General features: G+C 44.5%; 1 protein-coding gene and 1 pseudogene across 1 annotated transcript; one reads left to right on the forward strand and one right to left on the reverse strand.

The window, feature by feature from the left end:
- The first annotated feature begins 37,171 nt into the window (after positions 1 to 37,171).
- Positions 37,172 to 46,174, forward strand: LOC123069352 (transcription factor MYB3R-1). The gene is made up of 12 exons (XM_044492186.1): positions 37,172 to 37,460; positions 38,142 to 38,299; positions 38,378 to 38,432; positions 39,147 to 39,204; positions 40,140 to 40,234; positions 40,345 to 40,448; positions 41,195 to 41,323; positions 42,000 to 43,761; positions 44,062 to 44,258; positions 45,012 to 45,096; positions 45,268 to 45,480; positions 45,757 to 46,174. Exons 2-12 carry the CDS (start codon positions 38,184 to 38,186, stop codon positions 45,889 to 45,891), a joined length of 2,949 nt encoding a protein of 982 aa, XP_044348121.1. The 5' UTR covers positions 37,172 to 37,460; positions 38,142 to 38,183; the 3' UTR covers positions 45,892 to 46,174.
- A 13,770-nt stretch (positions 46,175 to 59,944) lies between these two features.
- LOC123073135 (uncharacterized) lies at positions 59,945 to 60,083 on the reverse strand (annotated as a pseudogene).
- Between the last annotated feature and the right edge of the window lie 12,006 nt (positions 60,084 to 72,089).

The following is a 72,089-nucleotide window of genomic DNA, read 5'->3' on the forward strand; positions in this document are numbered from 1 at the left end:
ACCCCTACTACACTGGAGGTGCCTACTACTACGTGCTGCCCGCTGACGACGACCAGGAGTAGTTAGGAGGATCCCAGGCAGGAGGCCTGCGCCTCTTTCGATCTGTATCCCAGTTTGTGCTAGCCTTCTTAAGGCAACTTGTTTAACTTATGTCTGTACTCAGATATTGTTGCTTCCGCTGACTCGTCTATGATCGAGCACTTGTATTCGAGCCCTCGAGGCCCCTGGCTTGTATTATGATGCTTGTATGACTTATTTTATGTTTTAGAGTTGTGTTGTGATATCTTCCCGTGAGTCCCTGATCTTGATCGTACACATTTGCGTGCATGATTAGTGTACGATTGAATCGGGGGCGTCACAAGTTGGTATCAGAGCCGACTGCCTGTAGGAATCCCCCTTCCACACTCCTTGGCCGAAGTCGAGTCTAGACATTACAAAAACTTTTACTAACTTGGCTGTGTGCCTTACGGGCCCACGTCGCCATCGGGTGGTACTAGGATCTTTTACTCCTCGACCTTTACTCTGGGACTCTGAGCTCTCTTCTATTCGGGTTAAATGATTTTGCTAAAACAAAACTAACTTTAGGTTCTCGCAAGTACTTTCTCCCGGAGAGCCACTTGTTACCGATGATCGCCTGCTGCACCAGAAGATTCCGAAGATACTCTCCGATGTTCTCTCGAGACTTGTGTCCGTTGCTTTTGCAATTCTCGACCACCGATAAACCCTTATGGATAACTACTTACACTTGCCATTCATACGATCCTCCCCCATTGATCTTGTTATTACAAGTTACTCCGAAGTTTTCTCTATTGTTCCGAGAATACGTTGTGCCTACTGCCTAGCAGTTCTTTGCCACACGAATACCCCTTCAAATAAATCCTCGCACTTGTCGAGTATCCGCTCACCCCCAGTTGTTCATGTGTTTCACAAAAGTCTTCAAAATACTATTCGATCTTCCGAAAATCCTCTGGAGCCTTTGGCTCTTGAAATTCTTGCTTGCTTGCATTATGGTTAATCCCATAAGTCTCGTAGTCTTCTTGACATTCCTTGTCGTTATCATTTTCAGTCTGTTGACTCAATATGATTGCGAATACATGCAATCATCATTGATCCTTATAAATTACCTTTCCGGCTGAGCTGCAATTCTTTTAACTGGAATTGTTTCTCGACCAATCCAATTGTCGTTGATTGTACCCTAAGGCTATTCAACTTATCCATTCCTAATCAGAGCATTGCTTCTGATCCCTTGACATGGAATTCATAATTCTTTTGCAATTAAGCTTTGAATTAGTCAGTTGTTTCTATCTTCTGATCTCCTTGCATTCTTCTTCTTCTGGTTGAGTACCGATACTCACATCAGCCCCGTTGTGGATCGCCATATTCACTGTTGGATTATTATCCGATAGTGTCCTTCATAATTAATCACCTTGTGAGTTCTTCCTCTGATACATAATGCCTTTGGTAAATTGTATCCTCTCCTTTTTTTTAACCTTGCTCTGCTTTCGAGCTTGTGTTATTTACCTTGGAAGTTTGTAGCATATGTTCCTTAAATGCCCCAATGGGTTGAACCGATGCCTTCCTTAATCGGTGTGAACTCGAAAGTTTTCACGGGTCATACTGCTCTGGTAATTCACCAGGTAGGTTTTGACACTGGAATCATTTTATCTAGAGCAGGAATGAAAGGTTATACATTGAAGAAGTGGGAGTCGACCTTGAACTCTGTGTTCATGCCCATGGACACGATGTAGATCTTATCATTAAAGCTTCTCTTAAATTAATTATTCCCTTGGTATAAGTTTATATCTGGGATCCGGCCTTTTGCAATCGTGGTTCTGACCATGTTCTCCTGTAAATACCTTTTCTCGGACAAGTTTAAGCACTTGTCTTCTACAAAGCAATACCCTATTCCAACCTCTACTTTGATCTATCGTCGAGTATTACCCCCCTGGAATCTCGAGATTATCATGGAACTGCATAACTTCTTATGAGTTCTTCATCAAGTGCTACCTTCCCACTGATTCCAATTTTTCCACGGGCTCTGAGTTATTAGACACTCAAAGACACCGATAACTGAACCGAGTCCGCACTACGGTTCAACAACTCTCCAGTAAGCTTCTATAAGTACGAGTTTGTACCCGATCACGCCATTCCTAGCCTGTTTGGCTATATCATTATCTTGATGATTTCAAACTGTGCTACCTGATCCTTATTCTCGGAGCACCAATTTGCGACGATAGCTAAGCTTACGTCGATTTTCCTCGTCATACCCTTTCACCTTAAACAACCAGCTTGAGTTCGAGTTTGTGTCGTAACTGTGGTTCCAATAACCTCTTGCTTCATCATTCCTCTGACTTGATGTCGTCGCTGGTTGATTACATCTGCATGAAACCTCTCGACAAATGTGTCATGATCATCATCAACCTTATGAGCTCTTCCAGGAATTCAATTGAATTCATGATGGGTAATACCATCCTTGCCCCTCGATGATTCCTGTTCTCATCGACCACTTTATTGCCTTCCGTTCAACACAACTTGTTCGTGTTTTGTGTAAACCTTGAGATCCCTGCTACCCAGCAGTTGATCTTCCTTACCTCGGAAGTATTACCATCTCTTTTTGTCAAGAATGTGGTGAGAATTTCACCACCTCTTGAGAATTCTTGACATAGAAATACTTCTCACCATCACCATTCTTTCTTGGTCCCCGTGTTAATTCCAACAAGTGAACGGTGTTGTTTGGATTCTTTCCTTCTAGCAACCCTATTGCTTTGAAGTGAATGGGCGATAGTTCATTCTAAGTCTTTCGATAATTGAATCACCATTCTAACATTTGCCGTGCAACCCAACCCATATTTCGGGTGCACCGTTCAACCAATGTTTAATTATGTATGTTTTCCTCGAGCATGTCCCATTATATCATTTGATCTAACAAATGTCATCCTCTTGTTCACATTATCGTGGAAATCCATCCATTTGGAATTCTCGATGAATTGTCGCTGAGCCCATCAGCCACCTCCTCATCCCCTCCTTGGTTTAATGATGAACTATTGCTTCAGAAACCCGCTCCCATAGTTCATTTCCCGAGAATCTTGCAATGTCATTTCGTCGATTTGTGTTGCACCTTTTCCTCTCGGACCCCTTGAGTCTGAGGTATCATGACACCAATTGGATATGAATCTCGGTCAGATATGATGGATGGGACAACTTTCCAAGAGTTATGATGTTGATCCTTTGATGACCCGGTAACATGATGTCATGCCTAGCACCCCCCCCCCCCGGCTGGAGGACCTATCATTATAGATTCCTTTTCAGCAAGGTTATCCATTCATCCATGAGGAAATTGTAAGACTTATTCTACAAGTTATTCTTGATGGATCCTTCGTGTTTCCAAAGTCTGATCTTCACCTGAAGACCATGTCACTGCTATCTCGAAGCATGTCAATGGTACTCCGATTTTCAACAGGCACGTTTGAAGCACGATGCTATATTTTAATTATCAATTATCCTAACACCGTTGTATGAGTAATATCATGAGATTCCTCCCCCCTTACCTAAATGGTTTTCTACTTTATATCCTGTCATGGATATCTTGCTCTGCTTGTCCTTGGGAAGGATATACCCTCGAAATATGTGTTTAAACATATTTTCCTTTCCATTGTTCTGTTTAATCTGATGATCATATTTTCCTTCCATTGGTTTGTTTAAACCTTTTCTATGATCTATATGATATAAGCAGTAATAATCCACTACTTGTGCAAACACCTCGATGTACAACTCGGTCAGCAAGACCTTGTTACTATTGTTGATGACATTCCGGTAACCACCGATGGACGGGAACCTTGCCTATTGGTCCGCCTCGTTTCAACGAGCAGGAAAATGGTTCTCTTCGTCCCTCGCCCTTGGTACCAACGTTGTTGCCGACATAGCTGACATGGTACTCCCTGACATGCCTTGCTATCATGACCGTGCAAGATGTCACTGCTCCTATTAAAAAAAAAGAACCACATGGTGGGCCCATAACCCACAGTTTCACAGGATCGAAACCTGACTCTCCTATACACCCTGTTGCCAAAGTTATTCCTATAGCTTGACTTCGTATGTAATTTGCGAGCCACCTTCCTAGTGATCAATTCTGGTATCGGACACAATACTTATTCCTGTTGCTCTGAACCCCATTCACACTCTGTTTCAGGCAATGAACGATTGCCTATCCGCTTGAAACTTCTTATTGCACCGTCTTACTTTGCTCTCGATGTGTTTCATTTGTTCAACTCGAGAGATACTCATATGTTCATACTTGGGAAACCCCCAGAAGATTTTCCCTTGTAACATCCTATCGTTGTAGAGCTGCCCCTTACCTATTCGTAAGTACGATGGAGATCCCGAAGAAAGGATGACAAATTGATCATGGTGACTTGAAGCAGTGAAATGAAGACATCAACGAAAGGGATCAACCTCTTCGAAAGGGAAGCCAAGACCGAGAAGACTCGTTAGGTTTTTCGCTACCAACACCTTCGCCCCTTACTCCACCGCTTAAATCTCGGGACGAGATTTCTTGTAGTGGAGGAGAATTGTGACGCCCGGGTAATTAAGCTACAGTGATCCTCTGCTAATGGTGCCACGTCACCTCGTTTATAGTTGCTAATCTCGAGTTAGTTCGAAACCGATTCAAATTCAAATTCAAAAATAGGCAAACAATAAAAGTTTTCAAATATTAAAACTAAAATGTTCGGAGTGAACCAAATATTGCATAGATAATTATGGTGGAGAAACCACACTTTTATAAAATGTTTAAATACTGTTAAATGAATAAAAGAGTAGAAAAAACAATTATTTTAATGCTTTAAAAATAATAAACATTTTCAAAACTAAATTGTTATAAGTATTAAACTATTGTGGCAGTGGCATAATTTGTAAAATCCTATTTAGGTGCCACTTTGGTAATTTACTAAAACTAAAATAATAGGAAACTAAAAGAAAGCAAAGTATAAAAAAAACAGAAAACAAATCTAACTAAAATAAAAAAAAGAGGCACCCCCCCACTGGGCCATCTGTGGCCCAGCTGGCCAGCCCAACTGGGCAAAGGCCCAGCCGGCCGACCCAGCCCCCTCCATATCCCCACCAGGGAGGAAACCCTAACCCACGACCCACCTCACTCCCCCCCCCCCCGACGCCACCTCTCCCCCCTCCCGATCCAGATTGGATCGGGATCGAACCACCCCGCTCCCCTGACGACGCCCGCTTCTCCGGACCTCCACCCCGTCGAACGCCGCCCCCTGCCTCCTCCCAGGCGCCCCCCCCCACTCGACTGGACGAGGAGGGGCTAGATCCCGCGCCCCCCAACGCGCCTCGGCGCCGCCCGTCACCGCCGGACTGCCTCGTCCCCGCCTCTCCCTCGCGCAACTCCCTCCCCGAGTTGGGCATCGTCGCCGTCGCCCCGCTACTCCGGCCCTTCCCCGAGCGCGCCTTTGCACATCTACAGGGCTATGTGAGCCCCCTTCTCTTCCCCTCTCTTCCCTGGCGGATCCGCCGTCGCGTCCGCACGCGCACACTCGCCGCCCGTGCTGCTTCCGCTCCCTGCGCACCACGCCGGACCGCGCCCGCGGCTGACGCCGTCGGTGCTCTCTGCTGCGCCCGTGCGTCACCTGCGCGCCGGACCTCCCCTGACCCGCACTCCCCCCCCTCGCAGCTCCGTGCCTCGCCACGGCTCCCGCGCACCCCCGCGTCCGACGACCCAACCACGGCGCCCCTCGCCTTGCGCCCCACCTCGTCGCCTCGTCGCTCCACCAGCGGTGCTGCAACTCCGGCGTCGTCCTTGCGCTGCCCCGCGCCCGCCGTTCCCCCATGCGCCCTCTCCAGCCACGGCCAGCGGGCCGCCCTGCTCCCCTCGCCCCGTGCTGTCGCTGCCTTGGCCGCCGGCGCCCAGGCGCGCCGATGGCCACCCCTGAGCCAGCGTCCGGGCTTGCCGTGCCCGTGGCCGGCGCCTCCCCCTGTCGATCTGGGCGCTCGCCCAGTCGGGCGCCGACGCCCAGCGCCCGCACCCGCGGCAACCGCATGCCCGTTAGCCCCCAGGGCCCTATGACAAAGGGGGCCCGCCCCCAAAACGTTAAAAAAAAGTATATAAAAATAAATAAAACAATAATTAAAATAAAAATAAATTTAATTAATTAATTAATTAATTAAATTAATTAAGTTAATTAACCTTAATTAATTAATCTAATTAACATGTTAGCTTAATTAAACAGTAATTAGTTTAACTAAATCCTAATTAACCTAACAGAGTATGACAGGTGGGTCCCATTGGACCCACGCGTCAGTTTGACCCAGTCAACCCCTGTTGACTGCTGATGTCAGCATGACGTCATGCTGACGTCATAAATCCATTTTCCGAATTAATTAAATAATTAAATAAATTCCAGAAATTAATAAAATCTTTAGAAAATCATATCTTTTAATCCGTAACTCGGATTAAAATATTTTCAACATGAAAGTTGCTCAGAACGACGAGACGATTCCGGATACGCAACCCGTTCGTCCGCCACACCCCCCTAACCTATCGAACTCGCAACTTTCCCCCCCTCCGGCTCCTCTGCCCGAAAACACGGAACCCCGGGAATACTTCCCGGATGCTTCCCCCCTTCACCGGTATCACCTCCAACCGCGTAGAACACGTCTAGCTCTGCCTGTTATCCTGTTATGCACTTGCTTGCTATGTATTTACTGTTTCTCCCCCCTCTTCTCTTCGGTAGACCCCGTGACGAGGCTGACGCCCCAGTTCGACTACGGAGTTGACGACCCCTCTCTCTTGCCAGAGCAACCAGGCAAGCCCCCCCTTGATCACCAGATATCGCCTATTCTCTCTATACTGCTTGCATTAGAGTAGTGTAGCATGTTACTGCTTTCCGTTAATCCTATTCTGATGCATAGCCTGACATTGTCGCTACATCTGTTGATACCTTACCTGTAATCCTAAATGCTTAGTATAGGATGCTAGTTTATCATCATTGGCCCTACATTCTTGTCAGTCTGCCTTGCTATACTATCGGGCCGTGATCACTTGGGAGGTGATCACGGGTATATACTATACATACATACATACTATACAGATGGTGACTAAAGTCGGGTCAGCTCATTGAGTACCCGCAAGTGATTCTGACGAGGGGGCTGAAAGGACAGGTGGCTCCATCCCGGTAGAGGTGGGCCTGGGTTCCCGACGGCCCTCGACTGTTACTTTGTGGCGGAGCGACAGGGCAGGTTGAGACCACCTAGGAGACAGGTGGGCCTGGCCCTGTTCGGCGTTCGCGGATACTTAACACGCTTAACGAGATCTTGGTATTTGATCTGAGTCGGCTACGAGCCTATACGCACTAACCATCTACGTGGGAGTAGTTATGGGTATCCCGACGTCGTGGTATCAGCCGAAGCACTTCAGACGTCAGCGACGGAGCGGCGCGCGCCGGATTGGACTGGAACGCCTACTAGGGCTAGGTCTGCTTCCGGCCGCCCACGCAACGTGCAGGTGTGCTATGGGCGATGGGCCCAGACCCCTGTGCGCTTAGGTTTAGACCGGCGTGCTGGCCTCTCTGTTTTGCCTAGGTGGGGCTGCGACGTGTTGATCTTCCGAGGCCGGGCATGACCCAGGAAAGTGTGTCCGGCCAAATGGGATCGAGCGTGTTGGGTTATGTGGTGCACCCCTGCAGGGAAGTTAATCTATTCGAATAGCCGTGATCTTCGGTAACAGGACGACTTGGAGTTGTACCTTGACCTTATGACAACTAGAACCGGATACTTAATAAAACACACCCTTCCAAGTTCCACAGACAACCCGGTGATCGCTTTTCCGCAGGGCGACGAGGAGAGGATCGCCGGGTAGGTTTATGCTATGCGATGCTACTTGGAGATGCTACTTGGAGATGCTACTTGGAGATGCTACTTGGAGGACTACAATCTACTCTCTTCTATATGCTGCAAGACGGAGGCTACCAGAAGCGTAGTCTTCGACAGGATTAGCTATCCCCCTCTTATTCTGGCATTCTGCAGTTCAGTCCACCGATATGGCCTCCTTACACATATACCCATGCATATGTAGTGTAGCTCCTTGCTTGCGAGTACTTTGGATGAGTACTCACGGTTGCTTTTCTCCCTCTTTTCCCCTTTTCCCTTCTACCTGGTTGTCGCAACCAGATGCTGGAGCCCTGGAGCCAGACGCCACCGTCGACGACGACCCCTACTACACTGGAGGTGCCTACTACTACGTGCTGCCCGCTGAGGACGACCAGGAGTAGTTAGGAGGATCCCAGGCAGGAGGCCTGCGCCTCTTTCGATCTGTATCCCAGTTTGTGCTAGCCTTCTTAAGGCAAACTTGTTTAACTTATGTCTGTACTCAGATATTGTGGCTTCCGCTGACTCGTCTATGATCGAGCACTTGTATTCGAGCCCTCGAGGCCCCTGGCTTGTATTATGATGCTTGTATGACTTATTTATGTTTTAGAGTTGTGCTGTGATATCTTCCCGTGAGTCCCTGATCTTGATCGTACACATTTGCGTGTATGATTAGTGTACGATTAAATCGGGGGCGTCACACGGGTGTCAGTTTTTTCAACTTTAGTTGAACCGAGTGTGGCTACGCCCGGTCCTTGCGAAGGTTAAAACAACACTAACTTGACGAACTATCGTTGTGGTTTTGATGCGTAGGTAAGAACGGTTCTTGCTCAGCCCGTAGCAGCCACGTAAAACTTGCAACAACAAAGTAGAGGATGTCTAACTTGTTTTTGCAGGGCATGTTGTGATGTGATATGGTCAAGACGTGATGCTATATTTTATTGTATGATATGATCATGTTTTGTAACGAAGTTATCGGCAACTGTCAGGAGCTATATGGTTGTCGCTTTATTGTATGAAATGCAAATGCCCTGTAATTGCTTTACTTTATCACTAAGCGGTAGCGATAGTTGTAGAAGCAATAGATGGCGTAACGACAACGATGCTACGATGGAGATCAAGGTGTCGCGCCGGTGACGATGGTGATCACAACGGTGCTTCGGAGATGGAGATCACAAGCACAAGATGATGATGGCCATATCATATCACTTATATTGATTGCATGTGATGTTTATCTTTTATGCATCTTATCTTGCTTTGATTGACGGTAGCATTTTAAGATGATCTCTCACTAATTATCAAGAAGTGTTCTCCCTGAGTATGCACCGTTGCGAAAGTTCTTTGTGCTGAGACACCACGTGATGATCGGGTGTGATAGGCTCTACGTTCAAATACAATGGGTGCAAAACAGTTGCACATGCGGAATACTCAGGTTAAACTTGACGAGCCTAGCATATACAGATATGGCCTCGGAACACGGAGACCGAAAGGTCGAACATGAATCATATAGTAGATATGATCAACATAGTGATGTTCACCATTGAAACTACTCCATCTCACGTGATGATCAGACATGGTTTAGTTGATTTGGATCACGTGATCACTTAGATGACTAGAGAGATGTCTGTCTAAGTGGGAGTTCTTAAGTAATATGATTAATTGAACTTGAATTTATCATGAACTTAGTCCTGGTAGTATTTTGCAAATTATGTTGTAGATCAATAGCTCGCGTTGTTGCTTCCCTATGTTTTTTGCTTCCCTATATTTTTATATGTGTTCCTAGAGAAAACTAAGTTGAAAATGTTAGTAGCAATGATGCGGACTTGGTCCGTGATCTGAGGTTTATCCTCATTGCTGCACAGAAGAATTATGTCCTTGATGCACTGCTAGGTGACAGACCTATTGCAGGAGCAGATGCAGACGTTATGAACGTTTGGCTAGCTCAATATGATGACTACTGGATATTTTTGTGCACCATGCTTTTTGGCTTAGAACTGGGACTACAAAAACATTTTTGAAACATCATGGAACATATAAGATGTTTCAAGAGATGAAATTGGTATTTCAGACTCATGCTCGTGTCAAGAGGTATGAGACCTCTGACAAATACTTCGCCTAAAAGATAGAAAAGAATTGCTCAACTAGTGAGCAAATACTTAGATTGTCTAAGTACTACAATCACTTGAATCAAGTGGGAGTTAATCTTCCAGATAAGATAGTGATTGGCAGAGTTCTCTAGTCACCATCACCAAGTTACTGGAACTTCGTGATGAACTATAATGCAAGGGATGACGAAAACGATTCCCGAGCTCTTTGTGATGCTGAAATCGACGAAGGTAGAAATCAAGAAAAGAGCATCAAGTGTTGATGATTGACAAGACCACTAGTTTCAAGAAAAGGGCAAAGGAAAAGAAAGGGAACTTCAAGTAGAATGGCAAGCAAGTTGTCACTCCCGCGAAGAAGCCCAAAGCTGGACCAAAGCCTGAAACTGAGTGATTATACTGCAAAGGAAATGGTCACTAGAAGCGGAAATGCCCTGAATATTTGGTGGATAAGAAGGATGGCAAAGTGAACAAGGGTATATTTGATATACATGTTATTGATATGTACTTTACTAGTGTTTATAGTAGCCCCTGAGTATTTGATACTTGTTCAATTGCTAAATATTAGTAACTCGAAACAGGAGTTACAGAATAAACAGAGACTAGTTGAGAGTGAAGTGACGATGTGTGTTGGAAGTAGTTCCAAGATTGATATGATCATCATCACACTCTCCCTACACTTTCAAGATTAGTGTAGAACCTAAATAAATGTTATTTGGCGTTTGCGTTGAGCATGAATATGATTTGATCATGTTTATTGCAATACAATTATTCATTTAAAGTCAGAGAATAATTGTTGTTCTGTTTACATGAATAAAGCCTTCAATGGTCATACACCCAATGAAAATAGTTTGTTGGATCTCGATCATAGTGATACACATATTCATAATACTGATGCCAAAAGATGCAAAATTGATAATGATAGTGCAACTTATTTGTGGCACTGCCATTTGGGTCATATCGGTGTAAAGCGCATGAAGAAACTCCATAAAGATGGATTTTGGAAATCACTTGGTTATGAATCATTTGATGCTTGCGAACCGTGCCTTTTGGGCAAGATGACTAAAACTCCGTTCTCCGGAACAATGGAACGAGCTACTGACTTATTGGAAATAATACATACCGATGTATGTGGTCCAATGAGTGTTGATGCTCATGGCGAGTATCATTATTTTCAGACCTTCACAGATGATTTGAGCAGATATGAGTATATCTACTTAATGAAGCACAAGTCTGAAACATTTGAAAAGTTCAAAGGATTTCAGAGTGAAGTGGAGAATCATCGTAACAAGAAAATAAAGTTTCTACGATTTGATCGTGGAGAAGAATATTTGAGTTACGAGTTTGGCCTTCATATAAAACAATGTGGAATAGTTTCACAGCTCACGCCACATGGAACACCACAGCTTTATGGTGTGTGCGAACGTCGTAACCGCACTTTATTGGATATTGTGCAATCTATGATGTCTCTTATTGGTTTACCACTATTGTTTTTGTGGTTATGCATTAGAGACAGTTGCATTCACTTTAAAAAAAGGCACCATCAAAATCTATTGAGACGACGCCTTATGAACTGTGGTTTGGCAAGAAACCAAAGTTGTTGTTTCTTAAAAATTTGGGGCTGCGATGCTTATGTGAAAAAGTTTCAACCTGATAATCTCAAACCCAAATCAGAGAAGTGCGTCTTCATAGAATACCCAAAGGAAACTGTTGGGTACACCTTCTCTCACAGATCCGAAGGCATGTCATTCATTGCTAAGAATGGATCCTTTCTAGAGAAGGAGTTTCTCTCGAAAGAAGTGAGTAGGAGGAAAGTAGAACTTGATAAGGTAATTGTACCTGCTCCCTTATTGGAAAGTAGTTCATCACAGAAATCAGTTCCTGTGATTCCTACACCAATTAGTGAGGAAGTTAATGATGATGATCATGAAACTTCAGATCAAGTTACTACAAAATGTCGTAGGTCTTCCAGAGTAAGATCCGCACCAGAGTGGTACGGTAATCCTGTTCTGGAAGTCATGTTACTAGACCATGATGAACCTACGAACTATGAGGAAGCGATGATGAGCCCAGATTCCGTGAAATGGCTTGAGGCCATAAAATCTGAGATGGGATCCATGTATGAGAACAAAGTATGGACTTTGTTTGACTTGCTCGATGATCAGCAAGCCATGTTAAATAAATGGACCTTCAAGAGGAAGACGAACATTGATAGTAGTGTTACTATCTACTAAGCTCGACTTGTTGCGAAAGGTTTTCGACAAGTTCAAGGTGTTGAATACGATGAGATTTTCTCACTCTTATCAATGCTTAAGTCTGTCCGAATCATGTTAGCAATTGCCACATTTTATGAAATCTGGCAAAAGGATGTCAAAACTGCATTCCTTAATGGATTTATTAAAGAAGAGTTGTATATGATGCAACCAGAAGGTTTTGTCAATCCTAAAGGTGCTAACAAAGTGTGCAAGCTCCAGCGATCCATTTACGGATTGGTGCAAGCCTCTCGGAGTTGGAATATACGCTTTGATAGGTTATATAAGCCTCAGTCATAGGTTATATAAAGTATGCTATGCTGTGAACCAGAACTATTGTATACCTTGCTCTGAGTTTGGCAAAGGAATACAATTTTGATCTAATAGTAGATCACTGAACAGTGGTCAAGAATATCCTTAGTGAGGACAAAGGAGATGTTTCTCGATTATGGAGGTGATAAAAGAGTTCGTCGTAAAAGTTACATCGGGGCAAACTTTTTGGCGGATCCAGATGACTCTAAGTCTCAATCTGGATACATATTAAAAGTGGGAGCAATTAGCTAGAGTAGCTCCGTGCAGAGTATTAAATACATAGAATATTTGCAAAATACATACGGCTCTGTATCTAACAGACCCGTTGACTAAACTTCTCTCACGAGCAAAACATGATCATACCTTAGTACTCTTTGGGTGTTAATCACATAGTGATGTGAACTAGATTTTTGACTCTAGTAAACCCTTTGGGTGTCGATCACATGACGATGTGAACTATGGGTGTTAATCACATACAGATGTGAATATTGATGTTGAATCACATGATGATGTGAACTAGATTATTGACTCTAGTGCAAGTGGGAGACTGAAGGAAATATGCCCTAGAGGCAATAATAAAGTTATTATTTATTTCCTTATATCATGATAAATGTTTATTATTCATGCTAGAATTGTATTAACCGGAAACGTAATACATGTGTGAATACATAGACAAACATAGTGTCACTAGTATGCCTCTACTTGACTAGCTCGTGAATCAAAGATGGTTAAGTTTCTTAGCCATGGACAAAAGAGTTGTCATTTGATTAACGGGATCACATCATTAGGAGAATGATGTGATTGACTTGACCCATTCCGTTAGCCTTAGCACTTGATCGTTTAGTATGTTGCTATTGCTTTCTTCATGACTTATACAAGTTCCTATAACTATGAGATTATGCAACTCCCGTTTACCGGAGGAACACTTTGTGTGCTACCAAACATCACAACATAACTGGGTGATTATAAAGGAGCTCTACAGGTGTCTCCAAAGGTACATGTTGAGTTGGCGTATTTCGAGATTAGGTTTTGTCACTCCGATTGTCGGAGAGGTATCTCTAAGCCCTCTCGGTAATGCACATCACTATAAGCCTTGCAAGCAATGTAGCTAATGAGTTAGTTACGGAATGATGCATTACGTAACGAGTAAAGAGACTTGCCGGTAACGAGATTGAACTAGGTATTGGATACCGACGATCGAATCTCGAGCAAGTAACATACCGATGACAAAGGGAACAACGTATGTTCTTATGCGGTTTGACCGATAAAAGATCTTCGTACAATATGTAGGAGCCAATATGAGCATCCAGGTTCAGCTATTGGTTATTGACCGGAAAATGTTCTAGGTCATGTCTACATTGTTCTTGAACCCGTAGGGTCCGCACGCTTAAGGTTTCGATGACAGTTATATTATGAGTTTATGAGTTTTGATGTACCGAAGGAGTTCGGAGTCCCGGATGAGATCAGGGACATGACGAGGAGTCTCGAAATGGTCGAGACGTAAAGATCGATATATTGGACGACTATATTCGGAGTTCGGAAAGGTTCCGAGTGATTCGGGTATTTTTCGGAGTACCGGAGAGTTACGGGAATTCGCCGCGGAGTATATGGGCCTTATTGGGCCATACCGGAATAGAGGAGAGAGGCCAAAAGGAAGGAGGCCTGCGCCCCTCCTCTTGTTCGAATTGGACAAGGGGCGCAGCCCCCTTTTCCTTCTTCCTCTCCCCCTCTTTCCCCTTCTCCTACTCCAACAAGGAAGGAGGGAGTCCTACTCCCCTTGGTGCGCCCCCTCCTAGGCCGGCCGCCCCCTCCCCCCTTGCTCCTTTATATACGGGGGCAGGGGGCACCTCATAACACATAAGTTGATCTTCGTGATCGTTCCTTAGCCGTGTGCGGTGCCCCCCTCCACCATATTCCACCTCGGTCATATCGTTGCGGTGCTTAGGCTAAGCCCTGCGTCAGTAGAACATCATCATCGTCACCACGCTGTCGTGCTGACGGAACTCTTCCCCAACACCCTGCTGGATCGGAGTCCGGGGATCGTCATCAAGCTGAATGTGTGCTGAACTCGGAGGTGTCGTACGTTCGGTACTTGGATTGGTCGGATCGTGAAGACGTACGACTACATCAACCGCGTTGTTATAACGCTTACGCTTTCGGTCTACGAGGGTACGTGGACAATACTCTCCCCTCTCGTTGTTATGCATCACCATCATCTTGCGTGTGCATAGGAAATTTTTTGAAATTATTACGTTCCCTAACAAACAAATCACTAAAATAATTATTCAACATTGCATACTAATTATCTCCGCATATTTAATACTCCTATCCTCAAATAGAATCATTAAACATGCAAACATATGCAAACAATGCAAACATAACAGCAATCTGCCAAAACAGTACAGTCTGTAAAGAATGCAAGAGTATCAATACTTCCCTGACTCCAAAAAATATTAGAGAAAAATACCACTGTAATAAATTTATCAGAGCTTAATATGCAAAAAGGTTCAACGTTATACCATTCTCTGACTTTTCTAGGAATTTTTTGCAACAGCGGTAAACTTTCTGTTTTCAAACAGCAACATGTATACTAGCAAAATAAGCATGGCAAAGGCTATCCTTGACATTTTTATTGAACCTAAAGATGCAAAACATTATTCTAACTAACATCAAGCAAATACTAACAAAAGAAAATGACACTCCAAGCAAAACACATATCATGTGGTGAATAAAAATATAGCTCCAAGTAAAGTTACCGATGAACGAAGACGAAAGAGGGGATGCCTTCCGGGGCATCCCCAAGCTTAGGCTCTTGGTTGTCCTTAAATATTACCTTGGGGTGCCTTGGGCATCCCCAAGCTTAGGCTCTTGCCACTCCTTATTCCATAGTCCATCGAATCTTTACCCAAAACTTGAAACTTCAACCACACAAAACTCAAAATAAAACTCGTAAGCTCCGTTAGTATAAGAAAATAAAACCCCCACTTAGGTACTGTAATGAACTCATTCTAAATTCATATTGGTGTAATATCTACTGTATTCTAACTTCTCTATGGTTCATACCCTCCGATACTACTCATAGATTCATAAAATAAGCAAACAACACAATGAAAACAGAATCTGTCAAAAACAGAACAGTCTGTAGTAATATGTATCAAAAGTGTACTTCTGGAACTCACAAAATTCTGAAATAACTTGCTAGACCTGAGGAATTTGTATATTAATCACCTGCAAAAATAATCAACCTAAAAGCACTCTCCAGTAAAAAATGGCAGCTATTCTCGTGAGCGCTAAAGTTTCTGTTTTTTACAGCAAGATCATAAAGACTTCACCCAAGTCTTCCCAAAGGTTCTACTTGGCACTTTATTGAAACGGAAGCTATAAAACATGATTACTACAGTAGCATAATCATGTGGACACACAAAAACAGTAAGGGTAAATATTGGGTTGTCTCCCAACAAGCGCTTTTCTTTAATGCCTTTCTAGCTAGGCATGATGATGGCAATGATGCTCACATAAAAGATAAGAATTGAAATATAATGGAAGCATCATGAAGAATATGACTAGCACATTTAAGCCTAACCCACTTCCTATGCCTAGGGATTTTGTGAGCAAACAACTTATGGGAACAATAATCAACTAGCAAAGGAAGGTAAAACAAGCATAGCTTCAAAACTTTAAGCACATAGAGAGGAAACCTGATATTATTGCAATTCCTACAAGCATAAGTTCCTCCCTCATAATAATTTTCAGTAGCATCATTAATGAATTCAACAATATAACCAACACCTAAAGCATTCTTTTCATGATCTACTTGCATAGAAAATTTACTATTCTCCACATAAGCAAAATTCTTCTCATTCGGAATAGTGGGAGTATCATAAGAGACTTGAACACTAAAAATTGTTTCCACATTAAAAGAGTAATGTTCAGAAAAAGGGTAATCATAATCATGACAAGTTTTATAAATATAATCATCACTACTTCTTATAGCATAAGTTTCATCACAATAATCATCATAAGTAGCAACTTCGTTCTCATCATAATCGATTGAAACCTCTCCCAAGATAGTGGAATCATCACTAAATAAAGTTGACACTCTTCCAAATCCACTTTCATAAATATTGTAAGATTCAACATCCTCCAAAATAGTGGGATCACTACTTCCTAAAGTTGACACTCTTCCAAACCCACTTTCAACAATATAATCATCATAAATAGGAGGCATGCTTTCATCATAATAAATATTCTCATCAAAACTTGGGGGACAAAAAATATCATCTTCATCAAACATAGCTTCCCCAAGCTTGTGGCTTTGCATATCATTAGCATCATGGATATTCAAGGAATTCATACTAACAACATTGCAATCATGCTCATCATACAAAGATATAGTACCAAACATTCTATAGATTTCTTCTTCTAGCACTTGAGCACAATTTTCCTTTTCATCATACTCACGGAAGATATTAAAAAGACGAAGCGTATGAGACAAACTCAATTCCATTTTTTTTGTAATTTTCTTTTACAAACTAAACTAGTGATAAAACAAGAAACAAAAAGATTCGATTGCAAGATCTAAAGATATACCTTCAAGCACTCACCTCCCCGACAACGGCGCCAGAAAAGAGCTTGATGTCTACTACACAACCTTCTTCTTGTAGATGTTGTTGGGCCTGCAAGTGCACAGGTTTGTAGGACAGTAGCAAATTTCCCTCAAGTGGATGACCTAAGGTTTATCAATCCGTAGGAGGCATAGGATGAAGATGGTCTCTCTAAAACAACCCTACAACCAAATAACAAAGAGTATCTTGTGTCCCCAACACACCCAATACAATGGTAAATTGTATAGGTGCACTAGTTCGGCGAAGAGATGGTGATACAAGTGCAAAATAGATAGTAGATATAGGTTTTTGTAATCTGAAATAATAAAAACAGCAAGGTAACTAATGGTAAAAGTGAGCGTAAACGGTATTTCAATGAGAGGAAACAAGGCCTAGGGTTCATACTTTCACTAGTGCAAGTTCTCTCAACAATAATAACATAGATAGATCATATAACAAGCCCTCAACATGCAACAAAGAGTCACTCCAAATCCACTAATAGCGGAGAACAAACGTAGAGATTATGGTAGGATACGAAACCACGTCAAAGTTATTCTTTCGGATCGATCTATTCAAGAGTTCGTACTAGAATAACATCTTAAGACACAAATCAACCAAAACCCTAATGTCACCTAGATACTCCATTGTCACCTCAAGTATCCGTGGGCATGATTATACGATATGCATCACACAATCTTAGATTCATCCAACCAACACAAAGTACTTCAAAGAGTGCCCCAAAGTTTCTACTGGAGAATCAAGAAAACGTGTGCCAACCCCTATGCATAGGTTCATGGGCGGAACCCGCAAGTTGGTCACCAAAACATACATCAAGTGGCATGTGATATCCCATTGTCACCACAGATAAACACGGCAACACATACATCAAGTGTTCTCAAATAAAGACTCAATCCGACAAGATAACTTCAAAGGGGAAACTCAATTCATCACAAGAGATTAGAGGGGGAGAAACATCATAAGATCCAACTATAATAGCAAAGCTCGGGATACATCAAGATCATGCCATAGAGGGAACACGAGAGAGAACACGAGAGAGAGAGAGAGATCAAACACATAGCTATTGGTACATACCCTCAGCCCCAAGGGTGAACTACCCCCTCCTCGTCATGGAGAGCGCCAGGATGATGAAGATGGCCACCGGTGATGGGATCCCCCTCCGGCAGGGTGCCAGAACGGGCTCCCGAGAGGTTTTTGGTGGCTACAGAGGCTTGCGGCGTCGGAACTCCCGATCTATCTTGATATTCGATGTTTTTAGGGTACGTATGCTTTTATAGGTGAAAGAAGTCGATCGGGAGGTGCTCGAGGGGCCCACGAGATAGGGGGGCACGCCCAGTAGGGGGGGCGCCCCCTATCTCCTGGCCTCCTCGAGGATCTTCTAACGTGAACTCCAAGTCTCCAGGATCACAATCTTCCCAAAAATAACGTTGCCGAAGGTTTCATTCCGTTTGGACTCCGTTTGATATTCCTTTTCTTCGAAATACTGAAATAGGCAATAAAACAACAATATGGGCTGGGCCTCCGGTTAATAGGTTAGTCCCAAAAGTAATATAAAAGTGTATAATAAAGCCCGTAACCATGCAAAACAGATAATAAAATAGCATGAATGCTTCATAAATTATAGATGCGTTGGAGACGTATCACACATCCCGTCACCGGCTTCAATGGCAGGCGTTCCTTCATCAACTCGGCCGCCGCACGCCTTCGAGGGAGCTGAGGGCCTCCGCGCTTTCACCCCTGCCTTGTGGCGGGTGGAGTGGCCACACAAGTTTAGGCCGGAAATGCCACCACGCTATTACAGTGTGGCGGACCCGGCCGGCTTCTTCCAGGCATACAAGGAGGCAGTTTGGGCGGCCGGCGGAGACGACAAGGTGAAGGCCAACTGGCTCACCATGGCCCTCGTAGGCGCGCCACACGCCTGGTTGCTCAACCTGCCGGAGTCCTCTGTGGCCTCTTGGGAGGAGCTGTGTGGCCTCTTCATCGCACACTTCGCGGTGCCGGTGCCCCCCGTCGCCGCAGCTCTCCTAGGTGGCTCGCAAGGACCACCCTCTGACAGCCACATCAAGCAGTTCTACCGCCAAGTAAGCGCCGCCCATGTGAGCTCGGGGGCTCCTCCGGGCTGGGCAGCGCCTAAGGCCGACCTCACCTTTGGCCCAGAAGACCATCCAGCGACTACGGCTGGAGCGGGCGCGCTCCCGATGCTCTGCACCCCCACCATCTGCAACATGGCGGTCACCAAGACTCATCGACGGTGGAGCCAGCCTCAACGTGCTCTCCGCAGAGGCATTCGGCCTGCTGCACATGCCCCCCGGCCGGCTCTGCCCCACCAAGCCCTTTTCCGGGGTCGGCGATGGCTCCACCAGCCCCCTGGGGCAGATCCACCTCCCCGTCACCTTTGGCACCTGCGACAACTACTGCACCAAGCTCATCGACTTCGACATCGCCTGGATCGACCTGCCATACAATGCCATCCTTGGGTACCCAGCCCTGGCCAAGTCCATGGCGGCAACTCATCCAGCCTACAACCTCATGAAGATGCCAGGTAGCAGTGGTGTCCTCATGGTGGCAGGGGACACGAAGGACGCACTGCAGGCCCTTAAGCTCGCCTTCAGGTCCACGGCGTCCGGGCTGACAAGCAAGAAAGGAGGCCCTGAGGCTCCAGGGGCAGCACTAGCCAAGAAGAAGCAGTTGTTTTCCCAAGACTGAGCTGAGACGAAGCAGGTGCCAGTTGATGAGGATGGGGTGTCAGGTGCCACCTTCACCATAGGAGCTGGCCTCCCCCAGGACCAAGAGAAAGCATTAGTTAGCTTCTTGCGTGCCAACAAGGATTTGTTCGCATGGGAGCCCAAGTACCTGGTCGGGGTTCCAAGGGGAATAATCGATCATCACCTGAAGTTATGCCAAAATGTGCGCCCAGTGAAGCAGAAGGCCCGTCGATAGTCCATCGAGAAGCAGGCGTTCATTGTCCAAGAAACCCGCAAGCTGCAGGATGCTGGAGTCATCCGGGAGGTGCGGTACCCGGAATGGCTGGCAAACCCAGTCGTCGTCCCTAAGAAAGGAGGGAAGGAGCGCATGTGTGTTAACTTCACCAACCTCAACCAGGCTTGCCCTCAGGATCCCTTCCACTTCCGCGCATCGACTAGATCGTCGATCCACCGCTGAGTGCGACCAGTTGTGCTTTTTGGACGCATTCTCAGGCTACCACCAGATGAAGATGGCCGTGCAAGATGTGAAGAAGACGGCGTTCCTGACCCCCTGCGGGGTGTACTGCTACACCTGCATGCCTTTCGGGTTGCGCAATGTTGGGGCTACCTTCCAGTGGCTGATGCACATCACCCTGGGCCGACAACTCGGGAGAAATGTTGAGGCCTATGTTGATGACATAGTGGTGAAGTCTTGGGAGGCAAAAACCCTGATTGAGAATCTGGAGGAAACGTTTGCCAGCTTGCACATGGTGGACTTGCGGCTCAATCCCGAGAAGTGCGTGTTTGGGGTTCCCTCTGGCAAGCTGCTAGGTTTCCTAGTGTCGCGCAGAGGAATCGAGGCCAATCTGGAGAAGGTCAAGGCAATAGAAGACATGAGCCCCCCGCAGACGCTCAAGGAGATGCAGAAGCTGGCGGGCTGCATGACCTCACTAGGGCGCTTCATCTCCAAGCTGGGGGAATGCACCCTCCCATTTTTCAAGCTGATGAAAAGGAAGGGGCCATTGGAGTGGACCCCTGAGGCTGATGCGGCCTTTCAAGACCTTAAGAGATACCTGACCAGCCCGTTAGTGATGGTGGCACCGCGCCCTCTCGAGCCACTGGTGCTCTATTTGGCAGCCACCCCTCACTCCGCCAGCGCCACTCTGGTGGTGCTAAGAGAGGAGCGCACAACCAAGGACCCTCAACAGGGCGCTCGACCACCAAGCAAAGCGCAACAACCTCAGGACGGTGCTCCTGAGGCCTCGGCTGACTCTACGACCATCATTCCTCCCGAGGCTGAAACTAACCCCTCGGCAGGGGGGGGGGCTCCTGAAGCTGATGCTCGCGAGGCCGCACATGGCGCGGCAGGAGATGAGACCCCCGAAGGCTCGCATCCTCAAGAAACACAATACCTCACCAACACCTCTTTCCTCGTCGAGCACTCGGTCTACTTCGTCGGCATAGTACTACGGGAGGCACGAGCGCGCTACCCCATGCCTCAAAAGCTCTTGCTTGCACTACTCGTCGCCTCCCGAAAGTTGCGTCACTACTTCCAAGGCCACCCCATCAAGGTCATTTCAGCCCACCCACTGAAGAGGGTGCTCCAGAGCCCTAATGCCGCCGGGCGGGTTGCAGAGTGGAACATCGAGCTCCAGGCGTTCCATCTCGAGTTCAGCACCACCAGGGTCATCAAGAGCACGACCCTCGCACATTTCATGGTAGAATGGACTGACGTCCCTGACTGCGGGATATGCGAGGACCGCTCCCTCCTTCCTGGAGACGAGGCGCCAGATGGCTGGATCATGTACTTCGAAGGTGCATTCACACGACAAGGCGTCGGGGCTGGGGTCGTCCTCATCTCACCCGCCAAGGACAAACTCTACTACGTTGTACAACTCTGTTTTCAGCAGGGCAAAAAGGTCTCCAACAACATCGTGGAGTATGAAGGCTTGCTCGCCGGCCTCAGGGCCACGATAGCGTTGGGGGTAAAGCATCTCACCATCAAGGGAAATTCCTAGCTCCTCATCAACTTCTCCAACAAAGAGTACACACCCAAGGACGAGCACATGGAGGCATACCTGGAAGAGGTATGCAAAATGTAGAAGCGATTCCTGGGCTTGGAACTGCAACATGTGCCATAAGGAACAAACAAGGAGGTGGACGACATTGCCAAGAGGGCATCTCGGAGGCTACCTCATGAGCCGGGGGTGTTCGAGGAACGGCTCTTCAAGCCATCGGCGACTCCCCCCGCCGCAGCTGCAGCACCACCTCAGGAGGACCTACCCCAAGCACCAGCAACCGGCGCCCCAGCATGCGGCCCTCCCTCAGGGGCCCGCCTGCTCCTCGCGCTCGAGCCTCAGGAGGGATGCTAGACCGAGGAGTTCAAGACGTACCTACTTCAGGGGGGCCTGCCGAAGAAAGAGGAGGATGGCGAGCGCGTGGCTCTTCAGGCCACCGCGTACTGCATCCGTGACGATGAGTTGTACCGCAAGAGGCCTAATGACGTTTCTTTACGATTCATCTCTAGGGAGCAAGGGCTTGAGCTGCTGGCAGACATACATGGCGGCGACTATGGACACCACTCGTCATCACGCACCCTCGTGGGCAAGGCATTCCGTAGCGGGTTCTATTGGCCCACTGTGCTCAATGATGCCACTGAGCTGGTGCACTCCTGCGAAGCATGCCAGTTCCACGCCAAGCAAATCCACTAGCCTGCGCAAGGCCTCCAGACTATCCCGCTCACATGGCCATTCGCGGTCTGGGGGATAGACATCTTGGGGCCATTTCCCCGAGCGCCAGGGGGCTACTGCTACCTCTACATCACCATCGACAAGTTCACCAAGTGGGCAGAGGTAGAAGTCGTCCGTACCATCCCAACTGGATCAGCCATCAAGTTCATCAAGGGCCTCATGAGCCGGTTCGGGGTCCCAAACCGCATCATCACCGACAATGGCTCGTAGTTCACTAGCAACCTTTTCAAAACATATTGTGCTAACCTTGGAACATAGATATGCTACGCCTCAGTGGCACACCCCAGGAGCAACGACCAGGCTGAGTGCACCAACGCCGAGGTCTTGAGGGGCCTCAAGGCAAGGACCTTCAAGAAGAAGCTCGAGGCCTCTAGCAGGGGCTGGATCGACGAGCTCCAGTCTGTGCTGTGGTCCATCCGCACCACCGCGACCAAGCCAACGGGAGAGACGCCATTCTTCCTCGTCTACGGAGCTGAAGCAGTTCTCCCACACAAGGTCAGGAATCGCTTCACGCGGGTCCTAGCGTTCGACGAGGCGCGTCAGGACGCCAAGCGGGGGACGGATCTCGTGCTGGGGGAGGAATGCCGCCGTCAAGCCTCACTCCGGGAAGCAAGGTACCAGCAGGCGCTGCGGCGGTACCACTGACACAACATCCGCTATAGGATGTTGGAGGTGGGCGACCTCGTCCTGAGGCAGGTGCTCTCCAGGGAGGGGCTACACAAGTTGTCTCCCATGTGGGAGGGCCCATTTAGGATTGCCCGTGTCTCCAGGCCTAGCACCGCGTTCTTGGAGACACAGGACGGGGTCCCCATCCATAACGCCTGGAACATCCAGCACCTCCGAAAGTTCTGCCCATGAAGCAAGGCTCCGGCCTGTGAAGGTCTCCGCTCGTGACACTCTCGCATAATAATGAGTGCGGCTGTACACGCCCCGGAGTCTCCTGAGAGTCGCCCTGGGGCCTCACGGGGGCTCCCTCCCACGTCCTAGTGGAAGCACTTAGCTCCGTGCTGGTGAGAAGACTAGACTAGGTGCCGGACGCGGCTGTTCATTTGCTTTCCAAAGTTGCTTGCAATCTTTTAGTAGTCTTTAATGGAGTTGGTGCTTTCATGCTTTGGTTCACCAAGTTGGGTTTTTCTCCTCTTATTTCGTTCGTTCTCAGCCTGGGCCAGGAAGGTGTGGCAGTTGCCCGTCGCTCTTCCTCACGCGCCTCGCACATGGGGGCTAAGCATGTGTGTGCGCAGGGGCCCGCCCTCGCGCGAGCACACCTCGCCAAACCCTGTTTCCCCAGTGCTTCGGTTTTATCCTTGCGAGGAGCCCTCGATCAAACTCATGGGCACCAGCACCCCCTCATGTCCGTGCCCCTCAGGCAGCGCAACGCGGTGCACTAAGCCACGGCTAACCTATGACAAGAGGCTTGCAAAAAGAGGAACGAGGTGCTAGACATGCTTTCTTTTTCTCTAAAAATAGCTCTGCAGCGGATCTACAACACTCCAGAGGCCTTAAGCGCCTCCCGAGTCACCAGGAATGGGGGCTTCGTGAGACGCCAAGGGCCTCACCTTCGTGAGGTGGGAAGTCACCGCAAACACAACAAGCTAAGTTATTCTACCCTTGCCTATACAGAGTACATACATCATGGAACAACATTAAGATAATAAGCATTGCATAAAAGGGCATAACTGCCATAGTTCATTACACACCCCAGCGGGGCACCCTACTTTTTTTTGAATTGCAGAAGAAAGGAAAGGTTAAACAGAAGTGGCCCAAGGGCGTGCGAATCCAGCGCCAGCGCCACATCCTCAAGCAGCACCTCAAGGTGCCCCTGGCGCTCCACCAGTTCACCTGCAAGTGACCCGGGGCTATGGTGGGTCTTGAGTCCAAGTTCGGAGGCCCTGAACTCAGGCCGGGCTTCTATCCAGCTTCACTGGGGCGTGGCGGTGAGACGAACCACCGCCACCATTGATCCGAGCTCGACAGCGTGGAGGCTGGTCATAGCCACCGCTGCTCGAGCTCTCATCTGAGGAAGAGCAGCCGCTATGGGAGGAGGAGCAGACGTTGCCAAGGCCAAGTTCACCCTCGTTGTCGACGCAGCCGACGTCAAGGCCGAGCTCGTCGTCGCTGTTGTCTTCTAGGCAGCATCCCACGCGGTGGCCGTCCTCTCTGAACACCCTCACGAAGAGGGTCGCCAGGCCGTTGTACTTGAAATGGAGGGTGCACCTCTAGCTCAGGCCTCGTGCGCAGGAGAACGTCTGCCAGCCACAGGTCAGGACCATGCTGCCCGAGGCGGTGACCTCAATCCCCACCCGCAAGGCCCTGCTGCAGCAGCCGTCAGCCTGCAGCCAGAGGCCGTCGAGCCTCGAGGATGGTAGTTCGTCAGAGAAGAAGCGCGGAAGCTGGAGCGAGGTGCCGGCAGGCCTCTCCGAACACACCACAAACTCGGGGAGCACGTCCAACAAGGAGAAGCGTTGCCAAGGGGGGCGCAACCACGGCGCGCCTCCCTTTGTCATGGGGGCTGCCACGGGGCCGGTGGCCCCCACCGCGAGAAGAAGTACCACCACGAGAGCCAAGGGAGACGCCGGCCCTCGGAGATGCATGCCCGCGCCCCCTGGGGGCCACCGCCTGGGTGGAGGAGAGGCTGGCCCCTCCTTGGGGGCATTGCCCTTCTCAGCAGCCGAGAACCTCCGCGGCAGCACCCTGGGAGCAACAGCAAGATGAAGGAGGAGAAGGGCAAGCGGCAAGAAGACGGAGGAAGAGATGAGCGAGGGGGCTCTACCCCTCCCCTCATTTATAGCCGGAGTGAGGCCAACCGCCGGCCTCCACGACCTCGTGTAATGATGATCTTCTGCATGCAGCATCGACCCATCAAGTCGAACGGTTGCCGAGGCAGCATGGGGAAGTGGAGGTGCCCACGTCCCATCAATTGCCACGCGTCATTCAAGGCCACAGGCGGTTAGGACCCGTGGCGCTCCACACTTGCCTTTGGCTTCGCCTAGAAGCCAAGTCCGAGCGTGCCTTGGGCCTGGGGGCTACTGTCGGCGTTCTAGATACGGGGGCACCCAGACTTGCCTGCCTGCGGCCCACTGCGTGGCTCCGTCGACGGCGTGGTATGGCCCAGCTGCAGCATCAACAACTCAAGACCCTCCCGAGGGGCCAAGCCACGTGAGGCAGGCGACGCCAAGACCTCCAAGGGGACCGGCCTCCTCAGGCTGGCTCCCGAGGAGCGGAGACTTCTATGCAAGGTGCACCTTGTGAGGCTCAGCTGACATGAACCATGACAACCAAGGCCAGGTGGGTGCTAGCGGGTGCAGAGTACCAGTTTCCTCTTTGGTGCAAAGGAGGCAAGCATCGGGCGCGGAGTCCCGAGGAATCAGCCAAAGGTTTCCATTCCGATGCAACAAGACCAAGACCGCCAGGACGGCAGGACGGAGGTCATCGCCGAGCCCACCACAGTGTCATGACCAGAGGCTTTTGCAGGCGAAGACCACTTTAGTCAAGATAGGGTGTACTTGTTGTCCCCCTTCAAATCCTGTCGTTGTGGGATCCCTTCCCACCAATATTTGGGAAGAGGACCAAGGCCACTATAAATAGGACTTAGCCACCACCATAGAGGGAGATCGGATGCATTCTAGTCCGACCACTTCACTAGCTCTCTCGAGCTCAAGAACACCTCACCTCCTGTGGTTGTTCATCCACTGTACTGGTTCATCCTCAGCCCCTCGAGGCAATCCACCAAAAGGCTGGAGTAGGGTATTACACCACAAGGTGGCCCGAACCAGGATAAATTGATGTGTCTCTCTATCCCTTTGAGCTCGACGCGCTAGGCTTTGAGAATCGCGAGTAGGTAGGCTGGGTAGGTTGAGATCTCCTCACGCACCCAAGAGTTCGAACCTATCAAGGGTTTGCGGAACCCGAAATCCGACAGTTCTCTCTTAGAAAATGAATGGTGGAAGTGTAGGTACGTTCTGATGGCTTTCTCCATGAATGAAGAATGTGTGGAGGGGTATATATAGGCTCCACACAAAATCTAACCGTTACACACAGATTCTCAAACTTGGTGTGACCGAATGGTAAAACTCGGTCAGACCGATTCAGGTCAAAATATGAATGTTAGGCTTTTCGATGGGACCGATACGATCAACTCGGTGGGACCGATGTGCTAGGGTTAGGACATAACGTAATCTCGGTGTGACTGGTCACATGAACTCGGTGGGACTGATATCAGTAATATGCACATAGAGAGTTGGTCAGGCAAACTAGGTGGGACCGATTCGCTCATTTCGATGGGATCGAAACATTACAAAAAGGAAACAGGGAATTTGCATTGCAAACTCGGTGGGACCGATTCGCTCATTTCGGTGGGACCGAAATGTTACGAAAAGGAAACAGCGAGTTTGCAAATCCCATCTTGGTGAGACCGAGATCCCTATCGGTGAAACCGAAGTGACTAAGGTTTGTGGCAGTGGCTATGTCAAATGAACTCGGTGGCGCCGGATATATCAAATTGGTGGGGCCGAGTTTAACGTTTAGGTTTAGGACATATGTGGAAATGAGAAAGTGGTTGAGGGTTTTGGAGCATATCACTAAGCATTTTGATCAAGCAAGCCATTAAGAAACACCTCATCCCCTTTTAATAGTATTGGCTTTCCTATGGACTCAATGTGATCTCGGATCACTTAAATAAAAAATGTAGAGTCTTGAGCTTGTTGCCAATATGTGTCCTTAGCATTTTGAGGGGTACACATCTCTAGTCCATGCCACGCCAATCATTGAACTTTCTGAAATGATCATCTTGAAAGAGCATTACTTCAATGAGCTATATGTTGTTAAGAATTACCAAAACTAACCAGGGATTAGTTGCACTTTCAATCCCCCCCCTTTTTGGTAATTGATGACAACATATAGATCAAAGCTTCGATAAATGATGACAAGAATGAAATACATCATCGCTTTGAGAAGTATGTGATAAGCAAGAGCTCCCCCTAAATTTGTGCATTATTTAAAATTTGCTTTTGAATGCAAATGCACAACCAATTAGGATCATGGGTTACTCTTCCATGTCACATACATCTTGGTGGAGCGCTCAAAATGATAAAAATAGGAACAAACACTCATCACCAAGGCAAAGTGAATGATCATACATAAAGGATAGATAATGTCATCATCCAAGCACAAGCATTAAGCATGATATGATCAAACACATGACCATACAAAGTATCTCACACACATAGACATAAAGTATCTCAACCAAGCAAGCAAAGCAAATAAGTAAAAAAAGGAAGCAAAGCTCTCTCTCTCTCTCTCTCTCCGAAGCCTATGATCTATACACTTTCTCCCCCTTTGGCAACAAGTTACCAAGAAGCTTGAAAATGCATAGTGCTATGCGACTCTCCAGGCTTGATCTTCGGGAGGTGGTGTTCAGAGGACTCCAAGGATGAAAGCATCAGTAGAAGTTGATGGAGCTGGTGGAGTTACCACTGGAGGGGCAACTGGAGCTGTGGTTGCAAGTGCTGATGTTGTAGCTCTAATGTCTGGCACTGGCACTGCTGCAGACCTCTATGCCCTAGGCACTCTCTGAAACACTTCTTTAGTTGCTTTACCCTTCCTCTCTTCTATTTCTTCCTGGAGCTGCTCAACTGCTGTTTGAATTTCAGTCACCTTCAAGTCAAGATCATAGAATTTTGTTTCAATGATCCTCTCCAAGCTCTCCTGGTTTTGAGTCAGGGTGGCCAATCCTTTCTCAGTTGTCAAGGTTGCTTGAATAAGATATCCAAGTTGGTCTTGCTTTGACTTGAGGAACACTTGTGAAGCTTCTTCAGCACTTGGCATCTTTGCTGCCTTCTCAACTTTAGCTTTCAGTCTCTTCTCTTGAGCCTGTAGAGATGTTTGATCTTTAGTAGCAGACAATAGTGTTGTCCTCAAAATCAGGCTTCAAGGGAAGATGCTCTTTGTCCAACAAGTATACTCCTTTGGGCATCTTGGATTTAATCAACATCCATATGTGTGGAGCATACCCACATGACCTCTTCTGGTCAGCAGCTGTTCTGTTGATTGTCTCTACAATCAAACTCATAACTTTGAATCTCTGGGGCAAATCAAAGAGCTGGAGCAAGTTGATGGAATGACCTCCGATCATCTTGTGATCTCTAGATTTGGGCAACAAGGTGTGCCTCAATAGTGTTCATTGTGGCCAAACCAGACATTAAGTAGTACACTGAGCCTAGCTTGTGAGTCTCCAAGGCTTTGTCAGGTATCTCCTTGTACATATTGGCCATGGAGTTGTGATCCTTCTTCTTCTCAGCATAGACATCAATGTCTTTCTCAGCTTCTTTGGGGGCTTTTATGAGCTTGGCCCACTCATCCATAGTAGACTGGTACCTTATACCTTCAGTCATCCAGACTATCTTTCCATCAGGATAAAAATGAGCTATTGAGTAAAATTGCATAATGAGCTCATCTCCACTTGGTCAACTTTTGACCCACAAACTTGTCAACACCATTGAGCTTGAAGCTCTCATGTACTCCTGGAAAATGATCTTCATTTTCATCAATATATTCCCAATCAACCCACTTCATATCACACACTATGGGTTTCTTGTCAAGTAACACTGTCACATAGAAATCTTGCTGTTCTTTGGTGTGAAATCTATAGTCCACAACAGTCCTTCTCCTCACATCATATGGATTAGCTTGTCTCCACAGTCTGAGAACTGCATCTTTCCTTTCTTTCATGTTCTCTGCCACAGGATGATTATCATCATGGTCTGGAAATTTTAGCTTGAGTTTTTCTGAGCACTTGGACTTCTTCATCTTCTTCTTCAACCTCAGGTACTCGGGCCTTGTTCTTCTCTGCAGCGGGAATGTTCCTGGTGCTTCTCTTGGGTGCAGTCTTGGAGGCTTGAGCTGGAGCTTTGGGGGCTGTCTTGGGCTTTGAAGGAGCAACCCCAGACTTGATGGCATCCCCCATCAGCTTTTATGACTTGGGAGGAGGTGCAACATCTTCTTATTCCTCCTCACTTGCAGAATCTCTCCTCGTAGATGGATTTCCAAGCACTCTTGCAACTGTTTTCCTGACCCTTTCTTTTCTCTTCTTGCCATCTCCATCTTCTCTGGCTTCTAGAGTGAATTTCATTTTCTCTTGTGTTGATGCCATGGCCTTTGACATAGGCACTCTCTTGGCAGGTGCTTTCTTGTGCTGACCTGGCTTGGTGGAAGCAACAACAACATACTCTTTCTTGAGCACCTTCTTCTTTGAAGTTACTTCCTCAACTTCAAAGTCTTCATCCTCTGAATCTGAGGTTTTCTTCTTTCTCTGCCTAGTTTGTGCCTTAGGCAGATTGCTTGGTGTGCTCCTGCTACCCTCATCAAATCTGCTAGAGGGACTAGTGCCCTCACTGAAGTTCATCTGCTCCTCTGACTTGTTCTGGCTGTCACTCTAATCAGACATACTACACTGCAAACTGAGAGCTGACCCTATGAATAGTTGTGGATGAGATAGAGTAGATGAGCATCACAAAGTGCAGAATTTAGAACGAGTCAAAAACTTAGTTTTAGTTTTCCGCAGAAAGCATTTCAGAGCTACCAATTTGTAAATCTCGATGACACCGAAGCAACTTTGGAGTCTAAACTTGTGGAATCGGTCAGACCAAGACACGGTTCGATGACTCCGAGTTTGCTAGGCTTTCACAAAGTCCTGAACTCGGTCACACCAATTTGCAATTTTTTATTAAACCGAAAAGCGCATGTGCAATGGCATAAACCAAATCAGTGAGACTGATTTCTACAATTCGGTCGGTCCGAGATGAGTTTGGCGGAAACCTAACCCTAAATTTTCAAATCAAAACTAATCTAATGGAGTTTTTCTCTGGATAGATTGATCTCATACTTGGAAATAAACATGGAATTGTCTTTGTGCTGAGAATCGGAGTTAAAAGAATGCACAGAGTGTCGAACTCATACCCTAACTTGACGATGAGCTTCCTACAGCGGCAATGGAGGTGAAGATTTCTGTTGAAGGCGGCGGAGACCAGCGGCGGGAGGTCGCTGGCGACGAGAGGACGATCCGAAGACCCGAGACGACAGAGTAGGACACGCGCAAATGAAGAGGTTTTGGAGGAATTTCCAAAATTTGACCCATCGGTATATATATCCTGACACTGTCGGTGTGACCGAGTGGAACAACTCGGTGGCACCGAGATGCAGAATCGCAAGCGGTTACTGTAACTCGGTGTGACTGAAAAGTTCTAATCGGTTGCATCGAGATTGAAAACTAGATCAACTCAATGAACTCGGTGTGACCTAAATGAATGAATCGGTCAGACCGAAATGCACAGAGAGGTTTTGGAAGTTTAAGTCTATAACGAATCAGGGACTCCGAGTGCTCCTCACCCAGAGGGTTCAAATTTGACTTGTTCAAACTTTGTGATGTAGCATGAATAGAGTTTGAGACGAGAAAAGCATAGATAGCTAAAGGAAGTAGGCATTCTTGTCCATCCATTTGGCAAAAGAAGAAAATCCAAGAAATCAAAGCAACAAATGGATGTCCTCGGATGAGAAAAGTATGCATTCAACATGCTCACACAATATAATGGCAAATGAAATATGTGGCAAAGCATGCACAATCACTCTAGCATCTATCAAGCAATTGGCGATGACTAGGTCATCTATATATGAGTATATTGACTTAGGAGTCAAATGAGAACATTTGATCATAGGTCATACTCATCATTTAAGCACAAGTAGGGCTACCACTTTTACATAAAGCGTTGTTGTGTTCACACCATTAGAGTTGCTTTAGCTCAATTCTTAGAGTAAAGCTCCCCCTAGATGTGCTATCCCCCCTAAGAGGGATGAACTAACCTTGGGTTTTGTCGATGATGACTTCATGTAGATGTTGAAGATGTGGATGCTCATTGTTGATGTAGATCATTTGGAGTAATCCACTGGACTGAGTTGCACTTTCCATACCTACATGGGTTAGTCCCACAAGGAATAATACAATGATATCCATAGACATAGAGTGAAGCACACACATGATGATATCCACGAAAGCATTAGGTTACCTTGTCCCTTGTCTTACCATCAAGAGGGTTTGTGACTCCTTGAGCTAGTGCAAGATATGGAAGTTGTTTGTACTTGTCCTTGCCAAAATGAATATGAGTGAAGTATGTTGGCGGAGTCACCCTCAAGAACTCTTCTAGTTCTTCTTCTTCGGAATCCACATCATCTTGATGGAGGTTTGTGACTCCTTGAGCTAGTGCAAGATATGGAAGTTGTTTGCACTTGTCCTTGCCGAAATGAATATGAGTGAAGTATGTTGGCGAAGTCACCCTTGAGAACTCTTCTAGTTCTTCTTCTTCGGGATCCACATCATCTTGATGGGAATCCTTGGGGTTGTAGATGTACTTGATGAAGTAGAACTTGATGTAGTCTTGGGAACCCACTTGACCAAGGCCTTTGGAGCATCTTCAAATGCATCAATCTCCTCTTGGAGCTTGTCCTTGCCTTTTAACTTGTGGTCTTATGGTGGAAGATCATCTTGAGCTTGTGTCCCCTTGAAGGAAGTAGGATCATACTTCTCTTGTTGAGGAACAAACTTCATCTTGGGGTACTGATCTTCTTCCCACTCAACTCCATTGGCATTGAACTTTCGTTCAAAACCAACACCTTGATTCTTTCGGTGCCTTCCTTGCTTGCGCACAATTTCCTCAAATTGCTTACTCCCGACAAGGCTCTTGTAAACACCTTTCTCTATAATTCCCTTCAATAAGCTATTTTCTTGCTCAAGTGTAACTTGGCTAAGAGAATCATTAGTGGAATCAAGAGAACTACTAGAAGCAACAATATTGGATTTAACATGATTATTGTTACTACTAGAAGAAGAATCTTTCTTGCCCTTGTTGCTAGATTTTACTTGTGGCATGTAAGCAAGAGTAAACGCTTGGCAATGTAAGAAGAACTTTTCTTCCGAAGATCGTCATTGATGGCTTTTAAGAACCCATGTTCTTGCTCAAGATTGAGCTTCTCGAAGCGTACCTTCTCATGAGTTTTTAAAAGTTCTCGATGATCTTCTAAAGTAGTTTCATGAGCTAACTTAAGAGTGTTTAGTTCTTTAGTTAGACGCTCAATCTCCTTCTTATCATTGTCATTCGTTTCATCTTGATTAGCATGATTAATAGCATTTTCATCATAGTGTTCATCACTAGAGTTGTTAACAAGTAAATCATCATCACCTAGCAAGTCATCTTCATCACTATTGAAATCAACATACTCGGGATGTGCTACCTTAGGGCCTTTAGCCATGAAGCATCTTCCAAATCCTTCATTTGGTGAATCAAATATGTCATAGGAGTTGGTTGACACAAGTGCTAGACTGGCAGCACCTTCATCTCGAGTATATTCGGAGTTAGAGTGATAACTTCTCTCGGAGTGGTGGTCAGAGTCGGAGCCGGATACCCATTCACCAACATGAGCTTGATATCTTCATTTTGTGTAGTTCCTTCATGACTTGTCCTTCCTTTCCGAATCCTTTCTTCTTTGAGAGGTTCTTCGTTCATAGCAATCATCTCTACTCCTTCTCTCCCTTGGAGGTGATTCTTCTCTTTTGCTTCTCCTTTTAGGCGAGTCTTCTCTTCTTTTGTAGGGAGTCATACACTCATTGCAGCAATTTCGCTCACGACTAGAAGATCTTTTGTCATTGTAGGATCTTGACTTGGAACTTCTTTCCTTGCTTCTACTCTTATAGAATTTGTTGAAGTTCTTCACCATTAAGCTCAATTCTTCATTGAAGGCTTGTTTCTCATTTGATGATGTAGGAGAATCACATGAGGCTTTGTAAGCACCACTAGACTTGTTGTGAAGCTCTTCTTTATCCTTGAGTGACATCTCATGAGCAACAATTCTTCCAATGACTTCGGTTGGCTTAAGATCTTTGTAGTTTGGCATCATTTGGATCAAAGTGCACATAATATCATATTTTCCATCCAAGGCTCTCAATATCTTCTTGATGATGAATTTGTCGGTCATCTCTTCACTTCCTAAGCCGGCAATCTCATTTGTGATGAGAGCAAGACTAGAGTACATTTCAGCGACACCTTCACTATCCTTCATTTTGAACTTGTCAAGTTGACTTTGAAGCAGATCCAACTTGGATTCCTTGACGGAGTCGGTACCTTCGTGCATATCAATCAAAGTATCCCCAATTTCCTTTGCATTCTCAAGACGACTGATTTTGTTGAATTCTTCGGGGCACAATCCGTTGAAGAGGATGTCACAAGCTTGAGCATTGTATTGCAACATCTTCAATTCTTCCATGGTAGCTTCACGATTCGGTTCTCTCCCATCAAAGAATTCACCTTGCAAACCAATACACACAATAGCCCAAACGGCGGGGTTATGTCCAAGAATATGCATTTTCATCTTATGTTTCCAACTAGCAAAATTGGTACCATCAAAGTAAGGACCTCTATGGTGGTAATTTCCCTCGCTAGACGCCATACTCTCCTAGGTTGTGAAACCAAGGCTATGATCACCAAAGCTTTGGAAATCAAGGCAAATGGAGACCAAAGCTCCAATACCACTTTTAGGATCGAAAGTATGTTTAGAGGGGGGGGGGTGATTAGACTACTTGACCAAATAAAAACCTAGCCTTTTCCCAATTTTAATTCTTGGCAGATTTTAGCAACTTAGCACAAGTCAAGCAACCACAATACAATTCAAGCAAGCATGCAAAGAGTATATGAGCAGCTGAAAGTAAAGCATGCAACTTGCAAGAAAGTAAATGAGAGGAGTTAGGAGGGAGCAAACGCAATGTTGACACGGAGATTTTTGGCGTGGTTCTGGTAGGTGGTGCTATCGTACATCCACGTTGATGGAGACTTCAACCCACGAAGGGTAATGGCTGCGCGAGGCTACAGAGGGCTCCACCGACGAAGGGTCCACGAAGAAGCAACCTTGTCTATCCCACCATGGCCATCGCTCATGAAGGACTTGCCTCACTTGGGTAGATCTTCACGAAGTAGGCGATCTCCTTGCCCTTACAAACTCCTTGGTTCAACTCCACAATCTTGACGGAGGCTCCCAAGTGACAACTAACCAATCTAGGAGACACCACTCTCCAAAAGGTAATAGACGGTGTGTTGATGATGAACTCCTTGCTCTTGTGCTTTAAATGATAGTCTCCTCAACACTCAACTCTCTCTCACAGATTTGGCTATGGTGGAAAGATGATTTGAGTGGAAAGCAACTTAAGGAAGGCTAGAGATCAAGATTCTTGTGGTTGGGATGGAATGTCTTGGTCTCAACACATGAGTACGTGGTTCTTGTCGGTGTTCTGGATACGGGAGTACCCAGACTTGCCTGCCTGCAGCCCACTGCGTGGCTCCATCGACGGCCTGGTACGGCCCAGCTGCAACATCAACAACTCAAGACCCTCACGAGGGGCCAAGCCTCGCGAGGCGAGCGATGCCAAGACCACCAACGGGATCGGCCTCCTCAGGCTGGCTCCCGAGGAGCGGAGACTTCTATGCAAGGTCATATGAAAGTTTTTTTTGCATATTCGACGTTTAAAAAGAAAAGGAGAAATAACATGACCATGAGGATGGAATACATTGGGAGCCTACATAAGTATCTTATTTTGTCTTTTGCACAAAAAGACACTATGAGTCCATTTTTCTCATGGTAATTTTACACATTACACAAAAGTCATTTCTATGTGAAATTCTGCAGATTTTACACTCATGGCATCAAAATTTTACATTATATGAGAACACCTAAAGATTCACTATACAAACATAAGGCTAGGGTTCAAGTTAAATTGTTTTCGAAACTTTGTAATATATATGGATAATTTCATAGTCTATGATACCAATTGGACCAACCATCATAGTTCATGGTTTTAAGTTGACCTTATCAGTCTATAACCATTCATGGAAGTAGCTATAGTTCATGGTTTTAAGTTTTAAACATAGAAAGAAAAATGATATCCTTGGTGTTTTTCTTTACGAAAAAGACCATACCCTAGAACAAAATAGAACTAAATCCACGCCTTTATTGTTCGACGTTGTTGATTTTTCTATTCTATTTCTTTCAACACTCCCTATTCTTACTTGTCAAATATATGATTTTGGTGGTTTTTATTTGTGCTTTAAAAAATCATAGTTGAATATGCCAGCTAGGCTAACATGTGTAGAAAGCACTGCCACACAATTGAAAAAAAACCTTTACAATGGTGTAAAGGGGTAAATCAAAACGGTTTGAAGGGTAGAGAGTAAGATTATCCTTAAAATAGGATGATAATCTAGGGTTTAAAATAAATATTTTCTTGCTATATATTTAGTGACTGTCTTTTATTACATAAATTCGTACTCAAAATGACACTCCATCAGTTTTGGCGTGTGGTAGAAGGCGCACTCACGTGGGGTGCCTTGCTCACATATGGGACATTTTTGTAATCGGTAAAAGAAAGAATCGATCTGCCGTTGGTAGGTGATCCAAGGGCTATGAAAGAAATCTTACTCTTGAAACACATCCCCATCTCGCCTTTAAAAACAAACCACACTCTAAACGATGACATGTTCCCTTTAGTCCTCATCCTTCCTTCTTGAGATCTATTCTTCGACGACCTCCTTCCCCAGTGACCCCGCGACCAGTGCATTGTAGATCGACGTCTCCTCGCTCTTCTCTTCGGGCATCGACGGATCTGCACGCCGACGACATCTTGTTGTCGGTTTGCCCGTCCGACAACATCCCTAGCCTGGTGAATTCCTTGTACTATATGTACTCCTTTTGCTATAGATCTTCTAATTTATATCACGCACTCGTGAATTTGAGTAGTCGCATATTTTTGCCAAACCGATCTTAAGCAAACACCCTATATATTCATTGGTTGTCTTTTACAGATGTATATGCACTCAAATCGGCACTCCCTCAATTTTGCCTTGTGGTTAGATGGCGCGCTTACTTGAGCGCGCGTTGCGTGTTTTCACACATGTAACATTTCGTTAGTTCAAAAAGGAGAGCATCAATCTGTTCGTTGGCAGGTGATCCAAGGCTAGGAAGAAAATCTTCAGTCTTGACACATCTCCCCATCTGGTCATTTAAAAAATGAACCACCCTCTCTAAGCTATGGCAATGTTCCTGTTCACTTTATGCCTCTTTTTTGAAACCCCCATTCTTCGATGACCTTCTTTCCCGGTAACCCCATCTCCTCTTGGGCATCAACAGATCTGCAATGACGATGTGCGTTTCGTTATCGAGGCGACTAGGCGTCAACGCCCCTAGCCTGCAGAATTCCTCATGCACTATCTCCTATAGATCTACTGCTTTATGACACATCATCATGAATTTGAGTAGTCACAGATTCCGCCAAACCGATTTTGGCGTATATTTATTGCCTGCCTTTTATTACATATACACACACTTGAAACCGTACTTTTTCAGTTTTGGCGTGTGGTTAGAAGGCGTGCCTAGGTGGGGCGCCTTGCGTGTTTTCACATATGGGTCATTTCGTTAATTGGAGAAAAGAGAGCCTCGATCTGCCCGTTTATAGGTGATCCAAGGGTCGGGAATGAAATTTTCAGGTTCTCGAAACACCTGATATGCTCCCTCTCTCGCCATTTCAAAAAACGAACTGCCCCCCTCTCCGAGCGACTCACCGTGGCATGTTCCTCCCCGTCCTCACCCTCTCCCTCCCGAGGCCACTCTTCTCCGGCGACCTCCTTCCCCTGTAGCTCCGCGGCCAGCGCATCCCCCTTATCTACCGATCGACGTCTCCTCCGCCCTCCTGTCGGGCTACGGCAGATCTGCGCAGCGGCGGCGGCGGCCGTCCTCGTCGGCGGCGCGCCCGGCCGGCGGCTTCCCTAGCCTGGTGAGTTCCTTGTACTCTATTTCCCGTAGATCTTCTCCTTTATGGATCACCGTCTTCGCGAATTCGTGTACCCACTGATTCTGCCAAACTGAAAATGAAGCCCCCTTCTGAAATTTGAACGCTAGGTTCTTCTGTTGCAGCCCGTAGATTGGTAAAGCTGGCACCTTTTAGGCTTCCATTATCACACTGCTTCTGCCCGGAGGTCATTTGACAAGAACTGTGGCTGGGGCCGTCGGTTCTGAGACTTGACGATATCTGGTGTTAGTTTTTGGTTGAAATGTCGTTCAGTTTTAGTTTTGTGCAAGGAAACCTAGGGCTCTGTTATATGCTTAGAAATTTAGGGGACACAGACAGTGAATCGCTGGTAGGGGTAAGTTTGTTGTGCACATTTAGGTGGGGGTGAAACCTGAACATGAAACTATTAGGACTGGTTCTGTAATGCCGTTCAATTTCACTGCAGTTATAGGCATCTTCCCGATTCGCTTTTTGTTTGGCCGCTATCACTGTAAGCTACAATTTTCAGTTTGGACATACATTATTTCAGTTCAACATAAAAAGTCCGAGTGTTCGTGCAACATAGCTTGCAGCAACTCCTCAAATACCTCTATTAGGATTGACAGTTTAATGATTCTGATTCATAGAAAGATTAAACTGTTTTTTACTTCTTTATGCATCTTCAAGGCTCTGCTATAGAGGGGATTGAGCATCCAGTCTTCACCCGTGATGACAAGCGATAAAGGAAAGGCTTCGAAGAAGGCTGGAGAGGCTTCTGGACAGCCATCTACTACTCATGAAGGGAAAGTCAGCAATGAGCCACAGAGGCAACGGTCGCTCAATGGGTAGATACTAACAGATCTTTGCATAAACGGTTAATTGTATAGCTTTTTTCTTATAGTTATCTGCTCCTTCACCTTTAGGAGGACCACCGGCCCGACACGACGCTCAACCAAAGGAAATTGGACCCCCGAAGAGGTATGCCATCCGAGTCGAATCTTATGTTTTTGTTGGCAAATGGCCATTTACTGTCCAAATGGCTGGATGGTGAGTGCTGACTCAACATCCGAGAATAGCTTAGGACTGATCAACTGTAAGATATGCATTATGTTTATTTGCATCTCTTTCTTAAATACACAATAATGGCAAACACTTATAAGTTTTATGGAAAATAATAATAATTCGATGGAACACTCTGGCCCTTTTGTGGAGGCTTGAGTTGTCTCATTGGGTGGTTTAGTCAACAGTTGTAGTTCAGTATGAGAATTTCTTGCAGATACACCCATGGGAGCATATCATAACTGCGCCACTTGGATTAACCCATATACTCCCTCCATCCTGAATTACTTGTCACATAAATGGATGTATCTAGAACTTTCAGGACTGGGGGAGTACAAGATAAATGATACACTGCAAAGTCTTATAACATGGGTTTTGCTAAAAAGTTCTTATAACATGGAGCTTCCTGCTTTATTCTGTCATATACTCAATTCCAGTTCCGCTTCATGCTGTGCTTGTCCTGTCACATTTTTGTGGGGATATATTGTATACGTCTCAGTGCCTCACCGACGTGTGGGCGCCATTTAATTAGCACCACAATGTAAAAGTCATAAATCAGTGGATTATACAAAAAAATGAGTTTTTTTTTACTGAAACTGTCTAATATTTCACTTGTGTGCTAATCAAATGCAGGATGATATATTGTCCAGAGCAGTCCAGACTTACAATGGGAAAAACTGGAAAAAGATAGGTATATTCTATGGATCGATTCATACCTGTGTAAAATTATGTGGCAACGCTATTAGTTTACTCTTGATGATGGTATTTTTGTAGCACATATAATTCTTTTACCTTTCTTGGACATCTCTATCACTCTTTCTGTATTTTGAAGTATATTAATACAAGACGACACACATTTGGGTGCTTGTTCAAGGAAAAAATATTTTGAATTATATAGGCATCTAAAATCCATGTCCTATATCATCGTAAGTGTTCTTTTGAGGGTAAGGACCCTACAGTATACGAAAGAGTAAGCTAAGAGAGTGGATCTCAGGGTATGAAGAACCCAAAATTGCTGGACAGACACATCCCCCTCAGCTAGTCTGTTCAGGGTGCCAGAAGGGTTGAATGTAGGTTCTGTTCTTATTTTGCCTGAGGGATTCAAAATTAGTGCTGCTCGAACGTATTTCCCCTGAGTTGAAAGAAAAGGTGGAAAATCTCTCTTCTCAGAGTTATCGTCCCGATAAAACTATATGCTTGTGATAGGCCCTGTCCGCAGTAAGAAATATGGTGAAATTGTCTTTCTCATTCTTTCCCCTGATCCTGCTACGAAGAAATATATTTTGCTGTGTCATGTTCCGAAGGTGGTTTGTGCATTTTTCTTTAGCATTTTTATATCTATGCGACACTACATTTTTTACAATGATGTTAGCTTCTTTTGTTCTTTTATTCTTCTATTCTCTTGTGCATGTTTGCTTTATAATTACATACATTGATTCATTAGAAACCAAGAGGATGATCCTTCCATTATCTAAGATAAGATATTGATTTGTTCCATTAGTTTGTGCTTTCTCTCATTCGTCTCCAGTCAGCTTTCTTTTTTTCCTTTTCTGTTATTAGAAACACCTCCCTACATTTTCTGATTTTTGACAAGTCTAAGCACTGACATAATACATTCTTTTCCAGCGGAGTGTTTTCCCGATAGAACCGATGTACAATGCCTGCATAGGTGGCAAAAGGTTCTAAATCCTGAGTTGATCAAAGGGCCATGGTCCAAAGAAGTAGGCCCCCTATTTGATTTGTTTCCATTTCAGGCTTATTCTGCTAATGTTTGATTGAGCATCTTGTATGCTCACGTGAGTCTTATCAACCGGTTGTTTCATATTTTTAGGAAGATGATATCATTGTTGAAATGGTAAAGAAATATGGTCCAAAGAAATGGTCAACTATTGCCCAAGCTTTGCCAGGACGTATAGGAAAGCAATGTCGGGAACGGTATGGATGGGAGTGCCCTTTAATTTCATCAATCTTGTACCTAAGAACCATTTTTCTTTGCAATATAATATATACGACTGAGCGTTGAACAACTGAATGTGGACAGTAACTCATGGAGTGCCCTGGTGCCTTGTTGGCTTTGCACATCAGCACTATGGTTTTATAAGGCACATGAATAATGTAATTCTTGATGCAAGTGATACAGAGTTCTCCTATGTATTCCTGGTTAAAGAACACAGTAATCTCAACAATCACTAATGCAATGTTGAAGTGTTAGTTTGCCTCTTTCCATTATCCCGATGATTCTACTGTTAAGGCATAGGCCGGGTTCTGGATAAAAATGTTTTATTTAATAGTTTCAATTTTTTTTGACTGAATAGTTTTAAAAATATAGAGGATCAAGTGAATAAAATGTCAATATGTCCCAACCTTGTAATGCTAGCACCTCTTCGTGCTGCTAGCTAGCAATACCAGAATTCAGGAGAGCTGATTTTATAATTTCAGATTCATCAGCCTTTTGGTAAAGTCAGTAAAAAGCAAAAAGACATTCGAACTAAAGTATTAATCTTTTTTAATTACATGTTAACATACTACAGCTGTTCCTCTTACAATTATTGTTATTTAGTGAAAGTTCCTATTTTGGGGCCAACTGAGTAGCAGCTAAATACATTGGCTTTAATTCGTAGCCATCACTAATTGACCATAGAGCATGTATCCTTTAACAATGGATTCTTATCTGTGATTAGGTGGCACAATCATCTTAACCCTGGCATAAACAAGGATGCATGGACACAGGAGGAGGAAATTACTCTTATACATGCTCATCGAATGTATGGAAACAAATGGGCTGAATTGACAAAGTTTTTACCCGGAAGGTAACTAAATGATGTTTCCTTTTATGTATGAGCTGCTGGGAAATATTTATGTATGATATCATGATGAGTCCTGTCCTGTGAAAAGAAGTTTTTCTTTTCATTCTCCCTGATGAATTCACAAACTTTTGGGTTCAGCATCCATTCCCCTTTTTCTTATTCGGTATCATTTGGAAGCTACGGTGTTATACTCGGGAAAAGATGGTAATCTCAAAAGGGAACTAAATTGTTTTGCTTTTGGAAAATAAAATTAGGGCACCGGTCCCATAAAAATGTTAAACCACTGCCACTGTAATAGCTCTCTTTTATTTTCTTTGAACAAAATTTGAAATAATATATGTTATTTTTAGTCAAATATGGTGTCGACTGGTGAGTATTACAGCAAGCAGAGAGAATGTGCAACATGTTAGCAGTATTCCCTTTATGCGCATATATGCTTTGCATATCAATAGGCCCATATAGTCTAGGCAGGCCTAAGTCCCATGTTACTATGTACATTCTTGTATATTTGTTCCGGTCATTCAACAGAAAACATGATTTGGCCATTTCAAAAAAAAAAAAAACTGGGTAAGCTCTACTACGATTTTGACGCATCGCGTAACTATTATTGTTCAACAAGTGATGTCCTCTTTTAGACTACTGAAATGATTGACTTCTAAATTTATGTTTCCCCTGCCAGGACGGACAATTCAATTAAAAACCACTGGAACAGTTCTGTAAAGAAGAAAATTGATTCTTATATGTCATCAGGTTTACTTGCTCAAGTCTCGCGTCTCCCACTTATTGAACACCATGCGCATTTTAATTCCTCACCGGCAATTACGCAACAAAACAGTGAGGACAGTGACAGCAATGCTGTCCGGGAGGTTGAGGATTCATCAGGGTGTAGTCAATCCTCATTGGCCATGGTTTCTTGCTCGCAAGTGCAGGACACCAATCTGGCCTTGAGCTGTGATTTACATGTGAATGCGGATACCAGCAAGACAGAAGCACGTGATTCTCAGTCTTCTATGTGCCAGGAAGACTATACTTCCACCGAGGGTGCTGCATCTGCTTTGTCTGAAGTTCATTGTCATGCTTCTTCCTCCAGATTTGGTCCAGATAAACTCTTGCAGCAGGACATTTCACAAAGAATGAATTTGCAGATGGATATTGATGAAATACCAGGTAACTCTATGTTTGAAAACAACCAGACCATTTGTAGTACATTGAATAATGAAAGACCGATGTTACAGTATGAGATAGCACCAGATATGCCTATCTCTGTGCTAACAAATGTTTCTGGAGCTGAGCAAAAACTACATTTCATGTCCGAGGCTGACTTCAGCAGTCCTAATTGTTTGAAATCAGAACTTTGGCAAGAGATTTCGTTCCAGAGTCTTCTTTCTGGACCTGATATAGTTGATGCTGATTCTCTTTCAAGACTAAACCACCATTCAGATACACATTCCTCTGAAGCAGACACCAATTTTTTGGCAGCACCCAACCCATCACATACATCAAATCCATCGAGTATGATGGTGGCTGCTTATGGCCAGGATCCATCGTTGTCAGTACCACAATCTCTTATTTCAAATGGTTTGTCGGACGCGGCTGATGAAAAGTCAGGAGAAATGCAAGTTTCTGGGTCAGAGATGATCACATGCATGCATGATTCTTTTGGTGATTCTGAGCAGTTTGCTACCCCTGGCAGTACTGATGGTAGACATGGTGCTTCAGCAATTATAGAAAGAATACCGGAATACGGGGACAAACAGTTAACTGATGCTGAAGAACCTGCTGCCAGCATGGCCAAAGAACCACCATTGGCACAGGGTGAGGCTGCATCAGATGAAAAGCAAGATAAGGGAGCGCTATTCTATGAACCTCCTCGCTTCCCAAGCATGGATGTTCCATTTGTCAGCTGTGATCTTGTAACTTCCGGCGATTTGCAAGAGTACAGTCCCCTTGGCATTCGGCAGTTGATGCGCTCAACCATGAGCGTAACCACTCCATTGAGATTGTGGGGCTCCCCTACCCATGATGAAAGCCCTGATGTTGTGCTGAAGAGTGCCGCCAAAAGCTTCATAAGCACACCATCAATATTAAAGAAACGACCGAGAGATCTGTCATCTCCGACTCCAGAAAAAAGAATGGAGAGGAAGTCTAGGACTGAACAGGACAGTGGTGTGTTGGGCACATCCTCTGTCAGTGCTCAAACAAGTTGCATGCATGCCATTAAAGACAAAGCAATTGTTACCGAATCAGTTCTTTGCACTAATCGATCTTCATCTTTTAAACCTCTGGAGAAGAAACTTGAGTTCTGTGATGAAAACAAGGAAATTTTGGGTGAAAGCGAGCAGGCAAAAGATGGACGAAATGCACAGAACAACCATACTGTGGATGAGCATGCAAGAGGGGAACAGTGTTCCACTGCAAATATGGTCAATACTAATGATGAGGTAAGTACTTCTAAATCAGTTCTTCAATTGCACTTACCCAGTTGATGGTACCATATCTTAGTAGAACGGAAGGTAACGCTTATATAGTTATTGCGGCGTAGCATAGCAGTTGCTACAGTTACTCCAGTAAATTTAGCTTAACATGTCTTCAAGAAATGTGATTCAAAGTAGCAAGCTCTCTAATGATGTCATCATGTATGTAATATGTGGGGTTGAACTGAAAGGCGGGGGCAAAGTGGCATATAAGTTTTTCCCTTGACCTGCTGATCTTGTTCTTACTTATATTTTTGTTCCATGCAGCCACCTGCAACTGTTCTTGTTGAACACAAGGACAATGACATTTCTGATCATGGCGCAAATGCCATGTATCAGAAAATGAACACAAATCTTGAAGCTCTATCGGCCTGTAAGGAAGCATTTGCTAAATCAAAGTCTGGAGAACTCATTGCCGAGAAATCTTCACCATGCATTCAAATGGATTATGAATATGTGAACATGTAAGATTGCACACTAGTCTGCTTCCAAGATGATCTTTTAGGTCCTCCAATCAGTTTCTTTACTTTGGTCAGCACATAGTACGTGTGAGTCTAGATGTGGCAGGTCTTACTACAACTGTTTGTTGGTGGAATTGGTCATTTCATCCTCATCTAGTTACTAGCAAGCATTAATGTGATGCAACCCTCTCCATAACTGTGCATATTTGTGAAATCCACTAAATATAAATTTGAAACTGGTACCTGGCAAGTTGCCATCATTCCATGTTAAAATCTCTTCATTGCTAGAAAATTAAATTTGCCTGAAGATTTGGATTTACCTAGATACCTATTCTACTACTCCCTCCGTTCACTTTTATAAGTCATTTCAGACAACTAAAATTGAGTTGTTTTGCATGCTGTCTGAAATGTCTACAGCGCCTTGTAAAAGTGAACAGAGGGAGTATTAGATTTATGAATTTAATGATTAATACTCCACAGGGAGTACTTATCTGTGAGAGACTGAGAGTAGAAGATTCTTTAAGTGCTCCCTTTTCTACTCTGAAGCTGAATGTCATTTGCCTGAGATTTTGGTTTATCTAGACTAAAATGATAACAAGTCATTTATCTACTAACTCCCTTACTGGTATTAGCATCTGCAATTTGAATTCAACTGTCGAAGAACACATGGATCTTTCTAACGAAGAACACAATTACCGTTGCAAATTGCCAGTTGGTTTGCTCTTTTTTGCTATTCTGAATTGCTACTCTTTTCAGATTGGCTGATACGCCTGGTGTCAAAAGAGGACTGGAATCTCCATCGGCTTGGAAGTCCCCTTGGTTCATAGATATGCAATATAAGGTACAGTTAGCATTGAAATATTTATTGTCTTACAGCTAGCCTGCGTCAAATCCGCAACAAGCTTTTTTTGATGGGCCATATTTGTAGTTTTGGACGAGCTGGGGCATGAGAAGTACTTGTCATCTGTTACCCATTGTTTCTTTCTTTTGGTTAATACCTTCACTTGTGCAGGGGTCATACTTCATCAGCCCAGCGGATACAACTTATGATGCATTAGGATTGATGAAGCGGATAAATGTGCAGAGTGCTTCTGCTTTGGCGGATGCCCGCGAGGTCCTGGCAAGTGGCAGCCAATGTGGCAACAAAATTTTTGATGAGGAAAACAAGGAAAACATAGATGCCGAAAATGAAACAGGAACTGGCAAGCCGCAAAATAAAATCATGGTGCGTAGTTCTCATCTGCTTCATTCAGTACCTGGGATAGTAGAGTTGGAATTTCTTAGGAGACCATTTAGTTGTTTTTTCCCTAGGTATATAGCAATTACAAATCTTATGTGGGAAAACTATGGTAATTTGATTCCTGTAGTTGGTCAGATGTGATGGTTTCGACCAATTTTGATTTTTGAACAAACTAGATCGAGCATTGACTACAGATACTACTCTATATGATACTTAAGACTGCAATATCATCAGTATTTCTAATTCCAGTTAACACTGCAGGCTGAAGCAAGAGTCCTTGACTTCAACGAGTGCGCCACACCGGTAAGAACGGCAGACAACAGTGTGGGTGGCAGCCTGACAAAATCGGTCAGCTCACCCATTCCTTCCTCCCACCTCCTGAAAAATTTCAGATAGCTAGACCTCCGAGAAATACACCAGAGATATTCTTTGATTGTGCGTTACCAGCATTGTACATGCCTTGTCGTAAATCCCAACACCCAGTTGTTCTCCTATTCGTTGCTCCTGTTACCTTGTACTTCGTGACCGGACCGCTGTCCGGCACACATTCCAGCCCGGAAAGAATCCTTGGACTGTTGAAAGTTGTATCATCAGTTAATTTATGTTGTTAATATTTCATATCCCAGACCCAGACTTTCACTGTCTTGGTGAGTCTGATCAATGGGACAGTTTTGAGCTCCTCTAGTTGTATACTAGTAACTCTTTTATGTTTCATGAATTGAATTCATTTTGCCATCAAGTTTGGATGCCATAATTATGTACAGTCTTGTCGATTATCAACTCTTTTTTTTACATGACAAGAGCTTTATGTACAGTCTTGTCTTCCTAGGGGTATTCTATCTACCAATAGTTTCCACATCGGATTCAAACAAAGTTGCTCTGGATATTTGCCATGTCCCACTGCCCTGAGTGCTCATCTATCAGTTCATGCACTTTGGCAACCGATGCATTTGGTAGCTTGACCAAGGGCCTCCTGCTAGTATAAAATCTGGAATCCATGGGTCTGTTCACACACCAACACTACTGCCGTCTCCCACCCTCTACCAATCCAAACTGTAGGGCATCCCTGCCGTGAACAATCACTCGCCAAGTATGAGAGGCATTGCGCCTATTTTTCCTTATGTCATAAAATCTCCATCATGGTAATATTTACCTTTTATAAGACCCTCGCACTGAGGGAGTCGGGGTTTGTAAGCGATGCCACCCCTGCTTGGACAAAATAGCTTGGTTGAACAATTCAAAGTCTCGAAATCCACCCCTCCCCAATCGCATTTCGGTACGGCAATATCTCCCCACTTTTGCCAATGCATCTTCTATTTTCATCTCCTGCCGCTACAAAGCTTGTTAATTTTGTTTTTAGATGATCTGAAACAGCTCAGTGAGAAAGTAGGGATAGCCTGCCACACCGACTTCACAAGAACCTCTCTTCTAGCACTATTCATCAGTTTTGGGGTCCAGCCATTTGCTAGTTTCCTAATGCTTGTAGCAATACTTCCAAACTGGCCCCAAGTACTTCTCCCTTAGCCTCAGCGCGTCGGTTAGGACCCCACAGGCACCATGTACCTCCTGATTTGATTCTACATTGCAGTTTGAGCTGAACAAAGCTGCGGACTTTGCAATATTCACTAACTGGCCCGAGCCTTGTATGTGCATTTGCAAGATTTCACGAATCTGTCTTGAACCTGACTCAGAAGCCTTACTAAAGCAATCATCAACAAACAATAGGTGTGACACCCAAGGCGCATGGGTACCAACCCGGATTCCTTCCGATAAATATTGTGCTCACACACGCTTGAATAAGCTTGTTAGTCCTTCTGTGCATACCAAGAACGGATATGGGGATATAGATGTAAAGATGCGTTAAGCGTATGCTTCTGCAGGGACGCTTTGCGTGTTACTTATAGGCACACGAGATTACAGGGTTTAGGTAGTTAGGTTGTTGTAGGATTGATCTCCAAGTCATAATCTATACAAGGGATAGAGATCAACCTAAATGTATCCTAACTACCCGAGTACAACGCACGCTCCCACACATGTATACGGTTTATATCTACACCGTATACATCCTACGGTACATACTTTAACACGCCCCCTCAATCACAAGTTTATCAAGTTGAGATTGTTCTTGAATTCTTCCAGCTTGCGCCATGACAAGGCTTTAGTGCAACCATTTGCAACTTGATCATTAGTGGGAATAAAACGAATGTCCAATAGCTTCTTGGCTACTCTCTCACGAACAAAATGACAGTCCACTTCAATGTGTTTTGTTCTTGCATGGAACCCTGGATTTGCTGACAGATAAGTGGCACCAATGTTGTCACACCACAGTCGTGCAACTGAAGAATGATTTATACCTAGTTCAGCAAGCAAGGTTTGAACCCATATCAACTCAGTCGTGGCATTTGCTAGAGCTTTGTATTCAACCTCAGGGCTGGATCTAGACACAGTTGCTTATTTTCGTGCACTCCAAGATATAAGGTTTGGTCCAAAGAAAACAGCAAAACCACTAGTTGACCTTCTATCATCAGGACAACCTGCCCAGTCTGCATCTGAAAAGGCACTTACCACAGTTGAGGTTGATCTCGTGAACTTTAATCCTGTACTCATATTACCTCTAAGATATCTCAAAATCCTCTTCATTGCAGTCCAATGCTGAAAAGTAGGAGCATGCAAGAATTGGCACACCTTGTTGACAGGAAAACATATGTTAGGCCTTGTAAGCGTCAAGTACTGTAAAGCACCTACCACACTTCTGTAGTTTGTAGCTGCCTCGGCTCCCAAGGACTCCCCTTCTTGGAAAAAATTTCAGTAGTTGAAAGTGGCATGTTTGAAACTTTACAATTCATCATACCTGACCTTTTTAATATATTTGACACATATTTTTCTTGACTTAAGACTATTCCATTAGTTACCTTTTTCACTTCTATTCCCAAGAAGTAGTGCAAGTCGCCAAGGTCCTTTAGAGCAAAGTCTCTCTTAAGATCTTCTAACAGTGCATTGACTGCTTCTTGCGATGAGCTAGCCACAATAATATCATCAACATATACCAACATAAAGATGATTATTTTTCCTTTCTTATAGAAGAAAAGTGACGTGTCAGCCTTTGAAAGTCGAAAACCAAGCCTTTGAAGTTTATCACTTAACCTAGAATACCATGCTCTAGGTGCTTGTTTTAGACCATATAACGCCTTGTCAAGTTTGCACACATATTGACACTTGTCTTTTACCTCATACCCAGGTGGTTGTTTCATGTAGACTTTCTCCTCTAGAATGCCATGAAGGAACACATTCTGCACATCCAATTGACGAAGACTCCAACCATTTGATACTGCAACAGAGAGAACAAGTCTAATAGTAGCTGCTTTAACAATCGGACTAAATGTGTCCTCATAGTCAATGCCGTATCGTTGTTTAAAACCCTTTGCTACTAATCTAGCCTTGTATCTGTCTATTTCTCCACTAGCCTTTATTTTGACTCTGTAAACCCATTTACAATCAATTATATTTCCGCCTCTTGCTGGAGGAACTAAGTGCCATGTTTTGTTTCTAATGAGAGCATTATATTCTTCATCCATAGCATTTTTCCAATTTCTATTTTCAAAAGCCTCAGTCAAATTTCCTGGCTCACCTGTAACAGCTAGGCCACCAAAACGCATATTATCATACCTGACCGTGCCATCTGTCTGAACCTTTGGCTTCAAGACCCCATGTTGTGATCTGGTTCTTATTGGCACAGAAACTGCAGCAGAGGGCCGCTGCGCAGAAGATCCAGAGGAATCCAATGCGGCAGACGACCCAGCGGCGCCCGATCCCAGGTTGATCTCCTCGGAGCCGGGGCCAGTTGCTCGTTGGGCCACTTGTTGAGGCCCAGCTGGGGAACCGCCGAGCGCGGGGTGGCGCCTTACCTGGCGCTTGAGTGCGGCTGGCCCACCTGCTTCGCTGGACCCGCCGTGGGTTGTCGTTGCCTCACTCACGGGGTCGCGGGGGGACGCGTGGTCGTCCGTTGTTGGCCCGCCTGACCCCGAGGCGGGTGCGCTGCCACTGCCTGGCACAGCAGGTGAGGGCGAATCCTCATCAGGATCACCGCCGTCAGCTTCTGGTGCAACACCTGGATCAACTTCGTGCTCCGCGCTTGTCCTTTGTTGCTGCATAAAATCACAGTGCACAACCGGATTTCCTCCAAAATTTATAGCAGAATTTTCATGAGAATTACCCAAGTGATCATTAGCTATATGTTCGTCCCCATGATCAAGAGGTAAGGAGGAGGAATTTTCAGAGAGAAGAAGAACTTCAGATCTGATGAGTGCACCGGCATTGGGGTTTAATTTGGCAAAGGGAAACACCGTTTCATCGAACACGACGTCACGAGAAATATAAACACGTCCAGCAGTTATGTCTAGACACTTGAAACCTTTATGAAGATTGCTATAACCAAGGAATACACATTGTTTGGAGCGGAATTCGAGCTTGCAAGCATTGAAAGGACGGAGGTTGGGCCAACATGCGCACCCAAAGGTACGAAGGGCATGATAGTTTGGTGTCTCATGAAATAATTTTTCTAGTGGAGTCTCAAGGTTGATCACCTTACTTGGCGTACGGTTGATCAAATACATGGCAGCTATGAATGCCTCACCCCAAAATTTGAGGGGCGTAGACGCATGAGCTAACAAGGAAAGACCAACCTCAACAATGTGACAGTGCTTTCTTTCGGCGGAGCCGTTCTGCTGATGGGCATGCGGGCAGGAAACATGGTGTGTGATGCCAATTTGGCGGAAAAAGGAATTTAACCTTTCATACTCACCACCCCAGTCGGTTTGCATGGTGGTGATTTTGCGATCAAAAAGTCTTTCTACAAGTGCTTGGAATTCATGAAACACTTTAAAGACTTCTGACCTATGTTTAAGAAGAAATATCCAAGTAAATTTGCTAAAATCATCAATAAAGCTCACATAATAATTCTTTTTATTCATTGAATCACGGGCAGGACCCCATACATCAGAATAGATAAGCTCTAAAGGAGCATTTGAAGAACTACTAGAATGTGGATATGGAAGTTGGTGACTTTTGCCTTGTTGGCATGCATCACACCCCCCCTCTTTATTCAACTCTTGAACTGAAAAAGAAATTTTGTTCTTGCTAAGAACATGCTGAACAATTTTCAAAGACGAATGACCTAATCGATCGTGCCACCTTGACGGAGAAATCTTGGTGGCACCAAAAGCATGCCTGCCCGGGCCTAAAGAAGCCGATGATAGGGGCTAGAGGCGGCTCTACACCTGCCGTGGAGGAGGGTGCTCCTCGTTGCCTTGTCCTTAATGAAGAAGAAACGAGGGTGAGTTTCAAGAAACACATGATTATTTTGTGATAGACGATGAGCAGAAACAAGATTTTTTGTGGCTTTAGGTGAGTAAAGGATATCTTTTAGATGAAGATTATGAGTGGGAGTACGAACATATGCTTGACCAATATGAGTAATTTTCATACCTGCTCCGTTGGGCATGTTCACTCCATCATGTCCGTTGTACCTCTCCCTCATGGTGAGCTTGTCCAGCTCTCCGGTGATGTGATCGGTGGCGCCTGTGTCGACGTACCAGTTGGTGTCGACGCCGTAGGAGTTGGACACGGCGCTCGCACTCTTCTCCTTGGTGAATGCGACGTCGAAGCGCCTGTAGCACTCGATGGCAGTGTGGTTGGGATTTTTGTAGATCTGACAGAACACCTCAGGGAGCTCATCTCGTCCCCCGCCTCCTTGGCCACGTCCACCGTGGCCGTTTCCACGGCCGCTGTTTCCTCCATTGCCACGGCCACCACCGTGACCACGGTCGCCTCCATTCCTGCCGCGGCCTCCTGAAGGAAATATGCCCTAGAGGCAATAATAACGTTATTATTTATTTCCTTATATCATGATAAATGTTTATTATTCATGCTAGAATTGTATTAACCGGAAACATAATACATGTGTGAATACATAGACAAACATAGTGTCACTAGTATGCCTCTACTTGACTAGCTCGTTGATCAAAGATGGTTGTGTTTCCTAACCATAGACATGAGTTGTCATTTGATTAACGGGATCACATCATTAGGAGAATGATGTGATTGACTTGACCCATTCCGTTAGCTTAGCACTTGTCGTTTAGTATGTTGCTATTGCTTTCTTCATGACTTATACATGTTCCTATGGCTATGAGATTATGCAACTCCCGTTTACCGGAGGAACACTTTGTGTGCTACCAAACGTCACAACGTAACTAGGTGATTATAAAGGAGCTCTACAGGTGTCTCCGAAGGTACATGTTGAGTTGGCGTATTTCGAGATTAGGATTTGTCACTCCGATTGTCGGAGAGGTATCTCTGGGCCCTCTCGGTAATGCACGTCACTATAAGCCTTGCAAGCAATGTAGCTAATGAGTTAGTTACGGGACGATGCATTACGAAACGAGTAAAGAGACTTTCTGGTAACGAGATTGAACTAGGTATTGAGATACCGACGATCAAATCTTGGGCAAATAACATACCGATGACAAAGGAAACAACGTATGTTGTTATGCGGTTTAACCGATAAAGATCTTTGTAGAATATGTAGGAGCCAATATGAGCATCTAGGTTCTGCTATTGGTTATTGACCAGAGACGTGTCTCGGTCATGTCTACATAGTTCTCGAACCCGTAGGGTCCGCACGCTTAAAGTTCGATGACGGTTATATTATGAGTATATGTATTTTGATGTAACGAATGTAGTTCGGAGTCCCGGATGAGATCGGGGACATGAAGAGGAGTCTCAAAATGGTCGAGACGTAAAGATCGATATATTGGACGACTATATTCGGACTTCGGAAAGGTTCCGAGTGATTCAGGTATTTTTCGGAGTACCGGAGAGTTACGGGAATTCGCCAGGGAGTATATGAGCCTTATTGGGCCATACGGGAATAGAGGAGTGAGGCCAAAAGGAAGGAGGCATGCATCCCCCCTCTGGTCCGAATGGGACAAGGGGTGCAGCCCCCTTTTTTCCTTCTTCCTCTCCCTCTTTCCTTCTCTCCTACTCCAACAAGGGAAGGAGGAGTCCTACTCCCGATGGGAGTAGGACTCCCCCTTGGCGCGCCCTCCTCCTAGGCCGGACGCCCCCTTGCTCCTTTATATACGGGGGCAGGGGGGCACCTCATAGACACAAAAATTGATCCTTGAGATCTCTTAGCCGTGTGCGGTGCCCCCCTCCACCATAATCCACCTCGATAATATCGTAGCGGTGCTTAGGCGAAGCCCTGCGTCGGTAGAACATCATCATCGTCACCACACCATCGTACTGACGGAACTCTCCCTCAAAGCTCGGCTGGATCGGAGTTCGAGGGACGTCATCGAGCTGAATGTGTGCTGAACTCGGAGGTGCCGTGCGTTCGGTACTTGATCGGTCGGATCGTGAAGACGTACGACTACATCAACCGCGTTGTGCTAACGCTTCCGCTTTCGGTCTACGAGGGTACGTGGACAACACTCTTCCCTCTCATTGCTATGCATCACCATGATCTTGCGTGTGCGTAGGAATTTTTTTGAAATTACTACGTTCCCCAACAGTGGCATCCGAGCCTGGTTTTATGCGTAGATGTTATATGCACGAGTAGAACACAAGTGAGTTGTGGGCGATACAAGTCATACTGCTTACTAGCATGTCATACTTTGGTTCAGCGGTATTGTTGGATGAAGCGGCCCGGACCGACATTACGCGTACGCTTACGCGAGACTGGTTCTACCAACTTGCTTTGCACATAGGTGGCTGGTGGGTGTCGGTTTCTCCAAATTTAGTTGAACCGAGTGTGGCTACACCCGGACCTTGAGAAGGTTAAAACAACACTAACTTGACGAACTATCGTTGTGGTTTTTTGATGCGTAGGTAAGAACGGTTCTTGCTCAGCCCGTAGCAGCCACGTAAAACTTGCAACAACAAAGTAGAGGATGTCTAACTTATTTTTGCAGGGCATGTTGTGATGTGATATGGTCAAGACATGATGCTATATTTTATTGTACGAGATGATCATGTTTTGTAACCGAGTTATCGGCAACTGGCAGGAGCCATATGGTTGTCGCTTTATTGTATGCAATGCAATCGCCCTGTAATTGCTTTACTTTATCACTAAGCGATAGCGATAGTCGTAGAAGCAATAGGTGGCGAAACGACAACGATGCTACAATGAAGATCAAGGTGTCGCGCCGGTGACGATGGTGATCATGACGGTGCTTCGGAGATGGTGATCACAAGCACAAGATGATGATGGCCATATCATATCACTTATATTGATTGCATGTGATGTTTATCCTTTATGCATCTTATTTTGCTTTGATTAACGGTAGCATTATAAGATGATCTCTCACTAAATTTCAAGGTATAAGTGTTCTCTCTAAGTATGCACCGTTGCGAAAGTTCTTCGTGCTGAGACACCACGTGATGATCGGGTGTGATAGGCTCTACGTTCAAATACAACGGGTGCAAAACAGTTGCACATGCAGAATACTCAGGTTAAACTTGACGAGCCTAGCATATACAGATATGGCCTCGGAACACTGAGACCGAAAGGTCGAGCGTGAATCATATAGTAGATATGATCAACATAGTTATGTTCACCATTGAAAACTACCCCATCTCACGTGATGATCGGACATGGTTTAGTTGATTTGGATCACGTGATCACTTACATGATTAGAGGGATGTCTATCTAAGTGGGAGTTCTTAAGTAATATGATTAATTGAACTTTAATTTATCATGAACTTAGTCCTGGTAGTATTTTGCAAATTATGTTGTAGATCAATAGCTCGCGTTGTTGCTTCCCTATGTTTTTATATGTGTTCCTAGAGAAAACTAAGTTGAAAGATGTTAGTAGCAATGATGCGGACTTGGTCCGTGATCTGAGGTTTATCCTCATTGCTGCATAGAAGAATTATGTCCTTGATGCACCGCTAGGTGACAGACCTATTGCAGGAGCAGATGCAGACGTTATGAACGTTTGGCAGCTCAAAATGATGACTACTTGATAGTTTTGTGCACCATGCTTTATGGCTTAGAACCGGGACTACAAAAATGTTTTTGAATGTCATGGACCATATGAGATGTTCCAGGAGTTGAAGTTAATATTTCAAGCAAATACCCGAGTTGAGAGATATGAAGTCTCCAACATGTTTTATAGCTAAAAGATGGAGGAGAATTGCTCAACTAGTGAGCATGTGCTCAGATTGTCTGGGTACTACAATCGCTTGAATCAAGTGGGAGTTAATCTTCCAGATAAGATACTGATTGACAGAGTTCTCTAGTCACCATCACCAAGTTACTGGAGCTTCGTGATAAACTATAGTATGCAAGGGATGACGAAAACGATTCCCGAGCTCTTCGTGATGCTGAAATCGATGAAGGTAGAAATTAAGAAAGAGCATCAAGTGTTGATGATTGACAAGACCACTAGCTTCAAGAAAAGGGCAAAGGAAAAGAAAGGGAACTTCAAGTAGAATGGCAAGCAAGTTGTCACTTCCGTGAAGAAGCCCAAAGTTGGACCAAAGCCTGAAACTGAGTGCTTCTGCTGCAAAGGAAATGATCAGTGGAAGCGGAAATGCCCTAAATATTTGGTGGATAAGAAGGATGGCAAAGTAAACAAGGGTATATTTGATATACAGGTTATTGATGTGTACCTTACTTGTGTTTATAGTAGCCCTTGGGTATTTGATACTTGTTCAGTTGCTAAAAATTAGTAACTCGAAACATGAGTTACAGAATAAACAGAGACTAGTTGAGGGTGAAGTGACGATGTATGTTGGAAGTGGTTCCAAGATTGGTATGATCATCATCGCACACTCCCTATACTTTTGGATTAGTGTTAAACCTAAATAAATGTTATTTGGCGTTTGCGTTGAGCATGAATATGATTTGATCATGTTTATTGCAATACGGTTATTCATCTAAAACAGAGAATAATTGTTGTTCTGTTTACATGAATAAAGCCTTCGATGGTCATACACCCAATGAAAATAGTTTGTTGGATTGTAATGATACACATATTCATAATATTGATGCCAAAAGATGCAAAGTTGATAATGATAGTGCAACTTATTTGTGGCACTGCCGTTTGGGTCACATCGGTGTAAAGCGCATGAAGAAACTCCATAAAGATGGATTTTTGGAATCACTTGGTTATGAATCATTTGATGGTTGCGAACCGTGCCTTTTGGGCAAGATGACTAAAACTCCGTTCTCTGGAACAATGGAACGAGCTACTGACTTGTTGGAAAATAATACATACCGATGTATGCGGTCCAATGAGTGTTGATGCTTGTGGCGGGTATCGTTATTTTCTAACCTTCACAGATGATTTGAGCAGATATGTGTATATTTACTTAATGAAGCAAAAGTATGAAACATTTGAAAAGTTCAAAGAATTTCAGAGTGAAGTGGAGAATCATCGTAACAAGAAAATAAAGTTTCTACGATCTGATCGTGGAGGAGAATATTTGAGTTACGAGTTTGGCTTTCATATAAAACAATGTGGAATAGCTTCACAGCTCACGCCACATGGAACACCACAGCGTAATGGTGTGTCCGAATGTCGTAATCGTACTTTACTAGATATGGTGCGATCTATGATGTATCTTACCGATTTACCACTATCGTTTTGGGGTTATGCATTAGAGAAGATGCCTTATGAACTGTGGTTTGGCAAGAAACCAAAGTTGTCGTTTCTTAAAGTTTGGGGCTGCGATGCTTATGTGAAAAAGTTTTATCCTGATAAGCTCAAACCCAAATCAGAGAAATGTGTCTTCATAGGATACCCGAAAAAGACTGTTGGGTACACCTTCTATCACAGATCCAAAGGCAAGATATTCGTTGCTAAAAGTGGATCCTTTCTAGAGAAGGAATTTCTCTCGAAAAAAGTGATTGGGAGGAAAGTAGAACTTGATGAGGTAACTATACCTGCTCCCTTATTGGAAAGTAGTTCATCACAGAAATCAATTTCTGTGATTCCTACACCAATTAGTGAGGAAGCTAATGGTGATGATCATGAAGCTTCAGATCAAGTTGCTACCGAACTTCGTAGGTCTTCCTGAGTAAGATCCGCACCAGAGTGGTACGGTAATCCTATTTTGGAAGTCATGTTACTAGACCATGGTGAACCTACGAACTATGAGGAAGCGATGATGAGCCCAGATTCCGCAAAATGGCTTAAGGCCATGAAATCTGAGATGGGATCCATGTATGAGAACAAAGTGTGGACTTTGGTGGACTTGCCCGATGATCGGCAAGCGATTGAGAATAAATGGATCTTCAAGAGGAAGACAGGCGCTGATAGTAGTGTTACTATCTACAAAGCTCGACTTGTCACAAAAAAAGTTTTTCGACAAGTTCAAGGTGTTGAATACGATGAGATTTTCTCACTTGTATCGATGCTTAAGTCTATCCGAATCATGTTAGCAATTGCCGCATTTTATGATTATGAAATTTGGCAAATGGATGTCAAAAATGCATTCCTAAATGGATTTCTGGAAGAAGAGTTGTATATGATGCAACCAGAAGGTTTTGTCGATCCGAAAGGTGCTAACAAAGTGTGAAGCTCCAGCGATCCATCTATGGACTGGTGCAAGCATCTCGGAGTTGGAATATACGCTTTGATGATGTGATCAAAGCATATGGTTTTATACAGACTTTTGGAGAAGCCTGTATTTACAAGAAAGTGAGTGGGAGCACTACAACATTTCTAATATTATATGTGGATAACATATTGTTGATTGGAAATGATATAGAATTTTCTGGAAAGCATAAAGGAGTATTTGAAAAGAGTTTTTTCAAAGAAAGACCTTGGTGAAGCTGCTTACACATTGAGCATTAAGATCTATAGAGATAGATCAAGATGCTTGATAAGATTTTTCAATGAGTACATACCTTGATAAGATTTTGAAGTAGTTCAAAATGGAACAGTCAAAGAAGGAGTTCTTGCCTGTGTTGCAAGGTGTGAAGTTGAGTAAGACTCAAAACCCGACCATGGCAAAAAATAGAAAGAGAATGAAAAGTCATTCCCTATGCCTCAGTCATAGGTTCTATAAAGTATGCTATGCTGTGTACCAGACCTATTGAATACCTCACCAGAGTTTGGCAAGAGGGTACAATAGTGATCTAGGAGTAGATCACTGGACATTGGTCAAAATTATCCTTAGTGGAATAAGGATACGTTTCTCGATTATGGAGGTGACAAAAAGGTTCATCGTAAAGGGTTACATCGATACAAGTTTTTGGCACTGATCCAGATGACTCTAAGTCTTAATCTGGATACATATTGAAAGTGGGAGCAATTAGCTATAGTAGCTCCGTGCAGAGCATTGTAGACATAGAATATTTGCAAAATACATACGGCTCTGAATGTGATAGACCCGTTGACTAAGCTTCTCTCATGAGCAAAACATGATCACACCTCAGTACTCTTTGGGCGTTAATCACATATCGATGTGAACTAGATTATTGACTCTAGTAAACCCTTTGGATGTTGATCACATGACGATGTGAACTATGGGTGTTAATCACATGCAGATGTGAATATTAGTGTTAAATCACATGGTGACGTGAACTAGATTATTGACTCTAGTGCAAGTGGGAGACTGAAGGAAATATGCCCTGGAGGCAATAATAAAGTTATTATTTATTTCCTTATATCATGATAAATGTTTATTATTCATGCTAGAATTGTATTAACCGGAAACATAATACATGTGTGAATACATAGACAAACATAGTGTCACTAGTATGCATCTACTTGACTAGCTCGTTGATCAAAGATGGTTGTGTTTCCTAACCATAGACACGAGTTGTCATTTGATTAACGGGATCACATCATTAGGAGAATGATGTGATTGACTTGACCCATTCCGTTAGCTTAGCACTTGATCGTTTAGTATGTTGCTATTGCTTTCTTCATGACTTATACATGTTCCTATGACTATGAGATTATGCAACTCCCGTTTACCATAGGAACACTTTGTATGCTACCAAACGTCACAACGTAACTGGGTGATTATAAAGGAGCTCTACAGGCGTCTCCGAAGGTACATGTTGAGTTGGCGTATTTTGAGATTAGGATTTGTCACTCCGATTGTCGGAGAGGTATCTCTGGGCCCTCTCGGTAATGCACATCACTATAAGCCTTGCAAGCAATGTGACTAATGAGTTAGTTACGGGATGATGCATTACGAAAAGAGTAAAGAGACTTTTCGGTAACGAGATTGAACTAGGTATTGAGATACCGACGATCAAATCTCGGGCAAGTAACATACCGATGACAAAGGGAACAACATATGTTGTTATGCGGTTTGACCGATAAAGATCTTCGTAGAATATGTAGGAGCCAATATGAGCATCCAGGTTCCGCTATTGGTTATTGACCGGAGACGTGTCTCGGTCATGTCTACATAGTTCTCGAACCCGTAGGGTCTGCACGCTTAAAGTTCGATGATGGTTATATTATGAGTTTATGTATTTTGATGTAATGAAGGTAGTTTGGAGTCCCGGATGAGACTGGGGACATGACGAGGAATCTCGAAATGGTCGAGACGTAAAGATCGATATATTGGACGACTATATTCGGTCTTCGGAAAGGTTTCGAGTGATTCGGGTATTTTTCGGAGTACCGGAGAGTTACGAGAATTCGCCGGGGAGTATATGGGCCTTATTGGGCCATACGGGAATAGAGGAGAGAGGCCAAAAGGAAGGAGGCATGCAGCCCCCCTCTCATCCGAATTGGACAAGGGGTGCAGCCCCCTTTTCCTTCTTCCTCTCCCCCTCTTTCCTTCTCTCCTACTCCAACAAGGGAAGGAGAAGTCCTACTCTCGGTGGGAGTAGGACTCCCCCCTTGGCGCGCCCTCCTCCTAGGCCGGCCGCCTCCCCCTTGCTCCTTTATATACAGGGGCAGGGGGGCACCCCATAGACACAACAATTGATCCTTGAGATCTCTTAGCCGTGTGCGGTGCCCCCCTCCACCATAATCCACCTCGATAATATTGTAGCGGTGCTTAGGCGAAGCCCAGTGTCGGTAGAACATCATCATCGTCACCACACTGTCGTGCTGACGGAACTCTCCCTCAAAGCTCGGCTGGATCAGAGTTCGAGGGACGTCATCGAGCTGAACGTGTGCTGAACTCGGAGGTGTCGTGCGTTCGGTACTTGATCGGTCAGATCGTGAAGACGTACGACTACATCAACCGCGCTGTGCTAACGCTTCTGCTTTCGGTCTACGAGGGTACGTGGACAACACTCTCCCCTCTCGTTGCTATGCATCACCATGATCTTGCGTGTGCATAGGATTTTTTTTGAAATTACTACGTTCCCTAACACCTCCGCCGTGAGAGAAACCACCGCAACCGCCACGGGAAGCGGCGTTGGCGGAAGAGTGTGACGACGAGTTGCCACCCTCGAACATGGCGAGGCGGCTCTCGAAGCTGATGAGTTGGGCGTAAAGCTCGTTGGGCTTGATGGGGACGGTCCTGGCGTAGATGGAGGAGACGGAAGACATGTAGTCGAAATCCAAGCCAGCAAGGATATACGACACGATATCATCGTCCGTGAGCGGCTTGCCGATGGAAGCCATCTCATCGCCGAGGGCCTTCATGCGGCCAAGGTACTCAGCAATGGTGGAGTTCCCCTTCTTGGTGGTGGAGAGAGCGATCCTCGGTTGACTATGGCCGCCTGCGTCTAGGAGATGAAGATCTCCGTGATTGCAGTACATGCTGCTGACGTCGTGATGCACGTTGCGATCTGGACCATCACAGGGGGTGAGATGGAATTGAAAAGAAAACTCAAAACCTGAGAGTTTCGGGCCCTGTCGATATCATACGTCGGGTTTAGCACGTCAGTGACCTTGCCGTCTTTGTCAGACACCTTGGGCGCCGACACCTCCCTCTTTGGATAGAGATAGGTGACTAGCTGGGCGCCACGAATGGTGGCCATAGCCTGCGCACGCCAGACGTTGAAGTTGGAGCGATGGAGTTTCTCGGCGATGGGGATGAGCACGGATGGGGCTGCTGCGGTGGAGCTTGAGGATGACATGGCGGCGCAAGGGGGCTGGCGGCGCAGGAGATGTGCTTAGAGGAGAATGGCTCTGAATACCATGTAAAGATGCGTTAAGCGTATGTTTCTCCAGGGACGCGTTGCATGTTACTTATAGGCACAAGAGATTACAGGGTTTAGGTAGTTAGGTTGTTGTAGGATTGATCTCCAAGTCATAATCTATACAAGGGATAGAGATCAACCTAAACGTATCCTAACTACCCGAGTACAATGCACGTCCCCACACATGTATACGGTTATATCTACACCTTACACATCCTACGTTACATACTTTAACAATAGAGTCTCCCTGTCTAATGCCCCTGGTAGGTTTGAATACTTGCGAGAACTTACCATTAATGTTAAATTGTGATCCAAATTATACTGCGTTGGACTAGACGTAGTACAACCGGTGTGGGCCTTTGCGTTGACGTCGACGCGTACGAGTACACCTTGTTTACTTGTCCTTCAAGGACTCTCATGTATTGCCCTCATATATACCCCATGTATCGCACCTCAGACAGTTTGTCATCTCGTGCTTGTAATACTCCTCCTCATAGTGATTGCGCCTTCGTGCGTCCGTGGTTTTCTCCCGCAAGGGTTTCCACATAAAAATCCGTGTCTCTCGTTTCTCGTTTTTCTCGTTATTATCTAACAAGTGGTATACAGAGATTAGGTTGAAGATATGAGATTAGAGATCGAGAGAATTAGGGTTCGGTGTTCTGCGCGCTGCCGCCGCCGCCACACGCATCTCTGACGATCGTCGATCCGTCGGATCGATTTCTACAGGACCGAGACCGACAGGATTTTCCTTGTGCGCGCTGCCGTAACCGAGATTGACATGAAGTTGATTTGCCCGGTCGTCGCTTGCACCCGAGGCTATTGATCTACCTACAGGTTGCAAGTACCGAGACGCATCAGGCTTTGTTGCTGCTGCACCTCCACGTGAAGACCCAAGCCACATCATTAATTCGAGTACTAGTTTAGTACTTCCCATGTGGAGGCTTCTTGTGGTTCAGATTTTGTTTTTTCTTCAATCGCTAAGTCTAGCGGAGCTACCAGGTGCTATCTCTTCTTTGCCCCATGAATTTATTCTCTTAAGAATATTTTCTTTGGACTTGTACTACTTTGTGCACACAGATTTAATCTACTCATGGCATCCATGAAGTACGATCTTCCGCTGCTGGACCGTGACACAAGAATTACCCTATGGCAAGTCAAGATGCGGGCGTTGTTGGCACAGTCCGACTATGATGAAGCACTGGATAGTTTTGGGAAGAACAGAATTCAGGACTGGACTGATGAGGAGAAAAGAATTGATTGTAAGACTTTGTCACAAATTCAACTCCATTTGCATAATAATATTTTGCAGGAAGTTTTGAGCGAGAAAACTGCCGCCGTTCTATGGTTAAAGTTGGAAGGGATTTGCATGACTAAAGATCTCACCAGCAAGATGCATCTGAAGCAAAAATTATTCCTGCATAGGTTACCCGAGGGAGGTAACGTTTTGAATCATATTTTAGAATTTAAAGAGATCATATCTGATCTAGCTGCAATGGAGGTTAAGTATGAAGAGGAAGATACTGCTTTAATGTTACTTTGTTCACTGCCAAGTTCTTATACCAAATTTAGACACACCATATTATACAGTCGTGATACTCTCACACTTAATGAAGTTTATGAAGCTTTGAACTCCAAGGAGAAGATGAAATTAATGGTGCCTCATGATGGTTTGAGTTCATCCCAAGCCAAGGGATTATCTGTTCGTGGCAGGACAAAGGAGAAGAACTCCAATAATGGAAACAGAGGCAAAAGTAAGAACGACCACAGGGGCCGGTCGCAATCCAGAGATAAGAAGTATTGCAGATATTGCAAGAGAGACGGGCATGACATCTCAGAGTGTTTCAAGTTGCAGAATAAAGAAAAGAGGAAAGGTAACAAACAAGGTGACAATTCTGCTAATGTTGCTCATGATGATAGTTCCGATGATGCTCTTGTCGTTATTGCTGGATGTGCTGAGACCAATGATGAGTGGGTACTTGACACTGCATGCACTTTTCATATGTGTCCATATAGAGATTGGTTTAATACTTTTGACTCCACTACTTCTGTTGGTTCCGTTTTGGGTTTTGATAATTCACCATGCAAGATTGAAGGCATAGGTTCTATTCGAATCAAGATGTTTGATGGCACAATCAGAACTTTGACAAATGTTCGGTATATTCCGAAGATGAAGAGAAATCTTATCTCTGTTAGTGCCCTTGATGCAAAGGGGTACAAGTATTCAGGTGGAGATAGTGTTTTGAAGGTCACCAAAGGCTCCCTTGTTGTGATGAAAGGTGACTTAAGTTCGACCAATGGTCTTTATTACCTTCGAGGTTCTACTATTTCAGGTAACGCTACTCCAGTTGTTTCAAAGAATTCTGATTGTGATGCTGCTAACCTTTGGCATATGCGTCTTGGACATATGAGTGAACTTGGTTTAGCAAAGTTAAAATAAGAGAGGTCTTCTTGATGGATATGAACCTGGTAAATTGAAATTTTGTGAGCATTGTATCTTTGGCAAGCACAAGAGGGTGAAGTTCAACACTTCGACTCATACAACTGAAGGTATTCTTGATTATGTGCATTCTGATTTATGGGGACCATCTCGCAAGAAGTCACTAGGTGGTGCTAGTTACATGCTGACTATTATTGATGATTATTCGAGAAAAGTTTGGCCTTATTTCTTGAAGCATAAATATGAAGCATTCTCAGCATTTAAGGAGTGGAAGATTATGATTGAAAGACAAACTAAAAAGAAGGTAAAGATACTTCGCACTGATAATGGTATGGAATTCTGTTCTAAGCAATTTAAGAATTATTGCAAGTCTGAAGGAGTTGTCAGACATTACACCGTTCCTTATACTCCTCAACAAAACGGTGTTGCTGAGCGTATGAACAGGACCATTATTTCCAGAGCCCGTTGCATGTTGTCCAATGCAGGTTTGCATAGACGTTTTTGGGCTGAGGCCGCTTCCACTGCTTGTTATCTCATTAACCGTTCACCATCTGTTGCTCTTAATAAGAAAACTCCAATTGAGGTATGGTCTGGTTCACCTGCTGATTATTCACAGTTGAGAGTTTTTGGTTGCACTACTTATGCTCATGTTGATAATGGAAAGTTGGAGCCTAGGGATGTTAAGTGCATCTTTCTTGGTTATAAGTCTGGTGTTAAAGGTTTTAAATTGTGGAATCCTGAAACCCAGAAGGTTGTTATTAGCAGAAATGTTATCTTTAATGAATCTGCTATGTTACATGATGTTCCATCTACTAATGTTCGTATTGAGAGTGAACATCAGCCTAATACTTAGTAGCCTACTGTTCAGGTGGAGCATGTTATTGAAACAGGTGATACATCTGGTAATGAAATTTTTGACGCACATGATGAACCCGTCGTTGATGATGATCATGTCACTCCCACTCCAAATCAGCCTATTGTTCCACCCAGTTGGAATCTTGCACGTGACAGAGTTAGGCGGGGTATTAATAAACCTCATAGGTTAATTGAAGAGTGCAATATTATTTCTTTTGCTTTATCTGTTGCAGAAGAAATTGAAGGTAATGCTGAGCCTTCTTCATATTCTGAGGCTATTATCTCTGGTGATAGTAATAAGTGGATGACTGCTATGCATGATGAGATGGAATCACTTGAAAGAAACTTATTCATTGCAAGTGGGTTTTCAAGAGGAAAGAAGGTGTTTCTCCTAATGATGAGACAAGATATAAAGCAAGGTTAGTTGCTAAAGGTTATAGCCAGATTCCAGGTATTAACTATAATGAAGTATTTTCTCCTGTTGTGAAGCATAGCTCTATTCGCACTTTACTCAGTATTGTTGCCATGCATGATTTTGAGCTTGAACAATTGGATGTTAAAACTGCATTTTTACATGGAGAATTAGAAGAGGATATTTATATGCAACAACCTGAAGGTTTTGTTATTCCTGGAAAAGAAAAGCTTGTCTGCAAGTTAAAGAAATCCCTTTATGGATTGAAGCAATCCCCTAGACAGTGGTACAAGAGATTTGACACCTTTATGATCTCTCAAGGTTTCAGAAGGTCTAATTATGATAGTTGTGTTTATTTGAAAACTGTCAACGGTTCAACTATTTATTTGCTCCTTTATGTTGATGATATGCTTATTGCTGCAAAAAGTATGTCAAAGATTAATGAACTAAAGAAACAATTGAGTAATGAATTTGAGACGAAGGATTTGGGTGCAGCAAAGAAAATACTTGGCATGGAAATATCCAGAGATAGACCGTCTGGAAAAGTATATCTAAGTCAGAAGGGATATATTGATAAAGTTCTTCATCGTTTTAATATGCATAATACCCAAGCTAGTAAGTACTCCATTAGCTGCACACTTTAAATTATCATCAGCTTTATGTCCTAAGTCAGATGCAGATATTGAGTACATGTCTAGAGTTCCCTATTCAAGCGCAGTTGGTTCACTTATGTATGCCATGGTTTGTTCTCGTCCGGATTTATCTTATGCATTGAGTGTTGTCAGTAGATACATGGCTAATCCTGGAAAAGAGCATTGGAAAGCAGTTCAGTGGATCTTCAGATACCTGCGTGGTACTTCTAATGCTTATTTACAGTTTGGGAAAACTGGAGATGGACTTGTTGGTTTTGTTGATTCTGATTTTGCTGGTGATTTGGATAAGAGAAGATCACTCACAAGTTATGTTTTCACCATTGGTGGTTGTGCTGTGAGTTGGAGAGCAACTTTGTAGTCTATTGTGGCTTGTTCCACTATTGATGCCGAGTATATGGCTATTTCCGAGGCATGCAAAGAAGCTATCTGGTTGAAAGGTTTATATACTGAGCTTTGTGGAGATTCATCTTGCCCTACCGTATTTAGTGACAGTCAAAGTGCTATATATCTTACCAAGAATCCAATGTACCATGAGAGAACAAAGCACATTTATGTAAGATATCACTATATTCGAGATGTTGTTGCTGAAGGCGATTTAAAGGTATGCAAGATAAGTACTCATGATAATCCTGCTGATATGATGACAAAGCCAGTTCCGACCAATAAGTTTGAGCTTGCTCAGGCTTAGTTGGTATTTCTCATTAGTCCTATGGACTTTGACGCACAAGGTGTTTATGCTGATTTGAATGGAGTTATTTACTTTCTTCGACTATTGGAGGGAATTTGGATCAAGGTGGAGATTGTTAAATTGTGATCCAAATTATACCGTGTTGGACTAGACGTAGTACAACTGGTGTTGGTCTTTGCATTGACGTCGACGCGTACAAGTACAACTCGTTTACTTGTCCTTCAAGGACTCTCTGTATTGCCCTCATATATACCCCATGTAGTCGCGCCTCAGACGGTCTGTCGTCTCGTGCTTGTAATACTCCTCCTTATAGTGATTGCGCCTTCGTGCGTCCGTGGTTTTCTCCCACAGGAATTTCCACGTAAAAATCTGTGTCTTTCGTGTCTTGTTTTTCTCGTTATTATCTAACAATTAACGTGCACAGAGAAAGAAACTATTTGCACACAAGTCATAATTCTTTTTAATCCGTACCTCCGTAAACAAAGTTTTTCCATCAGCTTCCTCAAGTACGCGACAGCCGCTTGCTGTATTTTTATTAGGGCTATAAGAAGGGCTAGTGCCCTATTTTAGGCCCCGATTGGGAGCCATGTATCATTATACACCGGTAAATATCATATAGGTGTATTTTACTGTTTCACGAGAGATTCCAGTATTTTACAAGTGGTTGAATATCATACAGTTGTATTTTACCGTTTCACATAAGATCCTAGTATCTTCTATATCTAAATAGCTAACCTTCACTAGCCGATTTTTCTCAACATGCAAATATGACACCTCATCGTTTAATATACATGGAGAAAGGTCCACCATAATATGCGATAATGCATAATAAAAAGCCACCTCAACATGCAAACATGCATGAGAATTTACATTCCACTCCCCCGTTCCTAAATATAAGACTTTTTAGAGATTTCACTATAGATTACATATGGAGTAAAATGAGTGAATCTACACTCTAATGTATGTCTATATACATCTGTATGTAGTCTGTATTAGGATCTCTAAAAGGTCTTATATTTAGGAACGGAGTGAGTATTATGATATTTACAATATACAATAATCTGACACCACAAATCATATTTATTTTCATCTTTATTTCTCACATTATTACTTCAAATATTCATATTCCATACAACCAATTCTAATTCAATATATTGCAAGACATTCCTGCAATAACGTGCGAGATATCATCTAGTTTTACAAGTGGTTGAAAACCATGTCTCACGAGGAGCTCTTTGAGCAGCACGGTTGCAACTCTCGGCTCAATCCCTGCAGCAGCCTCCATGGCACGCCGTTGCACACCTCCACCTCGCAATCTAGCATACTGCCGCACACATCCGCCTCCCCCTCGCTCATCCCTCTCTAGTTTCTTCCTTCTCCTCCCCCTCCCCCGCTGCAAACCTCGACTCGAGCCAATCTCGTGACAGATGCGGGCTGCTTGGTGCAAGCGCGTGGCCTATTGCCATATGCTCGCTATGGAGCTTGTCGGCCTACGTGCCTCACCGCCACATCCATAGTGTCAGGTTGGAAGAAGACATGTCGCAAGCGCCCTGGAGCTTGCCGCTCTTTTCCTTGCGTCTTCGGGCTAGTGGCTCGAATAACACGTCCCGCAACTGCTCGCGCCTACGCTCTCCGCCCGACCAAGACCATTGCGTGCTCTTTGTCATCGGTGGCATCCCCGTCCCAAGTTGTTACGGCAGCTTAGCCCTCGTCTTCGCGTGAGAGAGCAGAATAGTAGATGGGTCTCGACAAACGAGGGGGTGGGGAAAACAGATCAAGGGGCGTGTATCCAATACCGACCGATTGCAGTTGTAGGAGCATCTACAGCCGGGCGCCTCAAACCTTCCTCATATGCCTAGGCGGACGGTCCGGTCACTGACCGGTCAAAAAACCCACGGGCGTTTCAAACCGATCTCAAACGAGCTGGCTGACCGGCACCCCTCGTATCCAGCTCAAATATAGGGCGGATATGGGGAGGCCCGGGCGTGTCCGCCACGTCAGATCCGACCCAGGCCGGTCCACCCGACTCCACATATATTCGTCCCCATCCGCTCTTCGGACCAAACCCTAGCCACTCCGACAAGGAAGAGCAGGGCATGAGAGACAGCGGCGCCTTGAGTCCCGTGAGCCGGACGAGCTCCGCTTAAAGATCACTTTACGTTGTATGTAATAGTATGGATTTGAGGTATCCAGTTGTGGAATCAATTATTTAAGGCGTGACCGGTCATTGTCCGCAGACGCCGTCCGAGTGCATTTGAGGGGTTGGATTTGTTGTATCTAGCTGTAATGCTCTAAGTAAGTGAAACGTTTTTCCTATGGGTGTATTTTACACCGCGAAAACGACCAGGGTATTTGGGATTCATCCTGTTTTTTACACGTAAATGTTTCACAGGCGTTTTGGTTTGCAAGATAACCAATCCTATTTTCGATGTGTATGTTCTACGGGCGTTTGGGCTGCAAAACGACTAAGCAAGCGCGCCCTTAGGACCGCTATTGGACTATTGGAAAAGCCATTAAGGCCGCGTTTGGCATCGATGTAATTGAATACAGGTGTAACTTAGGGCCTATTCGGTTTGGAGGATTTTCATAGAAAACACATAGGAACAAGGATCCCGAAAGAAATTTTCTATAGATGCGTTCGGTTTGTAGGAAATGTGTATAGGAATTTCGTAGGAATACTATTCATTTCCTGTGTTTTTGGAGGAAATTACACATCCACTCAAAGCTCATTTTGCGCGTAGGAACGAGGCGAGCCAATTCCTTAGGGTGGCAAGTGCCATCCTATAAAATTCCTATACTAGTCATAATTCCTACGTTATGAAATCCTCCAAACCGAATGAGCCCTTACCGGCCGAAGGCTATTCCCGGCTGGAAAAAGAAACGACGGGCCTAAGTTTTATACGGTAGTACTTGAAATGGAGCTTAAGGCCCTGCTTGAAATGGGTGCAAGTTTTTACACCTGTATTTACTTTACAGGTGTAAATTAGGTATCCTAAACTGACCAGAAACGAGCTGAAGCGCTGATCCAAGCAGGGCCTAAGGAGGTTTTTTGCATCGAGAAACTGCTGTCGCACCTCATAGATTGTTATGGATATGTTTGCTGGCAGTGACTGGAAATTGTGCTAGTGGCATGTCATCTACCGTAGTTTTCAAAATCCCCATGCGAAAGACCGACTTGCAAACAAATCACTGATATTAAAAAATTTATATTGTGACAACGACTTGAGTAAACAAGAGCTATACAAAGGACAAGTTTTGACTCTTATTACTAGCAGTATAACCGGAAGACCTCGTACAAATACTTCATTGCTTCATGCTTGCAATTCACCAGGCTTCTTCAATTGTACGTGATACTGACTTTCACCTCACCGTGGTTTGTGCTGATTGTCCGAATTCTATGGTCCCAGTCAAGAGGGAACTCAACATCACCTTCAAAGGGATGGGAACCCCCTTGTTGCTTGGAGTTGTCACATTCAACCGTACCTTAATTGTAAGAAATGGCTGTGGATTGATGGGCACCGTAACAATGAACCGTTGCATTGGCTGTAGGATCACACTACCATTGCTGCCAGCAGAGGGGGTGAGCTGCACCTTCTCCTCCTCCCCGCAGAGAAAGAGCAACACACTTTCATCCTCGAAGATCCGGTTATGCGCAGTGATTTGACCGTGCAAATGGATTGTCTGAAATGTATCGTCACCAAAGAGGCGGAGGCTGACCTGCACATGGACCCCCAAGCCTTCCTTCATCAACACATATGACACAATGAGGCGGCGGCCATACTTTGTTGTGATAATGCGATCTTCATACTTGTCATCCCCACGTGGGCGATCTCCAAAAACTAGAGTAGCAGTGTCAGTAATACCAGGTCCGCTTCTATCAGGGATTTCAATTTTCATGACACCAGAACCAAATCCTGAGATGGTTTCGAATGGCCCCGTGAGCACCAAATTGCCCTGCAATTATCATATCAATGAGATTAACAAAAGATGAACATTCAACGTAAAAAATGATAGACAAGTATAATAGATGTGCAGTCGCGGGTTAACCTACTAGAATATTTATGCCTTCAGGCAAGAGCCTATATATTTTTACATACAAATATAATATCAACTTTGTGTCACAAAAACATGAAGAAAATGTTGGTCAAAAACTTATGTAACGAAACAAGAAATACAACTTATAATTTGGAATCTAAGATTAATAAGAGATAAGTAAAGTTAGCATTTCACCAACATCTTAACATTCTTCTACCCAACTCTATAGCAACCTTATATCATGACAGAGCCTAGCTATCATCAATGAAGCATGCCTACCTCAGAGTCAAATTTGCAATTTTCTCCTTCTTTCTGGTGGTACACAAACTGACCACCATTCTCGTCAAAGACCATGATTTTGCCAACAAAGGGAAAATATGGATACACAGCCAATAGCTCCACCGATGGTCCAGGTCGGCAAAAACATAGGACTTTCTCAACGTCAACCACATCATCACTGGTTTCATTAGGTGGCGACATTGGTTGCAGTTGCTTAATGTCATCATCCTCAGCATTGCCAGCAACCGCTTGCCACGTCGACCGCTCTTTGCCATCAATAGTAGCATTAGTAGCTGCCGAATCTTGCTGCTCATTGCTAGCATCATCCTCATCGCCAGGTGAAAGCAAACGGAAATCTATTATATTTTTTGTTCTTGTGTTCCAAGCCTCACAAAAAATCACCATTGTTCTTGAGAAGGATGCCTTTCAAAGAATGTGGATAATGTTAGTAATAAGCATTTAACCTCAAATCTCTCTACTTAAAAACTATGTACTCTCTCCGATCCATATTAACTGTCGCTAATTTAGTACAAAGTTGTACTAAATCAGAGACAATTAATATGGATAGGAGGGAGTAATATGTAAGGTTATGTCTTTAGTTCCTCTTTTTCATCATCCCCCTCCAACCCACCACATGTGTTTCCGGTTTTGCCGATTTTGCCACCGATTTTCCTTGAAAACGGCCTCAACTTCCCTACATCTTATAGCCTTACCAAATAAGATCATGTTTTCTTTGGTAAGCCAGAAAATACTGATTCAATTGACAGCAAAAGTCTTATTTATGATATGTAATCACATTAACAATAAACGGGCAGATAGATCACGGTGATTGCATACAAAATTTGTACACCGTTGCAACGCATGGGCAATTATGCAGTCCAAAAAAAATCGGTAAGAACTAACCATACACTCTTTCTTAGATATGATGAAAAATGCAATTAATCATTCTCAAAGCACATAACAAGATACAAAGCGCAAATTTTGCAATTACTAAGTTTATCTATTGCCTTATTTTTTTTAGTTTCCAATTTGATGAACTATGGTAATCCAGTTTGCTTAACCAGCTTAAGCACCATTTACACAACAGGTAATAAAATAAGAAAGAATGTCAATAGAACATAGTTTAAGCAAAAGATATCTTTAAGGCTGTCTTAGTTGCGTACAAATTTGTATTGTCCTCAGGATTTAGTATGGTTTTTGATGTATGCTTTCGTAGGGGATATTATTTGACGAAAATAAGATAAGAGAATCAAATCAAAATAATCTACAGGATTCCTACCTGCACATTGCCGAAACAATTCCTCATTGTTTCAAAGACTGGAGTCATCAAGAGAGACTCGGCGGTGAGTACCTTTCAAAGTGCAGATTATAATTAGCAGTGATTATTCGACTTAGACCTTGAGTCTACGAATAAAAATAATTTCAGTACAAATTAGTTGTCCTGTTAAATTGATATGCCGAAGGAATAATTAAAATACAAATTTGTGGTGCAATCTTTATCTACTGCTTCAATTAATATTCAAAACCATTCGCATCTTGAAAATTGGCTAAGGTAAGAGCAGAGTCAAGGATCAAAAGGAAAGAATTATCTGAGAAAACAGATTTGGAGGTTGTGTTCGCCTACCAAACAGATTTGGATGTCCACCAGGATGCTCTTTCCGTCGGCGGCGGCCCCCCGCCGATCCCTGTCGACATACTTCACACCCACGCTCGCGGGCAGACGGCTCTCGACCGACGCTCGACGGACAGTCTAAACCCTTAGACTGGATTAGATGCGGCGGCGAAGTGAGGGCGATGGCTCGTGGTCCTGGTCCTTTACTGCGTGGATTGGCAAGCGGACGGAGGCCGACTCGGCCTCGTGCTCCGTCTCCTCCCAACGACACGCTGGGAAGCGCAGCGCCGCGCCGCCTTGTTGAACGTGTATCTATGTATAGGTCAGGGCACGCCTCCTTTCTCCTTCGTTTCTACGTACAGTGTATAGCTTGGGAGACAAGTTGAGGTTGTGCATCCTTGTACCTATACATGTGCACTTGCACGTGAGCAATGAATTGAGTCGCATGCAATCCAACCTTTCCTAACAACATGGTATCAGTTTTCGTTTTCTCTCC

Source organism: Triticum aestivum, chromosome 3B, assembly GCF_018294505.1.
Source record: "Triticum aestivum cultivar Chinese Spring chromosome 3B, IWGSC CS RefSeq v2.1, whole genome shotgun sequence".
NCBI lineage: Eukaryota > Viridiplantae > Streptophyta > Magnoliopsida > Poales > Poaceae > Triticum > Triticum aestivum.

Coding starts and splice junctions, on each gene's coding strand:
- LOC123069352 (XM_044492186.1), top strand. CDS start 38,184: ATGACAAGCGATAAAGGAAAGGCTTCGAAGAAGGCTGGAGAGGCTTCT. Junction 40,449..41,194: donor GGAAAGCAATGTCGGGAACG/GTATGGATGGGA, acceptor ATCTGTGATTAG/GTGGCACAATCATCTTAACC. Junction 44,259..45,011: donor GATTATGAATATGTGAACAT/GTAAGATTGCAC, acceptor TACTCTTTTCAG/ATTGGCTGATACGCCTGGTG.